The sequence below is a fragment of the Rhinolophus sinicus genome, linkage group LG05, assembly GCF_036562045.2.
Source record: "Rhinolophus sinicus isolate RSC01 linkage group LG05, ASM3656204v1, whole genome shotgun sequence".
NCBI classification, from domain to species: domain Eukaryota; kingdom Metazoa; phylum Chordata; class Mammalia; order Chiroptera; family Rhinolophidae; genus Rhinolophus; species Rhinolophus sinicus.
Genome location: NC_133755.1, coordinates 133,811,488 through 133,883,576, shown reverse-complemented (window position 1 = coordinate 133,883,576; position 72,089 = coordinate 133,811,488). Strand labels below are relative to the sequence as shown.

Here is a 72,089-nt window from a genome sequence, read left to right as displayed (position 1 = left end):
AAAGGGCATGTTTGTTTTGTTTCCTCATCTTCATTTTTAAAGAATAAACAGCCCTCTATAATTTATTTGACTCAAAGGTTGTTTTGAAAGAACAATGTATAAAAAAATTAGTCTCTTTTGCAGAGTAAAAAATTAGCATGCTAATAATATTTTCTACATGCACATGTGCAGTTACTCTTTTCTTTTAAGATTAAATATTTTAAACCATTACGGGAGAATTGAACAAAAGAATATGTTATTAATCTCAGATTATTTTTATGCATTTATTTCACTGTTTATCACTTAATTTGTTTACATTTGAGTACAGAGCATGCTATGCTTCTGTTTCTTTAGGGAATGTATAATTTTTAACATATTTACCTATTAGAAGCCCAATTTTTTTTTAAAAAGATGTTAAAATATTGAAATATAAATTCCCAATTGAGAAAAATGATTTACTCAGTGGTAGGTATATTTTATATATTTTTAGATATATTGAAATAAAATATTCTAAATAAAAACATCACTAAAATTTTCTTGGATATTTATTTCCTCTTGTAGGCTTCGAAAAAGATACTTTGAAGCACAGTTTGTGTAAAAGCAAATTTATGTTTTTGCAATAAAATCCATGATGCAAATAGATGAAATATCTGCATACCTATATTTACAGGTTTGTATATCAAAATAATTCTATAAAAGTAGAAATATCATTCATTACATTTGGAAAGAAAGGAGAAGGAGATTAAGAGGAAATAGTGAAAGTTTGGGTATGAACATAGTCAGTAGCATTAGTCCATAGGATATCCAAAAAAGCTGTCCAATCGAGTTGTATTAGTCATGAGTTCCAGAAAATAAGACAATAAAAGAACCAGAACGGAATACTATCTTGAAACTTAATCAGAATACAATATGCTATAAAAGATAAAGTTGTGGATGAGATTGTCGAAGAGGCCTGTTTAGATTAATAAAAGATTAAATTGGCAGATTCTTAGAAATTATACAGTTATAAGAAACAGGTATAGAAAAGATATTCTCAAAAGAGAATAGGAAGTGGTATCCAAAAATTGGTAGACATACCAGAGTCAAAAAGAAAAAAAAAATCTCCTCTTATTAAAAAACCTCAGAGCTTAAGTGACATAACAACATATAAGTAAGTGCCCATTGGATTTATTCAAAAGGAAGACAATAATCTTGGTGAGAGAAATTTCCTTGGAAAGTGTTCAAAGTACAGAGAAACGCAAAAAAGAATCATGGACATCAAAAATTAAAAATAAAATCTTTCAGGAAATTGTCTTTGAATTGTAGAAATGAGGCAATGTAGTAATGGAGAGGGCTATATAGTCAAGTGAAATTTTCTTTGTTGGAGGGAAAGATTTATGTTTGTATAAATGAACAGAATCAGTAAATAAAATTTAAAAATAAGTGATGTTCGATAATCAGTTAATCATAGTGTCAGAAAATGAAAGCGTATATGAAGTATAGAGAGAAATATTGATGTAGGAACTGGGAAATTCATCCACTTTACTATAACAAGAAGGAATGAAGAAAGGATGAATTCAGATTCTAAATATTTAGGTTCAGTAATGTTAAAAAGAAAACTGCAAGCCCAAAAATGGCATCACTTGTGTTCAACCCATGATAACAAACATAGATTTAATAAATGACCTAATTACCATTTCAACCTCTCCCAGAATTATAATCTTAATCAATTGGTCTGGAATTTTGTAATCAATACCAATGAGGCACTGTGTCACTTGGGCCCTCTCCATCCAGGGGCCCATAGAAAGCAGGCAATCTGCATGATAAAAAAAAACACACACACAAAAAAAACTGCCATTCCATCCCTTACCCCCCAAAAAATATGTCAAGATATTAAAATAATCCTTTTTTTTTTTTTTTTTGTTAATAGCTCCCTTGCCCAATCCTTCTTCCTATAACAATCTTCCATTTTGCACAATGCCTCAGACAGCTCTTCTACTTTCTTCATGGTATGCTGCCTAATTCATGAATCACTTAATAATTAAAGCCAATTAGATCTGCAAACTTACTTGATTGAATTTTGTTCTTTAACAGTATCAAGGTGTTGAATAATTTCCCATCTGATTGTGTCTATGTGCTGTGTGTAAAGAGGAGGTGAAATCTTTTCAAAATGAAGGGATTTTGATATGAATATGATTGAGATGACTGGAAAAGTTTGAAACACCCATTACATATAAGAGAGAGTGCAAATGTAGGAAAATAAAAGGATGGCTATTTGAAACATGAATATCAAAATTTGAGATAATATAATTTTTCTAAAATGTCTTGCAATAGAGAGTGCAACTACAGAGCAGGCAGAGGACATGAGTTAATTCTTGATTGGGTTATAGCAGTTGGTTGTGACTAAAATGCATTCTTAAACACTCTTTTGATGCACATATTATAAGGCACTACCTTATAGTGTTTGGTATACTCAGTCCAGTTCTAGGAGAGATTGTCCTAGTTTTGTTTGTTGAGGGACAAGCCCTAACTGATTCCTTAGGATATCTCTAGGTTGCAACATTTTACTAAGAACAGTTAATCCATAACAGTAGATTTTAAAGTTGCTGGGAGAAAAACTTTGTCTTAAGAGGCTGATGAGATTAGCTATGTCAATCATATTCTTTATACCCTGAAAATGTAAACTAGTGATATGGCATAAAATTATTGTTTTGTCTATAGTAGTACCACAACAATATCCATTCACGGGCAGGCTTAGGTAAAATTTGTACACATATATATATATATTTTTCTTTTTCAGGAAAGAAAGAAATGGACTAAGCAGACAGAAAAAGATTTACCCAGTGGAATATGAGATGCAGGACTGGTAGTTACAAGACAGGTAAAAATAGAAATAGTTTGAAATGGAATCAAGTAATTATGGATAATCATTAAATACTTGCTGCTGAAGTTCCAAAAAGAAAACCACCTCTCTAAAGCTACTTTAGATCATTAATAATCTCCGGGGACCAATTTCTGTAAGATGTATTCTTTCTTTGAGGCCTCATTGTAAATTCTGAGTTCTGCCAGGTGGATTAGATTTCCATTTGCTTTATTTTCAGATCTTTATTATAAAATCACTTTCTAGGATCAATTGGATGAGTCTTTAATTTTTAAACTAAAACAAACAGCTTTTTTTCCTTCCTTCATTTTTTTCTATATTGATGGAATCAAAAAGACATTAGGGTACTTTCCATTCCCACTGCAGGTGGGACTGGAGTGTGGATTATAAAGAGCAAGGTTCCCAATATTATAATACAAGAGAAGTCAAACAGTAAGTTCATGATGTTTCTTGTTCCTATGAGAATATCAAGGTCATAGAATAACAATCCAAAAACCCATGAAAGACAATCGTCTGCAAGGAATGACTAAACATGAGCCTGGATTTGTTGAGGAAATATTAATAGAATTAAAAATAAAATCCCTTCCAAACTTAGAAAACTTCTCAACAAAGAGAAAGAAAACAATTTTATTATTGAATAAGCATTAAACCAGAATACGATGTGCATAACGGGCAATCCACTAAAAGACTGCAGACAGAAAGAAAACTAACCATTTTATAAAGCCAAGCAGACACAACCCATTACATAGGTGTTGATATAAGGAATGTCTAAACCTGTAGAGAAATTTGAGCTACACTGATTACATATGGCAAGGAGAAAGATCTCAAATGATTTGGAGAATAACAATTTTGTAGCTTCTTTAATGCATTTGAAATTAAGTAAGGGACTTAAGGAAGTTTGGAGAAAGCAAGGCGGGGATTGGATTACAGAACAGTTAATAAGATTATGTGCTTTGAGGGTTAATACCCACTTCCGGGGATATTACCTCTGTTATTTCAAAGGTGTGTTAACCTAGATACACAAGAACAATGGGCAGGCCTGGTTAACACCTTTCACTAAAGAAGTTATAGACCTGGGGTGTTACTACCCACCATGACATATCCACTTAGGAATTTATGATCAGATCACCCCATGAGGTTACTTTCCATAGAACACCCCCGTTTTTTGGTCCACATAGATGTCTTCAAGATAAACAATATCTGACTAGTGCTCAAGTAAGAGGACAGGAAGCACAATTAGTCACACAGTTCATCCTAAGTTCACTTGGTACTTGAATTTTTTTGTTACTGTTGTTAGCGAATGCTTTATCCAGAGGAAAAATAAACTCATATCTTTAGGACAGAAAGTAGTTTTGTGACTTGAATGAGGCACCCTCTAAGGTTAGAATCCAACTTTCCTACAGAAACTGGGCGACAAGGGCGCTGTCTTGAAAACATTTTGAACAAATGGTTCTCAAGTTTTTGAGAAAAACATTATGGGATCTTAAACGTGACAAGTAGCTTATTTAGCTTTTAAAAAGATTGACATGCATTTTTAAAGAGGTAAAGAATTTAGACGTTTATAAAGTAAATGGTCTAAGAAAAAGGAGAGGGCGTGGGGGCCATGTCCTTTATTTGCAATTAGGGAGAATTTGGCCCTTACTTTTAATTTGTTTTGCTCTTAACACTTCCCTGGGCAACACCTGTCTGGACTTGGCTAGAGTGGTCGGTGAATTGATGAAGATGAAGTGTTCACTGACAAGAGAGGGTAAAGCCTCTGGGTTCTAACATAGAGGGAGGCTCCACCTTTTTGCAGGCGTTTCCTTCTCTAACGCTATTGGCCACTCACAGAAAAGTCAGGGTGAGTTCTGAGAAAATCTCCCTCACGATGCTGGCCAAGGAGAGGGAAAGATCAGCCACTGCAGGAAGGGCACACAACTGCCTTGGGATCCATCCCTGTGTAGAACAAAACCCTTTACCTGTGGCAGGTCAACTGACACTGTTGGCTTTAGGATGATGCTGAAAATCCATTACTACTAGGGAAAGAGCAGAAAAATATGACAATACTCTGTACCTCTGGGGAAGAAGCAAGAAGTGTGCAGAGTTCAGAAATTCAGGTAGGAGCATGAAGAAGGCCACAATAGAGATTCAGGAACATGGTGCATGTGCAAAACTCAGGTTTAATTAGAATAAGAGAGACTATCCACCCTCCCCATGCAAAAAACAACTCTGCAAGTAATGTGCAATGCTAGAGCCAGACTCCTTCAGATCTTAGCACAGAGGCAGATCTAAAGCTAAGGGTAGACATTGAAAAGAAAAGAAGAAGAAGAAAAGAAAATGCCTGGCAAGTCCTCCTCTACCTTAAACACAACAAATCACTGCAGGAATTTTCAGGAATTTAAGCCTGAAGTGTGCTGAAGATAACTAGAAATATCAAACCTCAAACCCGATCCAACCATTAATTAAATTAACGCAACCCCTGCACTTAAGTCCCAGCTGAAGGTAATACAAGCCTATTTCAAGACATAAAATACATGCACTGCAGTCTCTAACATCCTACACGAGATGCATGATTTTCAGTAAAAAAAAAAGAAAAGAAATTTTTAAAAATCACACATATATAAAGGACAAGTGAAAAGACACATTCTTCAGAGACATAAATTATCAAAACCAACTCAGATCTGAAACAGATGTTGGAATTATCAGACATGGAATTTAAAGTAACTATTATTTATATGTTAAAACCTCTAAGGAAAATGGGGACCACATACAAAATTAATTGGTGGTTTCAGGAAAGAGATGAAAAGAGACAGAAAAAAAACAATGCCTGTAATGGAGTCATCAGTACACTGGCACAGCCGAGAAAGAATGAATTCACATAAAAATAGGTCAATAGAAATTACCCAAGCTGAAAAACAAAAGGAACAAACAATAAATAAATAGAACAGAATGATGAGACAAGTAAAGAGTTAACAGAAGTGGGCTTGTGAGTTGGCAGGATGGGACAGGCAAAGAGTTAACAGGAGAGAGCTTGTGAGCTTGCAGGAACTAGCTTAAAAAGTAAGCCCTTGGCTCTGAATCCCCTGGCTAGCACTGCACCTGCAAGCTGATAAGTAAATGACATCCATCATTGGTGGGAATAGAACAGTTCCCAATGGCAACAGCAACCCCCTGCAAACTGACATCCATCATAGATGGGAACAGGGCAGTTCCCAGAAGACAATTGTAAAGGCAGCCCACCGCCCCCAAGCTGACAAGCACCCTGCATCCTGCCTTGAAAATTATAAAATTCCAGCAAAAGAGAAATCTACTGCAGCTGTCCCTATCGGACTCTACCCTGGCAAAACTCCTTTTGGGAGTATTTCTCTTACAAAAAGATCTCTCTCTCTCTCTCTCTCTCTCTCTCTCTCTCTCTCTCTCTGCCTAACTTTCAATAAACCTTTTCTTGTTCTCCCTCTTTGTAGAGTCACATGAATGCTTTCACATTCTGCAAATGACCAGGGGTTAATTCTACGCCAATACACAGAATTTCGTAGAGAATGGGACAATATCAATCCACCTAAGTTAAGTGTCGTTTGAATCTCAGAAGAAAAAGAAGGATGGAGACTTGAGAAATATTTGAAGAAACAATGAATAAAAATTTTACCAAATTAATGACAGACAGTAGACCTAGGAAGCTCAGAGAATACTGACCAGGAAAATTGACAAAAAAGTAAACAAACAAACTGATAGCTAGCTAAAATCAATAAACATGTCATTTCAAACAGCTATAAATTTTTTAAAAAAAAGTATAGGGTTACTATTAAGTTTTTGGGTTTTTTTCTGTTGATCTTTCGTTTGTACCTTCTTAGATGTGATGGACACATTAATATTAGGTTAGTGCAAACATAATTGCGGTTTTTGCAATTATTTTTAACCTTTTAAACCACAATTACTTTTGCACCAACCTATACTAAATACTACGAAGAAAGTTAGCTACTAATGCTCTTTCTTGAGAATAATTGTGGTAATTTTGGAAATGCTTGCCAAAGAAATTGTAACAGAATCCCAAATAATGTACTACATATTTATTATTGAATGATATGAGAGTGAAGAGGTTAGATGACAGTGTAATAAATGGCACATATAAAACTTCAGGAAAAATTATAAGTAGGAAAGGCTAGTCAGCAATTCTGAACTAAATTCTGGTTTTCTTGCTGAGGATGACTTTTAGGTTGGCACTTAAACACTCAACAGAGGAAACAATTTAGTGAGGGGAAATATTAATTGGTGAATTGTAATTAGGACCAAACTATTTGCCACTTCGATCATGTGTGGCACATTTCAACTACACTTGATGTGATTAGCTAATAATAATTACTCCTTCTTGCTACTTATTCTAATGTAAGTCGAATCCTACTTGGAGGCTAACTGGTATCCAAAAATCTTTATTATACATTAGAAATTCACATACAATCTATATTCCATTTTGGGCTGTTCATTAAAATGTTTCTATGAGGAAATCGTTTGGTTCTCATTTACAGATATGGAAAATTTCTATCTAATAAAATTTACATGACAATAAATATCAGATACCTAAGCTGCTCTTTAATGTATGTGCACCATAACCTTGTGTGTGTGTGCGTGTGTATGTGTGTATGTATGAGAGAGAGAGAGAGAGAGAGAGGTAATTAAACAAACAAACAGAACCTGAGTTTGTAGATTATTGCTTCTGTGTCCTGGTAATGTGATTTAAACCTTCTGATCTTTGTTTTATTGTTATTAAATGTAATATATAGGGTATCAGTAATAGTAGTGACAGAAATAAAGTCAGAGTGTGAAGTAAAAGTAAAAATAATACCTATGTATTTCCAGCCTGATGTACTTGGTTCTGAACCTTTAAACACGGTACACGCTAAAGCAAAATAATGACTTTAAGTTCCTATTATACTTTGAAACATTCCAGTGTATAATTTCACAAATAGTCAATTAAGCCATTTGTCTTCAAAGTAAATGATAGATCAGTAATATCTATGTATTATAAATATATGAAAATAACCCAAATCTCTGGTTTTTTAAATGATTTTTCAATCAAAAATTAAAATTATGAGCAAAACGCAAAGCATCTACAAATCAACATGCAGAAATAATTGCTATGAACGCCTTGATGTGTTCCTTACTAATAATATGTGTACATTCATACATATGCTCTCATGCATATACATACATATGTACAGAGGGTATCAAAAATGTATACACATTTTAAGAAAAGAAAAAACTGTATTAAAATTGTAATACTCAACATATACCAATAACAAAAGATGAATATGAGTCATGTGTGTACATTTTTTTGGCACCCCCTGTATTGTATTTTTGGATATAAATATAATTGTGATCAAATACATATATTTTATGATGATTTGTTTACCTATATCCTATAATTAACATTCTCTGTGAAATTACAATGTTCTTATAAAAATAGTTTTAATGATGATGTAATATTCTATCACATAATATTCTACCATATAAATAAAGTATTTTGACATTTTTGCTATTTGGACTAGTTTAAGACCTTTTTCTTGTTAGAAAATCATCTTTCTAACATTTAAAAAATCTCATACAATTCTATATGAAAATATTACTGTATATAGTATATACACATATGCATATCATATTATTTACATGTGCTTCATTTACATCTTGATTATGTTGATGATATTTCATATCCAAAAATATTTTAATGTTTTCATGTACAAGGTCTGACAAGTAAGTTTGTAAACTTGTTGCAACAATGTTGCTAACTTTTTTTTTATATAAGAGGGATTCTTCATTATGAATTTGTACCAGCTGCACAGTTAACCAAGTTTGCTATTTGGAAGTGCTGAAAAGGCTGCGTGAAAAAGTTAGACGGCCTGAACTTTTTGCCAACAGTTCATGGCTCTTGTATCACGACAATGCAGCAGCTCACACAGCACTGTCTGTGAGGGAGTTTTTAGCCAGTAAATAAATAACTGTATTGCAACACCCTCCCTACTCACCTGATCTGGCCCCAATGACTTCTTTCTTTACCCAACAATAAAGTAAATATTGAAAGGAAGACATTTTGATGACATTCAGGACATCAAAGGTAATATGACGACAACTCTGATGGCCATTCCAGAAAAATATTTCCAAAATTGCTTTGAAGGATGTACTAGGTGTTGGCGTCAATGCACAGCTTCCCACGGGGAGTACTTTGAAGGTGACTGTAGTGATATTCAGCAATGAGGTATACAGCACTTTTTCTAGGATGAGATTGTGAACTTAATTGTCAGACCTCGTATGACATATCCAGTGCTCAGAAATGCTATTTGCTAACATTTCAGATGTTTCTTGTCATAACATCATCTCTCCTTCATTTGAACACAAAAGTTTGGGGAGGTCCTCTTCTATAAGAGGCGTGTTATTTACCCTGTAGAGTCAGGAGCTGGAATTTTCTCTGATTAGCTTAAGATTCATGGAGCTACTACAGGGCTTGCTATAGCACTCAGAGGCTTTAGCTTCTCTATGCATCAGAACTTAAACAAAGAGACTGCATAATTTTGTGAACTCTGGAATTCTTAGTCACACAAAAATTACCTTGTGTATTAGCAAACTTCTTTGCTGGTATCCATGAGATGAAGTTTCAGGCTTACCAAGAAGTTTTTAAAGTTGCTCTCTATATAAGAGATCTACTCTTCCTTGATAAACAAAGAAGACACCTCCTAAAGCTATTAAAAAAAACACAAACGAACAAACAAATGAAAAAAACCATAATGCTCAATTCTCAAATCCCATTTATCGCTCTTCTAGGCAAAAACCTGGTATGAAAATAGACCACTGCTTGGGAGGCAGGAGACCACAGAAAGACAACCTGTGTGGTGAAAAAGGGGATTATTTAATTGAAATAATTGAGACTGTTTAATTATCACATTAAATTATGGAGTTACTTATGTCAATGTGAGGAAGAAATCATCTCTTATAACTCCTGTGCCATGATTGATACATTCCTTATGTTTTTTAATGTTGTTTTGGATAAGAATCTATATTTGTTGTTAGCGAACTCAACTCAATATGCTTTATAGAATAGAATTTTGCACAGAATTCCTGGGTTCAAGTCCTGACTCTCTTACATGTGAGTGAGGCCACCTAATCCATGTTATTTGCCCTTCCTAAGGCATAGAATCTTCGACTATAACAAGTTTCTTAAAAATGATTATTCTTAGACATTGAACAAAATTGTTGTGAAGTTCAAATTTAATAACATGGACGTATTTTGGAAACGAGAAATTGCTATATAAAAATAACATTTTTTAATATATGTGACCCTAACTCAAACTAGCTGTATAACATTGAATGGGTTTTATTTTACAAGCATCTTATTTTTCTTCTGGGAAAAAAAAAAAATCAGACTTGGACAAAATAATATCTAAGACCTTGTCCAATGCCATATCTTGAAATATTAACACTTATTCCTAAGATGAACAAAAGAATAAGTGTCCACTGTGATTAGTATTTATGTCAATCATATGTTAAGTGTCCTGACATACCCTGTTTCCCTGAAAATAAGACCTAGCCGGACAATCAGCTCTAATGCCTCTTTTGAAGCAAAAATTAATATAAGACCCGGTCTTATATTATAGTAAAATAATACTGGGTCTTATATTAATTTTTGCTCCAAAAGACGCATTAGAGCTGATTGTTCGGCTAGGTCTTATTTTGGGGAAAACACAGTACATGGATGGATTGATTTTTACTTTGAGAGAATCTGTACAATAATATTTAGTTTAATCTATTTTCAGACTTTCATTTTAGTATTTTTCTGTAAGATGCTGAAAATTCTGTATTCCAAAAGAATTGATTTGCATAGGCAGTCTATTTACAGCCATGATATACTAGTTGATATTTTACATAACTACAAATAGTTTTATATATGATAAAATATAGTTTTATTCAGCAGACATCACAATTTTATTAATCTTTTCAAAGAACCAGCTCTCTGTTGCATTATATTTTTTCCATTGCTTTTTTGTTTTCTATTTCATTTAATTATGCTCTGATTTTTATTATTTCCTTCCTTCTGATTTTGAGTTTCATTTTGTTCTTCTTTTTCTACTTCTCTAATATGTAATGTTAGGTTATTTGGAATTTTTCTTGTTTCTTGAGATACACCTGTAATGGTATAAATTTCCCTCTTAATACTGCTTTAGCTGCAGCCCAATAATTTTAATACAATGTATTTTCATTGTCATTTGTTTCTATGTATCTTTTTCTCTCTCGTTTTATTTCTTCTTTGACCCAGTCATTCTTTAGTAGCATGTTGTTCAATTTCCAGGTATTTGTGGTTTTTTTCTCTGATTCCTTTTTGCAAGTTATCTGCAATTTCAAAGCATTGTGATTGGAGAATATGGTTGGTATGATTTCAATCTTTTAAAATTGGCTTAGGCTAGTTTTGTGTCCCTACAGGTGGTCTATCCTTGAGAATGTTCCATGTGCACTAGAAAAGAATGTATAGCTGTTTCCATAACTTGCTATTGTGAATAATGCTACAATGAACATGGGAGCGCAGCTGTCTGTCAGTGAGTCTGATTTTAATTTTTTGCATATATACCCAGAGATGAGATTGCTGGATAATAAAGTAGTTCTATTTTTAATTGTTGAGAAAACTCCATATTGTTTTCCACAGCTTTTGCACCATTTTACATTTCCAACCTAAGTGTACAAGGGTTACAATTAGTTCACATCTTTGCCAACACCTGCTTTTGTTGTTGTTTTATAATAGCCATCCCAACAGGTGTGAAATGATACACTACTGTGGTTTTGCTTTGCATTTCTTTGATGATTAGTGATTTGGGGCATCTTTTTATACACCTATAAGCCACTGATCTTCTCTGTAGATATGCCTATTGAAGTCCTTTGCCCATTTTCCCTCAGTTTTTCTTTTTTTTTTTCCAGTTGTTGTTATTAAGTTGTAGGATTCCCTTATATATTTTCGATATTAACTTCTTACCGGTTTGCAAATATTTCCCCCCTTTCAGTAGGTTGCATTTTTACTGTTTATGATATTCTTTGCTATAGAGAAACTTTTTAGTTTGATATAGTCTCAATTATTTATTTTTGCTTTTGTTGCTTGTGCTTTTGGTATTACAGCTAAGAAATCATTGCCTATACCAATGTCTTAAAGTTTTTCCCTTAGGATTTGTTCCAAGGAATTTTACCTTAGAAAAGTTTTAGATCTTCCTTTTCAATCATAAATGGATTACATGTTGAATTTATTTTTGTGTACAGTGTAAGAGTCCAGTTTCATTTTTTTTTTTTTTTACCTGTGGATATCCAGTTTTCCCATTACCATTTGTTGAAAATACTATCCTTTCCGCATCGTGTATTCTTTTCCAAAATCAGTTGACAGCACATTCTTGAGTTCTCTGTTCTGCACTATTCATCTAGATGTATGTGTTAAGTCAGTATCATATTATTTTTAGTACCATAACTTTAACTTTGTAATATAGATTGAAAACATTAAGAGTGCTATCTCCAGCTTTGTTCTTCTTTCTCAAGAAAATTTTGGTTATTATGAATCTGTTGTGATTCCATATGAATTTTAGGAATGTATTTTCTATTTCTGTAAAAAATGCCCTTTGGATTTTATAAATATTGCTTTGAATGTGTAGATTACTTTGGGTACTATGGACATTTCAAAAACATTAAATGTTTTAATCCATAAAATCATAATGTCTTTCAGTTTTTGTCTTCTTTAATTTCTTTCATCAATGTTTTGTAGTTTCCGTGTACAAGTCTTTCACTTCCTTAGTTAAGATTATTCCAAAGTATTTTTTTCTTTTGATGTTATTGTAAATGAGATTGTGTTCTTAATTTACTTTACAGATAGTTCATTATTAAAGTATAGAAACAAAAATTTTTATATTAATTTTGTATACTGCAATTTGGAGTTAATTAATTGTAACAGTGTTTTGTGGAAGTTTTCTATATATGATTATATAATTTTCAAACAGGACATTTTTTTCTTTTTTCCTTTCCTATTTGAATAACTTTTAATTCTCCCCCCCCCCCAATTGTTCTGGCTAGAACTTACAGTACTCTGTTGAATAGATGTGGTATAGAGAGAGGGCATCATTGTCTTGTTTCTGATGTTAGTGGACATACTTTTTAATTTTCTCCATTGATACAATGTTAGCTGCTGGCATTTTATATTTGGCCTTTATAATGTTGATTTAAGTTTCTTCTATTTCTAATTTGATGAAAGATTTTATTATAAAAGGGTTTTGAATTTTGTCATATGCATTTTCTGATTTTGTTGAGAAAATCATGTGAATTTATATCTTATTTTGGTGTATCTTATTAATTGATTTGTGGATGTTGAACAATCCTCACATCCCAGAGATAAATCCTACTTGGTCATGGTATATCTTCTTCTTCTTTTTTTTTTTTTTTAGTGTGCTGTTGAATTCTATTAACTGGTCTTCAGTTGAAGATGTTTATCTATGTTCATCAGTTATACTGGCCTACAATTTCTTTTCTTGTATGATATCTGTCTTTAGTATCAAGGTGATGCTGATAATAAACTGAATTTGGGAGTATTCCCTCCCTTTCAAATTTTTGGAAAAATTTGAAAAGGATTGACATTAATCATCTATAATTGTTGAGTAGAACTTTTCAGTGAAGTAATCTGCACCTAGGATTTGTTTTTTAGAAGGTTTTTAATTACTGATTTAATCTCTATACTAGCTATATGTGTGTTCAGACTTTCTATAATATTTTTAATAATTCAGTCTTGGTAAGTTATATGTTTATATTAATTAACCCACTTGTTCAAGGTTATTTAATTTATTGGCATATAATTTTTCAAAACAGTCTCTTATTTATTTATTTTTATTTCATGGCAAAAGTTGCAATATCCCCACTTTCATGTTTTATTTTACTCATTTGAGTCTTCTCTATTTTTCCTAAGTTGATCTAGTGAAAAGTTTATTGGTTTTGTTCACCTTTTTTCAAAAAATGAACTCTTAGTTTCATTTATTTTTTAAAATTCTCTATTTTATTTTTTCTGCTCTAATATTTACTATTTTCTTCCTTCTGCTAACTTTAGAATTGGATTGTTCTTTTTTTCTATATCTTTGAGTGTAAAGTCAGGCTTTTTAAGTGAAATCTTTCCTGTTTGGTGATGTAGGTTTTTATTGTTACATATTTCCCTCTTAGTACCACTTTTCCTGCATTACTTAAGTTTTGGTATGTTGTATTTTTATTTGTTTTTGAACCAAGATATTTTCTAATTTCTCTTTTGAATTATTCTTTGAGCCATTGGGTTTTAAAAGTGTGTTTTAAAATTTCAAATTAAGTTAAATGGCATATAATGGAAATTCCACCAAACAGCAACAGAATGCCCATTTTTCTCAAACATACACCAGCCATTATGCAGGATAGAAATCATGTTAGATACAAAACATGTCTTAAAAATTTTAAGATTTAAAACATAAGAAGATTGAAAGCAAGTATCATTTCAACCGCAATGAAATAAAACTAGAAATCAATTAACAGAAGGAAAATTGGAAAACTAACTAATTTTATTAACTAATTAACCTAAAATTAGCTAATTAACTAATTTTAAATAAGCAAAAATACACTAAAAGAATCCTCAACAAAATATTAGCAAATCAAATTCAGCAATACATTAAAAAGATCATATGCCACAATCAATTAGGATTCATTTCTAGTATGCATGGTTGGTAAATACCTGTAAAACAATTAACAGGATACACCATGGTAACAAAATGAAAAATAAAAATTATATGATAATATCAATAGATGCAGAAAAAGCATTTGACAAAATCCAGCAGCCATTTATGATAAAAGTCTAGCAGAGTGGGGATAGAGTGATATCTCAACATAATAAAGGCTATTTATGATAAACCCACAGCTAACATCATACTCAATGGGGAAAAACTAAAAGCATTCATCTTAAGATCAGGAATAAGACAAGGTTGCCCATTTTCACCACTTTTATTCAACATAGTTCTGGAAGTTCCAGCACAGTAATCACACAAGAAAAAGAAATAAAATTGGAAAGGAGAAGTAAAATTGTCATTGTATGCAGATGACATGGTACTATATATAGATGACCCCCCAAGACTCCACCAAAAAAATATTAGAACTGATAAATGATTTTAGTAAATTAACAAGATACCAAATTAATATTCAGAAATCAGTTGCATTTGTATACACCAATAACAAACTATCAGAAAGAGAAATTAAAAAAAATCCCATTTACAATTGCTTCATAAACAATAAAATACTTAGGAATAAGTTTAACCAAATAGTAAAAGACCTGTACTCAGAAAATTATAAGACACTGATGAGAGAAATTAAAGAAGATACAAATAAATGGAAACACATACCATGCTCATGGATAGGAAGACTTAATATAGTTAAAAATGTCCATATTATCTAAGGTAATGTATAGATTCAACACAATCCCTACCAAATCACCAATGACGTTTTTCACAGAACTAGAACATATAATCCTAAAATTGATATGGAACCATGAAAGACTCCGAATAGCCACCGCAATCTTGAGAAATAAGACCAAAGTGGGAGGTATCATGTTACCTGACATCAAATCACACTACAAGGCTATAGTAACCAAAACATAATTGTACTGGCATAAAAACAGACACATAGATCAATAGAACAGAATAGAGCCCAGAAATATGTCCATACCTATATGGTAATTTAATCTATAACAATAGAAACAATTATTTACATTGGGGTAAAGATAGTCTATTCAATAAACGGTGCTGTGAAAACTGGACAGACACATGAAAAAAAAACTGAAGCTGGACCACGTCCTTATGCCATACATGAGAATAAATTCAAAATGGATTAAAGACTTATGTGTAAGACCTCAAATCATAAAACTCCTAGATGGACATATAGGAAGTAAACTTGCAGACATTACCCTTAGTAATATTGTTACTGATATATCCCCTTGGGCAAGAGAAGCAAAATAAAAAATAAACATGTGGAATTACATCAAACTAAAACTTTTTTTTTTTTTTTTCACAGCAAAGGAAACCATCAATAAAACAAAAAGGCATCCTACTGAATGGGAGAAGATATATGCCAATGATACATCTGACAAGGGGTTAGTATCCAAAATTTATAAAAAAACTTATACAACTAAACACACAAAAAAACACAAACAACCCATTTAAAAAATGGGCAGAGGGCATGAAGACACATTTCTCTAAAGAGAACATACAGATGGCCAACAGGCATATGAAAAAATGTTCACCATCATTAATCATTAGAGAAATGCCAATACAATCCACAATGAGATAACACCTCACCCCAGTCAGATGGCTAGCATCAATAAATTAACAAAAGCAAGCGCTAGTGAGGATGTAGAGAAACGAGAACCCTTGTGCACTGTTGGTGGGATTGCAGATTTGTTCAGCCACTATAGAGAACAGTATGGAGGTATCTCAAAAATTTGAAAATGGAACTACCTTATGACCCAGAAATTCCACTCCTGGGTATCTATCCAAAGAAATCCAAAACACTAATTTGAAAAAAAAAACTACACCCCTAAGTTTATTGCAGAGCTATTCACAATAGCCAATACATTGAAACAACCAGGAGCAGATGACTGTGTTGAGAAACTGTGGTACATTTATACAATGGAGCATTACTTGGCCATAAAGAAGAATGAAATCTTGCCATTTGCAATGACATGGATAGACCTAGAGAATTATGCTAAGTGAAATAAGTCAGACAGAGTAAAAAAATACCATATGATCTCACTTATATGTGGCATCTAAGGAACAGAATAAATGAGGAGACGAAACAGAAATTGTCTCAGAGATATAGAGAAAAAACTGATAGTTGTTAGATGGGAGGAGGGCAGGGATAGGCAAGAAGGTGAAGGGAATAGAAAGTACAAATTAGTAGTCACAATATTGCCACCAGAATATAAAAGACAGTTTGGAGAATATAATCAATAACGTTGTAAATATTTTGTAGCATATCACATGGTCACTTGTCTTATTAGGGAGACCACTTCATGGACTGTGTAGATGCCTGATCACTGTGCTGTACATCTGAAGCTGAAGCTGAATAATATTGACAGTCAACTGTAATTACATATATATAAGCATATAGTCACAGGTTATGGAGTACAGCATAGGGAATAGTCAATGGAATTTTAACAGCTATTACATATATGATGTTAGAGGGGTAGTAGATTAGGGGAGGTGGGTTATCACTTCGTGAGGGGTGTAAATGTTTAACTATTACATTGTTTTGTACACCTGAAACTAATAAAAAAATACAATAAAAGAGGTATTATTTTGACATTATGTTTTTAGGGAGGCAAATTTTTCCATCAGATATTTTTCTAAAGATTATTAAAAATGTATCTATTCCTCTTCTTTTTCTTTCACTCTCTTTATAATAAGCTATATAGAAACAAAACCAACCTCATCCAGGTAATCCAGGACCTTGGATTTCCTAAAAGTCCCCTTTATATTAAAATATGTACATGTACATGTACACACACACACACACACACACACACACACACACACACAGCTCTCCTGGTTTTACTCCTAACTTATTGGGAATTTCTTCGTAACTCCTTTGATTGGTATTTTCTCGTCTTTATTACATCTCAGTATTGGAATATCTCAAATGCAGACCTTAGACTTATTTTTAAGTGAAATTTAAGTACAAGAAATGATAAGCCCCACAAACTGTAAAATCAATGAAGATTATAGTGCCTAAAGAATACACCTTGCAAAGAAAAAATCACTTGTAACCATCCTCCATCAATCACCATGCATTATTAAGTCTCTTCTTCCTCTTTTCTCAAATTCAACAAACTTTTATCACATTATTTTTATGAATAAAGTATATACTTTAAAATTATTGTTTTCATTATCCAATAGATATAATTTTCTATATGTGACAATTGCTTGCCTAACTTGGTTTGTCATGAAATAGGAAATATTTTTCTATTAAAATTAATTTAAAAAATTACTTTTTTTTATTTAAAATCTTTTTATTCAGTATCCAGGTTTTCAGGAAATAATTAAAGCAATTAAGTGTGTAGTAAATGTACTGAATGCCATGTATGTATATATGTGAAATGTATAGATATTCATTTAAAGTTGAAAGTTTGAGCCAAAATGTGTAGGTGGTAAAATACAAACTCTATTTGGTCTTACTGACTTGCATAAATATAGCTAAAGCACTTGGGTACTGTAATATAATGACAAACATAGATAATATTAATGCTGCACTTTGGGCCTGTCAGAATTTTAAAGGCCAAGATAAGAAATGTGATTTTTTTTTTACATCAATTGGGTGGTATTACAAAGTTAGAACATAAAATTTAAAAAAAGATTTTTTATGAAGTTTATAATATTATCAAAATTTGAAGGTACTGAGTATGAGTTTCGATTGACCATGTACCATAATTTTAGTTTAAATATATGTTTCATAGTGTATTTTCCACTTTCCTACTTTTACACTACTTATTTTTACAAATTATTTAATTAAATATAATTTTTTCAGCTCATTTGTTATGTTTTAGAAATATTTTGACTATATTTTATCCTACTATTGTCCTTGATTTGAATCTTCTAAACAAAATAGTAAACTGAAACTTCAAAGGAATAACTTTTTCTCTCTTTTCCTCACTTGTAATTAAATAGTTTGATTTTCAGCAGGGGCTCAAGTTAAATGTTCTTCCACACAATTGACAAAGCATGCATGGTGCCTACTTCTCATTCCTTCAAAGAATCTGCTAAATTACCCTTAGCGTCTCTTTGTTTAACTACATTACCATGTATCCTATAGAGTTTATTTTCAAGGAACATTTGACAAGAAGTATTCTTCAATGTTTTGCTTGCTGCTCTTTTAGTAGTGTCAATCTTTAACTCCCACAGCCCTACAAATTGTATTTCTTCAGGGAAAGTGACTTTTTCAACTAATTATCTTTTATAATGGTGTAATTCAGGTAAGCAAAGAGAGCACATAAAATGATACACTAGACAGTGATTAATTGACAGTGGTCAATAAATTTGCATATATTTCTGAGAAAAATACAAAGGGAAAATTTAAAAAAGCATATGTGGTATTTTGCAACTTTTAATAATATAGTAGTGTTGGAAGTTAATGGTAGCTGATGCAACAAGCAAGTCTCAGTGACTATATCTATCTACCTATCTTTCATGTATATCTATCTATTTATCTATGTCCATAGCTATGTCTATGTCTATCTCTATCTTTCTATCTGTATCTGTATCTATCTCTGTCTCTATGCTGAGATCAAATGGAGAAGGAAAAAACATGTTAGAAGGAAATAATTAAATGTCTCACAGTCCCTCTGGACTATCCGTGCCTCTACAATTTTGACTTTGGCTACACAGATTCTAAAGGTATGGAGTTTATTGATAGACTATATCCAGAATCCAAGGGCATTGTGAAACAGCATGCCTTGTATTCTGGAGGAAGTACATAATACACAGTATGTCAAACATTCACCAGTTCTAGGATATAGGTAGAAAAAGTATTCAGCAAGGCATATTGAACAACTAGAGAGTATCTTAACTGATGTTCCGAAAAAAAATAATCACCTTCAACTACATTGAGAAATAGCTCAAATTGATGCCTCTAACATCATGTTTTTCAATCGAGTATTTTCAAGATGTAAATTCTTCATTGAGAAGTAATAAGAAAAGAACATTAAATTTGGGTTCCCATCAATTCTGCAGAAAGACCAAACATGCTACAGCTGTTGCAAAATTGGTCAAAATGGGAAATAGAATACTACGGCAATGAGAGAAAACTTAATCACTATAGTACATGGAAGCCAGAGAGTTCACTGAATTTGGCATGGTTCTTAAATTTATGGAGCATTGCTTTTGGTGGCACCTTTGCATAGCATGGCTGAGAAAACGCTTGTATGCATTCTAGCGGAGGCATGTAATGCTAATGTTCTTCAGTATTCAGCCTTATTCAGCATGGATGAGTATGAAATAAATGGTAATGAGAATGCTGACAAGTCCATTGCCATTTGGAACTAGAGAGAAAAGTAGATGAAATAGAGTTCGGACCACAGGGACAATTGTTACTAGGAACAGTGAGATGTCTCATATCTGATATTGAAGGCATAGAGGTTGTTAAAAAGTTGTAGAAGGAAAGAAAGAACTGGGCATCCACAGTACTCCTCCAAAAGGGACTATCACTCGAGTTGAAGAGGAAGTAATTTTGATAACCAGATGCTTCAAACAGACATCATTAGACTTCTAACCTTATACATGATTTTTCCTTCTGTATAATATTATTTCTACAACATAACATTAAAGTTATTGGATCTCCCCTAAATCACAAACATGGGCAGAAGTTATGAATTAGAATTATGCTTATTAGTCTAATCATGGATGAGGCTGTGCATATTACTCTAACATCATATAGATATGTGGAAGTGATAGCATGTGGATATTATTGCACAATATCCAAATATAAAATGTATATTATTTAGTTCAATTATTTTAAGCTTTTTATTTTGAAATTGTTTTATATTTTTAAAGGTAGTTTTCAAAGAGTCTTAGAATAATGTCAAGCACTGAAGATATTACGAGTAACTATAGATACTACTATGTTATTTTGCAGATGGTAAACTGAATTATTTTATAGTAAAAGAACTGTTAAGATACTATACCTTTAGTTAAAAAACATTTTCCAAGGTCATGTACTATGGATCTCATATATAAAACAAATCTTTCCAGGCTTTAGAAATAAAAGTCATGTTTTCATCTTGTAATTCAGTCTTTCTCTTACCTACTCATTTTTCTGAGAACAAGAAAATATTAAATAATTTATATATTTATGTGTGCATGTATATATTTATGTTAATACAATTTTCTTCAAATTACTCCATAATCCTAGATTTGTTTTATTTATTTATTTATTTTCTGTGTTAGTTTCATAATTGACCTGACAGGGAAACAGATCCAAGGATAGACATACCAAAAAAGATTTTGCTGTACTTCATTTTATATGCTAATGGCAAAAAATAACCTGCTGCTGCTACTGCTTTTCTTAAGTCGAAGATTTAGTAAATACAATAACACCAAAGCATCTTATGCAGTGCCGTATATCCAGTCATACTGGTTAAATGGTGATTGAGATGGAATAAAACATGAATTTGTCAAACCTGTATCCTTTCCTTTCTCCTATTTTTTTCTACATGTTTGTTTCTTCAAGAATTCAAGAGCATGCTCAAATCCTCAGTACCTTTGTTAAATTTTATATGTGAAAACAATGTATAATATATCAGTAGTTTTAGAGTATTTGGAGCTATTGGTAACACCAGTAGTATATTTTGAGTTGTTTTAGGGCAGATGTGATGTCTTACTATATGGTACTATTACACTTATTTTAAGATGTATGAGCTGCATGACTTGTGTTAAATTTTTTTCAGCACTATAAGTGAATATATTTTACATATCAAATGCATATTACATAGAATTGGAAGATTAATTTATTTAAATAGGTTTATTCACAAAACAACAGCATTTTAAAATGTCAATTGTGATTTGAAATATAGCTTAGCAGTTTTGAGTTCAAATTTGCAACACTTCTCTGAAGGAGTTATAGGTCTTTAAACAGGCTTTCAGGGACAACTGTTACTATCCTTGAAAAAAGGCATAAAATACACAGTGGTAGTACAACTCATAGTGTTAAAAATGAGGGTAATGCTACATTACTTGATTAGGTGTATCTAAACAAATGTCAATTTCCATAAAAACTTATGTTCAAAGCTTAATTGGGAAAAGTATTAAGGAAGAAAATAACTTTTAACCTGATGTTGTAGTGCTAGTGATTTGATTTGATAATTATACGTTACACAAAACATAAAATAAATTTTTTTGGAAGTGCCTATGGACAGCTGGTGTAGGAATGGGTCATCCTGAGAGGAGCACCCAAATTTAAGCTTCATTAGCTTCTTCATAAATTTGCGCGTAGCCGTCTTCATTTCTTCACCCAAATTGTCTTTATAATCCATAGTAATCCATTTTTGTATCAGTCCACTGACAGCGTTGCTTTCATCAAGCTTACTAGCAATCGACTTTTACCAAAACCATTGGTCATATCTGTGGCCTCAGCTTACCTCTCAGAATCTTCCGATATGGTTCATTCACCTCTCTTCTCTGATTGAAATGTTATCTTATTTTGTGGCTTCACACAAATAACTAAATGATGGTAGGCTTATACACTAGAAATTATGGAGTACTTAAGAAGAATTATGTTTATTTTTTAAAAAGTTGAACAGATGTTATACTGTGGAAATAAATGATCAATTTATAGAAAAAAAACAAAAGGAAGAGACTACTTAATAAAATTTTATTTGCATGTATTTATACATACTTATCAAGATTGTTTTTAATTCAGAGGCTAATGATACTTATTGTTGGGAGATTTCAATATTTTTCTCTTGTTTATTCTCATTGTTTCCTCTTTAATTTTTAGTAAACATGCATAATTTTAAAGCTGAGAGTAGGACTATCTATGATGGTTGATTTTATGTGTCAATTTTACTGGGCCACAGGGTGCCCAGACATTTCGTCAAATATTATTCTTGGGTAAGTCTGTGAGAGTATGTCTGGATAGGATTTAAGAATGAATCCATAGACTAAGTAAAGTAGATTGCTCTTTCTAATGTAGTGAACCTTATCCAATCAATTGAAGCCCTGAATTGAACAAAAAAGTTGATTAAGAGGAAACTCCTGCTGCCTGAGTGAATTGAGCTGACATTGCTTTTTTCCTGCCGTCAGACTCCAACTGAAACACTTTTCTTGTGTTTTGAGCCTACCAGCTTGCAGAATAAATTTATGCCTTTGGATATTCTGGTTCTCAGGCCTTCAGACCCAGAATGGAACTACACCATCAGCTCTCCTGGGTCTCCAGCTTGCCAACTACAGATCTTGAGACTTTTCAGACTTCATAATCATTTAAGCCAATACTTAAAAACAAACAAACAAACAAAAAAAAACATATATATATATATATATATATATATATATATATATATATATATATATATATTTCTTTTTATTCTGTTTTTCTCAAGAACCATAACGAATACATAGGTCTTTCATTTTGAAGACAATATAATTAAATAAAGACAAGTTAAAACTAAAAATAATAAAAAGCACTTTTATTTACTAGAATCTCTATTTTATAGTTTTGGTTTTACAATGCTTCATTTTAAATTTCAGTTAATATTTTATTAGAGATATAAAATATTACATCCTCCTTTGAAATCCACTGTTTTTCTTTATCTCCCTATTTGTCCTCTTTCTTCAACCTGAATTTGTGGCCCTTCTCCGCCATATTTCTATAACGTTATTCTACACACACACACACACACACACACACACACACACACAACACTGTTTTTATGTAGTCAAACTACAATTGATATATTTTATGTGCTATAAAACTTGCTTTTGTACATATTGCATTTTTGAAATCTATGATTTTAAATATAAATCACTTTACTTTATTTTTTGTTACTTTTATTTCTATCACCTGAACATATGATATTTTTCTGGTGATAGCAGTTTGAATTATTTTTCAGACATACACAAGGATAATTGCTTCATTAGAAGATATACTAATATTTAATATACATATACCAATGTATATTTCCACCATCTGTGCATGAGGGTACTATTTATACAAAATTTCTCATTAACTAAGTGTCAGATCTAATTTTTTGCTAATATTTTAAGTGAAATATTATTTCTATAAATTTTTAATGTTCCTATTATAGAAATGTTAAATATTATTTTAATATACTTATTAGTTACTTGGGATTGCACTTCTGAAAATTCCTCATTAGTATTTATAGAAGAATCCTCTTGTATAGGTCATATCACCTTTGATTTCAGTACTGGCAAGTTTAGTTGATAGTTCCGTGCAGATTCACACAACCAGCAGCTGTCTTAAGATTTCAATCAGAGACTATATGCCCCCTGACTTAGGGCTTTCTGGAAGACCAGAAAGAGCTTGCTCAAATGGTTCTCAAACTGCCCTGAAGTGTTCGAAATAATCCTCAAAGTCAGTCTTTATAGGGTGGAGTTTAGGAACCAGTGCTGGAACTAGTTATTTTTTCAGTTGAGTTGTATGTGTTCTTTATTTTTATGTTTTTTAATTAACTGCTTATCAGGTACATGATATAGAAATATTTTTTTCCAATTCTATGGACTATCTCTTCACTCTACTGATTATTTCTTTTGATGTGCAGAGCTTTTATAGTTTGATATAGTCTCACTTGTCTATTTTTGCTTTTGTTGCCTGTAATTTTGGTGTCATATCCAGTAAATCATTGCCAAGATCAATGTCAAGGACTCTTTCCTCTGTTTTCTTCTATGCATTTTATGGTTTCCATCTTAACATTGAAATCCTTTTTTTTTTTTTCCAATTTAAGTTGATTTTTATGACTAGTGTAAGTAGGGGTTCATTCTTGTGGTTGTGTTATCCAATTTGTCCATCATCATTTATTGAAGAGACTATCCCTTCCCTATAATATATTATTAGTGCTCTTGTTAAAGATTAGTTGTCCATATATGTACAGGTTTACTTTTAAGCTCTCTACTCTCTTCCACGGACCTCGGTATCTGTTTTTAAGCCAGCACCCTACTGTTTTGTTTACTATAGCTTTGTAACATAATTTGAAATCAAGAAGTGTTTTATGCCTCCAGCTTCACTCTTCTTTCTCAAGATTGCTTTGGTTATTTGGAATCTTTTGTGGTTCAGAAGAATTTTAGAATTGTTTTGGCTATTTCTTTGAAATATTGTATTTGAATTTTGATAGAGATTGCATTGAGTCTTTAGATCACTTTGGGTAATATGGGTTTTTTTTTTTTTAATTAAAGTTTTTTGGGGTGGCAATTGTTAGTAAAATTACATAGGTTTCAGCTGTGCAATTCTGTAATACACAATCTATATATCACATTGTGTGTTCACCACCCAGAGTCAGTAGTATGGACATTTTAACAATATTAGTTCTTCCAATCTATGAACACAGGATCTTTCCACTTATTTATGCTTCTTCAATTTCTTTCATCAATGTCTTACAGTTTTCAGTATAAACATATTTCACCTACTTGGTTAAATTTATTCTTTTAAGTATTTTATTCTTTTGAAGCTATTGTAAATGTGATTGTTTTCTTAATTTCTTTGTTCATTTTTAGTGTATAGAAATGCAACTAATTTGTAATTTGCAAATTTACTGACTTGTTCATTAGTTCTAACAGTTTTGGGGGAGTCGTTATAGTTTTATACATATAGTATCATGTCATCTGCAAACAGGGACAATTTTACTTCTTCCTTTCCAATTTAGACACCTTTTATTTCTTTAATTTGCCTAAATGCTTTGACTATATTTATGTACTCTTAATAATTTTTCTTTCACAATGTCATAAAAATGTTGTCTTATAATTTCTAGTATAAATGTAAGAATTGTTTAAGTTATATAGAATTTACATATGTGTCTATTGTGATATACATACTTCTAACATTTCATCACTGCAGTATTAAATCTTACTCTTTCTGAAAAATATTTCCCCTAATATCCAGTTCTCTCATGCTCTCTCTCTCTAAACATTGTCATGAGTTCATTTTACAAAGTCCATAAAATGGGATGGGAAAGACAGACTTATCTTTAGAACATCAAGGAAAAACATTCTGAGCCAGTGAAACAATCACTTCAAAGGTAAAGATAAAGGAAGATGTCTTTTTTTTTTCTGGCTCAAAATATATTTTGATACAACCTGGAGGTGGTGCTACCCTGTACTGAATTAGTGAATTAGTGTCACCCCTAGTCTATGTCTATTAAATATCTTGATATCAGTAATAGGAGAGTTTACAAATGGTGCTTCATTTGTTTATTACCGGAGAACCATCACAGGCAAGGGAAGATCAGTTCTGCCACCATTTCAACGGTCTTTTTAACCTCTATTTCTGATAAAATGTCACAGACTGCCTGCTTCTGGCCCCTGCTCTCCAGTACGGAATATATCAGCTGTCTGGAAGAAGTTCAGCATTGCTCCTCGATTTCCTGGTTACGATGTCCTAATTCCTTAAATCACATTTCTGGTAATCAGATCCTATTTCCTATCTTTCCTGCTCCATTTAAATCAAATTCCCTTAGAATGTATGTCTTAACTAATGAATTTCCCCAATTTTTGACTTTAGGCTACTGAAGTTTCCACCCTTCTTCTCATGCATATTATGTTCTTTGACAGTAAACCAAACCTTGGACTACGGATGCTCTTACTACCATGGTTGTGCAGCAGTGTAGGGTAGTTCAACATTAAAGACAGACTATGCTAAAGAATGAGCAGTCTATAGGATTCAGGGTCCAGGTATTTACCAGCCAAGTGGAAATTACTCAAACCCATAAATCTGGCCAAACCCAAACCTGAGGCTGGAAAGAGCCACTTTGAGTAGCATAGAAAAATTAAGCAGGATATATTATCTATAACAGTGAAGTTATCTCCTATTTTTATGCTGCTTCCTTTTATTATACTCTTTAGCCCTTCTTTCATAATACTACCACCTCTTCCCACCCCACACACCAAAAGCCTTCATGCCAATGTACAGAATACTTCTGCCTAGTAAATCACAGGTCTTAAAGACTCAACCCAAGCTTACGGCCTCATTAAAGCCTTCCTTGAGTATATTAAAGGACTTCCTTAAAGCGTTCTTCATCCTCTTTCAGAGCATTTATCATATGGTAGTAGATCATAGATTTCTCCGTGTTCTCCCTTTTCTGCAAGAATTTGAGCTCTTTACTCTTTAATAGCAGAGGCCGTTTATTCAACTCTGTATCACATCTATTAAGTATGTTTTTTGAATGAATGAATGAATAAATAGCAGTAGACAGAAAAATCTAAAATTTGGAAGATGAGAGAAACAGAAGTTATTTGGTTTTGCGTAAAAAAAAAAGGCAATTCTGAATTAATGAGATAGCAACTTACATGTAATAAATAGCAAAATCTCCAAATCATATTTTTGCATTTAATTTAAGTGAATTATCTTAAAATGTGATAAAAATGAATGCAGGTTTCTATCTCTTAAGTCTATGTAGCAATCTTTATTATAGAGAATCCTGCCCGTGCAATAATATAACACTTCTTGATGTATTGTATCAACTGGCTTTGAACTTTATTTAATATCTGTGCCCATTTAGAACTCACTTAAAAATAAATCGCTAAACTATATATAAATGTTCTCATGTTGGAAATCCTATGGTCACTCTGCCTTTAGTATCACTGACATGTACTTCAAGGTACACTGGATTTGTGTACCCCAAAATGTATATGTTGAAACCTTAACTCTCATGTAACTGCATTTGGATATTGACCTTATAAGAAGGTAGAAAGGTTGGTGTCATTTATGGGAAGAAGAAGAGACACCAGACCACCGTCTCTGTGCACGTGTGGACACAGGGACAAAGAGGCCACCTGCAAGCCATGGACTTTTGAACTTCTAGAACCATGAGAGACATTTTTCTTCATTAAGCTACCCTGTGTATGGTGTTTTTTATGGCATCGTGAGTTGATTCAGACAGACTTTGTGTACCTACCAGCGGGGTGCTGCTGTAACAAATACCTAAAATGTGAAAGCAGTTTTGGAACTGGGTATTGGGTAGAGGCTAGAAGAGTTCTGAGATGGTTAGAAAAATCTTGGATATCTATGAAGTATTGTTGGTGGAAATATAGATGTTAAAGGCAATTCTGGTAAGGGCTCAGAAGGCAAAAAGGAGAGCTAGAAAGAAAGCCTCTGTCTTCTGAAAGAACACATGAATAATCATGAGCACAATGTTGGTAGACATAAGGCACTAGAGGCCATTCTGGTGAGGTCTCAGATGGAAAGCAGGGTCATGTTCTGGGAACCTGGAGGAAACGCAATCCTTGTTATAACGTGACAGAGCTCTTGGCTGAATCATGTTCCAGTGTTTTGTGGCGATTTCTAAGCAAAGTGTTGAAGGAGTGGCTTGATTCCTTTTGACTGTAAAATATAAGAGGAGATAGCTTATTTGAATAAGGAATTGTTAAGCAAAAATCAATCAATCAAAACAAAAAATAGAACTTAAAGATTTAGAAAATTCTTAGCATCTCCACATTGTAAAAGATGAGAAAAAGTGTTCCAAAGTGAACAACAGTATGTGGCTGGACTATCCCTTTCCAAAGAACCTATGGGATTATATGAGCAGAAACACTGCCAGTTGGAACTAAAGGGGATGCAGCTGAGATGAAATTAAGGAACACTGCTGAACTCCTTAGACCTGCAGGACAGATCACAGAGATATTATACAGTTTCAAATGGCAGCTGCTATGGCCATCTGAGTCAAAACAAGGTAGTATGCATTATTTAGTTAGGAATGTGTAATTTATTACCTCCTATTACTATTTCTGACAACATGTGTTGATAGAGGTTTACGCGTTTACTATTGCTGCTGTAAAAAATTACCACAGACTTAAAGGTGCAAACAACACAAATTATTCTCTTACAATTTAAGAGGCCAGAAGTCTAAATTGGGTTTCATTGGACCAAAAGCACGGCTTTGACAGAGCTGTGCTCTTTATGGAGTCTTCAGGGGAAGATCTGTCTCCTGTTGTTTCCTAGCCTCTTGTGGCCACCGGTATTCCCTGGCTTGTTGCCCTTTCTTCTATTTTCAAAGCCAGCAGCATAGCATTGTCTCTCTGACAAAGTTTCTGTTCTGTGATGTGGCCTTCTTCTCTACAATGTTTACATATTCCCTTGTTTCCCTTTCTGAAGGACACTTGCAGTTACATTTAGGGGCCAATCATATACCCTATTTTCTTAGTTATATCTGCAAAGTATCTCCCACAAAGGATGTGGATTAGGACTTGTGTATCTTTGGGGGCCTTATTAAGCCTACCACAAAGGGTATAATATCTGCAGGGAACTAAAGTATGGGCTTCGAAACAAAAACATTTAACACAAGAATTACTACTGCCCTCCAAAACACACACACACACACAAATAAACATAGAATCTAATTTGAAATAGATAAAACACAAGAAACAAACAATCAAGAAACGACCTGCAAGAGATCACATTGCCATGTGCAGTGAACATGGACTGGTCTACTTACTCTGATCCAGTTAAGGTCATTACATATATTTCTCAGAAATATCCATCAGGCTTAGTGTAGGATTCGGGAACGTTTTATCACTAAACTATCTAAACAGTACTAATGAATGGCCTTCACTCTATTAAGATCTGTAAACTTAAATAACCAAAATAATAGGCTGACATTTAAATATTTGAAAAATTATTATGGTAGGTCTTCCAATGTTCACTGTAATTTTGCATTACTCCACAATATCAATACTTATTAACAATATAAAATTAATAATTAATTTTCAAGTCAAGGACAAAACCTGATAATATGTTTTCTAAAGTGATTCATTGTAGCCATTTAAAGTCTGATAAATATTTGTCTCTTTCATTTGTACTGGTAAAATATTGTATTTGTTGTCATAAAATTTCATTTAAATTTTAAGTGCTTTGGACATTCATTTATAGAAAGAATAAATCCATTAAGTTAGAAGCTTTGCATTTTATTAAAAACAAATTCACATTAATGAGACAAATAATAGTGTTATAAACTAAACACTAACCATATTTAGTACAAATAAGACATTTTATTTTACTTTATTTTGTTACTCCTCTTCACCTTTCTTCTTCCATGGCTTAAATGTAACTGTTAGGTTTAGGATCTTTGACATTATTGTGAAAATTGCTCTTTAATTTTTAAATAATGCTTCTTATGAAAATGAATGCACATGTTTTCACAAGGCAAAGACACTCAGGATTATTTGAAAAATATATGATTTATGACATGACCACATTTTCCCCTTGGTTCAAAATAGCATGTTATTCATTGCTTAGTTATTTATGTGGTGAAGCATTTTGACATATGGGATACCAACTTACTAATGCATGAATGATTCTTTTAAATTATAACTAAAAAAGGAAACATTTGTAACAAATTGTGAAACTTCTCATGAGATAAGTCACAAAAAGCAAAAGGATTGTGTGAATGTGAGCCTTCTTTTCCCATCACACTCATCCTCAAAAAACTTGCCAGTTTGAATCCAGGAGAATGAATAACAGATTCTGTTGAGATGTCTGATGAGAAAACTAATAGGGGCTCCCTTCCAGGAGGGCTAAGATATTCACTGGAGAAGAGCTACTGCATCCAGGAGATAGAACTGAGTCCCTGGAAGAATTGGTGTTTAGAGATCTCTAGTCACTCAGAGTAAGATTAAGTAGGATTTTGATAGTCCTTTTGGACCTTTATGTGCAAAAGTTCACAATGGTGCCGACTGTGTGGCCTGTCTTCCCTGCCCTAATGCTACAATTGTGAGGAGAAACAAGTGTGAAATATGCTTAAGAAATAAACAAAATTTCCATTAATGCACAAAAGATGTTAGTCTCTCACTGTATCTTCCCTCCCCTCTTTAATAAGCCTAAATTGACTTTTAGCAAAATTGTGACCCCAGTCTTACTGTTTATGCATCCTAATCACAATTAATACAATCTTAGTTTTCCCATACCTTCCATAAATTAAACATTGAACAATTCTCAGAACAAAACTGAATTTTGACTTTTCCCAATCTATCCCATTAATATATTAAGCAATTGGTTTACTGCAGAACACTCATCTTGACATTTTCCATATTACATTTTTAATAAAGCTAGAGTTAATGGTTTTGGTTAGTTGGTTTCTCTCCTACACAAGAGAAATTTTACAAGAGCCCAAATGTGTTGTTTTTAAACCACAGACCCACCATCAAGAGTGGAAATCACATTTTCCTTCCACCACCTGCAGTAATCCCAAATTTAAGAGTGCTCAATCAAGATGTGTGAACTCCATTAAGCTAAGGGAGATACAAAAAAAAAAAAAAAAAAAGAAAAAAGAGAGAAAGAAAGAAAGAAAGAAAAAGACTAGAGAAAACAAATGAATTTTGAAATACAAAACCAGTGAAATAATATTGTTGGATTTAAAAAGATGAGTACATATATGTATCACTTATGTGTAGGGGATTTATGTGTAGGGGAGAAATAGTCCTGAAAGTTAAGAACATATGTTCAAACTGAAAAAAACAAATAAATAAATAAATAAATAAGAAAAGAAAAGTAACTTAAACAAACAAACAACAACAACAAAAAAAACCACACATATACTGTTGAAACTAGAATTAACTAGAAACACATACACTGTTGAAACTAGACTTAACTAGAAATAGAAAATTTTAAAATAATCTCAAGAAAATATATTTAAAAAAAAAAAAAAAAAGGATTGTCATGTGGGAAATAAATCCAAGGGATCTCACTTGTGAAAAATAAGGTTATTCAAAAGGAACAAAAAAGAGGGCAGTTGAAAGGTGAAGAAAAAAAATTTAAAAATATGCAAAAGAAAATTTCCTGAGTAGAGGGAAGCCATTTGTTTGAGGAATTAAAGAGTTTATAAAGTAAGAAGCTGTGTTTTTAATAATAAATGTTACTTAAACATATTCTGGCTAAAATTCTTTATTTTTTAGGGAAAGAAAATAATCTTATAAGCCTTATGCCAGAAGAAAACCCCTTTGTACAAAAAGGTTAAAATGTATAATTTTACTTCTCATCTTCAGTCCTGAAAGCTAGATGAAAATATAGCACAGCCTCCACACTACTGAGGAAAATGACTGCAACCCTAGACTTCTATATCTAAGATATCATTCTTCTATCAGGGTAAATGAAAGATAAGTGGGATCATTAAAAAGACAGAATATTTGACCCAGGTTACTCTACTGAAGAAAATATTTGAGAATAAGACTAATAAATAAATTACAGCAAATGCATTAAAATGGAAGAAGAAAATGAAGAGAAGAGTTTGCTCCCAAATGGAGAGCAGGCACTTTTTACTTCTCCACAATGCAGCAGAAACTGGATTAAAAGTGTTTTCAAGATTTTAGAGAATGGCAGGAAATTTTAATGAAGTCAGTAACATAGCATTTCTACTTCTTTAGAGCTCTTTTAATACCTGCTCATTACCTCAATCATAACTTATCCCCATGAAACTAAGGAAAATTTACTCCCCTGATTTGAAATTACCCCAGACTTCTCTATGCCAGAGAGTTTAGCCCAAATTCCCCCTGACACTTACCCATCTTTTTGTCCCTTATTTTCTGCCTCAGGCTTGACCACTTACATTCTTGGATGATTGACTATTGACATTGTTTTATTCAGGAGGAAAACCCACCACCACTTCCAATGATCTAGCCATATTATCTCAACCAAATAATCACACAAGTATCTAATATTTATGTTTACTTCAAAATTTGAGTTATTTGGGCTTAAATGCCACTCTGAGTCCAGTTTTGGCTTCACCAAATTCAGTTAATTTTCTCATTAGCTTGTTCTTTCAAATGTTTAAAAGAATCTTAGAATCCATTTTGTTAAGCTTGATCACTTGTGTTCCTGAAAGGCATAAGAGGTTGGTAATCAATTATCCTATTGTTTGAGAAAATCTTTAATGAAGCCCTATGCTCTGCACAGGGTGCTAAAATGCAGGACTTACATTAAGAGATGCTCTAAGCCGAATACATGCTGGAGGACATAGTACTCTATATATCTTGTGAGACCATCCTTCCTTAGACAAACATTAAAATAAGTCACTAAATAAGGGGCATTCAATCTGTTATATTTTACATCAGGAAGAAACACATACCAGGTGAAGACTAAGAGCAGGTTTTTCCTAGCTGAGCTATGGTCGACCAGAAGTTCGGAAAAGTAACACTATTTAAGTACGAGTACAACTCTGCAGATGAGTAGGGGATTTAATTTTCAACAAAGAAAAATACATTTAAATTCAGTCTGCTTCTTTCCTTAACAGTTCATTTTTAAAATTTCTTTTTGATGCATAGTAACATTAATCTCCTATAGAGAAAAAAAATGCTTGTAGCATAATTTGAATACTAAACTATTAGTATCAGTAGGAACATGTCTTTCTGTCTTCCATGCTCTTTTTTATCCTTGGGCGTAACAAATATAAACCATCTGGTATGCCAGATGCTTGCTTTTCTCTTTACACATGCAGAAAGTGTAGGTGGAAGGCCTCCAAAATCCCAGACACTATTATCCGTTTTGCTTATCATCATCATCATTATCAACTTCCCAGCACTTTAATAAATGATGCCGTTTCTCTGGTTTGAAGTTAGTAAGTTTCGTAGAGATTATTTACTATTTTTTTTCCCCTACAAGATGTCAGTGAAATTTTGGTTGGCCAGAAATCTGGAATATGGCTTATTATGGCTCTGTTGTTCATAGCTCCAACTTTATGGAGTATGCTACATTTTAAACTAAGTGTTAAATTAAATTTTATTGTAGTATTTATCAACCTGTGTTTCCACCAGGGTTTATTTTTCTAAACCAAAAACAATTTGAATTCAGTTATGCACTTTCGAGTACCTGCCAGGTTTTATCCAAAGTAGACAGGATTTTTTCTAACTCACCTCATTATACACAAATCTTTTGGTCAAAAAATGTGTGTGTGTGTGTGTGTGTCTGTGTGTGTCTGTGTGTGTCTGTGTGTGTGTGTTCTTTCATGCATGTGGATATGTGTGCATACATGCAAAGGGCATATCATAATTAAACAGGAAAACCTTGTAGAGCAATTACAGAGAGAGATACCAGGAACTCATAATATTTAGTGTATCAGCACAGTGATGGTATTAGGAATTAAAATAGCCCCAGGCTAGAAAACTCATTTGCAGTAGAACAATTTGCAAGAGCTATTTAGCAAAATATCTAGAAAAAGAATTTCAGTAATGGAGTACCTATTTTTATGTAGTGATTAACTTAGGAAATCCCCTTTTCCATTATAGCCACATAAACACGTAACAGCACACTAGTGAGCACTGACAGGTTTTCCGACAGAGTTGGAATTTCAGGGCAGTTGGTGACATCTAATATGAGAAACCTAATTATCAATCCCTTTGTCATAGAGTGTTATGAAGACTAAAATGAAATAAAATACATAAAAAATACTGCTCTCCACTGAAAACAGATCAAGTGCTTGTTGAGTTTGAAATCTCATGAATTCGTTCTTTCAAATAAAATATCTAAGTTTAAAAATTGAAAAATTAAAACAGTTATAACATTAGAAATATGAGTACTGATATCTATAACCAAGTCATAACATCTATACTTTTATTCAGGACTATTAAGGACTAATTATAGAGGTAAATAGAGAATAATGCAAAACATTGTCACTGAGATTAGGAACAATCAAAACAAAATAAATTAAGAAGTGAACAGTAGAGTGCTTGCTTTGGCATCACATATACTAAAATTGAAATGATACAGAGAAGATTAGCATGGCCCCTGCACAAGGTTGTCATGCAAATTCGTGAAGCGTTCCAGATTTTTTATATATGTTACGGGACACGGAGTGCAGCATAGGGAACAGAGTCAATGGAATTGTAATAGATATATACGATATCAGAGGGGCAATAGATTGGGGGGGAGGTTATCACATTGTGAGGAGTAAAATGTCTATTACATTGTTTTGTACACCTGAAACTAATAAAAAAAAGTTAACAGTAAAACTATGAGAACTAAGAAAAAATAATTTTAATCAGAATGAGGAAATTTCTGGCACTACTTATCTGTAATGGCTGCAAAATGGATGGCTTATAGGTGATGGAGAAAGAGTAGTGATGGTAGATGTCCTATGTCCTCAAATAGAATAGTATCTTACCTCACATTTTAAAGTCACTACAAATAAACATATAGCCTTATTAAAAAGTGTTTAGATGCTCTAATCAAAGTTTTAGGACAAATCAACTGACTGTTGTCTCTTCCAGGTACATTGCTGCCCCTATATGGGCAGTGTGGAATTGCCAGAGCTTCTCTGGCAGAAGGTGGCACCAACACGTTATTTGGAAGAAAGTCTTCTTAATTAACCCAGTCACACATGCTATTTATAAATATATATCTATAGTAATTTACTAAATATATAGATTCATATGCAAATAGATATGTATAACTTAAGCATTAGTAAATTCTAAATTTTTCATTTGTAATGCTTTTTATTTTCTATTTTGTTTTCTTAGATATTTCTGAATTAAAATAACCTTCCAAAAATTGTTAGAGTCATACTTGAACTAAGTACTTCAAAGGAAATGTTCCTATTTTTACTATTACTCTGATGCCATAAAACCATTAAATGTATACTTTTCACGTTACTCTATGATTTTGTCTCTGTAAGTCTACGTGCAAAACCATACATGCACGTATTTGAATTGACAGGTATAGAAAAATTTATTCTTAATTTCAATCATTTTCATACTTCTGTTTTGAGGATCAGTGGAGCAGTATTATGTTATTTTACTACAACAGCAGAGTTTTTATTAGTAGATATATAACCATATATCTACCTTGAACTACAGATATGTAAAATTCAAACGTTCGATTACTTGGTCCACTAAATAGTTTTAATAAGGCAAATTCAGATTTTAAATATACATATAGCTACCTTCCCCAAATAAATATATCCTAATTCTTCATTTATGTCTTAATTCATTTCCTTATTACAAATGTTAACTGTTGTTTGTTGTCTTAAAACATAAATATGTGCTAATTTTCTTGTACATAAAATTAAGATAGGATTCTACTTCAAGTATTAAAGGAAACAATTTTTGATGTGTCATGATAGGTATGAATTTGGGATTGAAATATCTGGTGATCAGAAAATGAGACTATGTTTTTTTCCAACCGAGGCTTAGTGGAGAGCAGAAAGAATCAGATAAAGTAAAGGCATATTTAACAATAAGGATAATACTGTATTTCAATGAAGCAACAAAAATGATTTTCAGGGGCTTTCTGAATTAATTTAAAGAAAATTCACATCAGATTGTCAGGGCAAAAAGGAAGCAAGAAAATTTTAAAAACAACCAAGGAAGAAGAAAATATTTTGGAGCAATAAGACAATATTTTACAAATATGTCCATAGTATATCTAGAACATCAGAAGGATTTAATCCTTATCAATATAGTTTCAACAAATTTTTTGACTGTTTTACCAGGTCTAGGGACTAAATCTGAAACTTCCTCATTTAAAAAATTATTTTCACATATTTCTTGAATAACTGACTCTTTTTATTCCATTAACTGTAAAATGAGGTATTTATTACAAAAAACTGTTTTAATAATATATGCTTAATCAAAATTATTATTCAAATAATAGTATTTTAAATAAATATGCAATTTGAGACTTCTTCCTCTGTAGAAAGATACAATTTGTCAAGAAAAGTTATTAACTTTGTTATTATTACCTATCATTTGCCATCATTAATTTGAATGATTTTATTTTAAGTTGTAGAGAAGGTAATATTTTTTGTTTTTATTTTATGCTATAAACTATTACAGAAATTATTCAAATTTATGTGTGCACAAAAGTTCAATAGTGTTTTTTGACTTTCTACCATAGTCTAGGAACTGAGTGATTTTCATATAAAATCTCATTTAATCTTCATAATAATATATGGTTGTTTTTTAAGAAACAGAATTTATAGATGTGCTGACTGAGGCTGAGAAAACTTTCTTCTTCATATGTTACAGGTAGAAAATGAAAAACTTAGAGGCATAACCAGGACTGTCTGACTCTAAGCCCTGTTTTATTTTAAGTTTTATATAACTAAATAAATGTTCCTTTAAATATTGCTGGAAGAGGGGGCGACCAGTTAGCTCAGTTGGATAGAGCTTGGTGCTCTTAACAATAAGGTTTGCTGGTTTGATACCCGCATGGGCCACTGTGAGCACCCTGCACAACTAAATTGAAACTACTACTTGACTTAGAGCTATGCATCCTGGAAAAACACATTTAAATAAATAAAAATTAAAAACATATTGCTGGAGGAGATATCCCATATTTTATTACAATGTACAAAGTTACAAAACACCGTAAGTCTGGCAGTAATGAGAAACCATAAGATGCACTATAAAATGCCTCTATTTAAAGTTATTGAAGAGTAGAAGATGCCATAGATGGCTAAAATCCAAAAGAATTTACAATCAGAATACTAGAATTAATAAGTAAATTTTTCAAGGTCACAGATTGAAGATCAACATACAAAAACAGGTGCATTTTTTTTTTGTATATTTGCAGCAGCTGTATTTATGCATACCAACAGAAATTTATTTACGAGAGAGACAAAAAATATATCTGTGGGTAGAAACAGATCCATACTTTTATAATTGGTTGATTTCCCACATAAGCGTCAGACAATCCAAATGCAAAAGGAAAACTTTTTCAACAATTGATGGTAAAACTAGATAACAATATTAAATAAGCGATTCTTAACCCCTTTCTCATTTGATACAAAAATTAATTTTAAAATATCATAGATCAAAACATAACTAAAATTACCTATCTTCTAGAAGAAAATACAGAAATTGTCTTCTCAACCATGCACATAGAGAAAATTTTCTCAAAACAGAGAGTAATAATCATAAAATAAAATAAAATGATAAATTAGACTTTAAAAAATTAAAAACCTCATCAAAAAACAATATGAAAAAATGTTAACAAAGGTTTTTATTATCTAGCATGAAAAGCCATTTGAAATCGTTTTAATATTAAATTTACATAATTGGTCACTATTAAGGGCTGTAAACATTGGTTCTCTCCTGTAATAGAGGGTAGAAAATAAGTGTTATTGAAAGTGAAAAATAAATATAAAATGCTTATCTTAATGTTTATATTAAATCTTCAAATAGTTATATTTATTCTACAAACTAGAAATATCCCATTAGGAACCTGGCAGAATGTAGATAAAAGATATTAAGTACAATTTTTAAAAATAGTGTTAATATTTATATCTTTATTTCCTAAAAATCTTCAATCAGATTTGGGAATCCATTTTTAGACTATTCTTCTTGAGTTTGAGCTATACAATATAGACTCACTATAGTTCATAAATGTCTAACTTTCATACTTGGTCCTCAGAGTAGAATGTGCTTTTGTCTCTTCTGTGAGTTTTTATAGTCAGAAAATATTAACCTTTCTTTGAAACTGTCAGGCAAACCTATGATGATGAAGGATATTTATTTTGTAATGTACACAACAAAGTCTATTGGAGAAAAAATAGGCAAATAAATAGTTCATGATATACAGGCTATATTTATCTAGAGGGATTTTCTATTATAGCAATAATTAATTTAGAACTGCCCACTTATAAAAAATATCGAATTAATTTAAAAAAATTACTCTCTAATTCAAAACAGTTATAAGAAAGGAAGGGAAGAAACCATACCATGCTTATATCAGGTTGTTTTTTTGTTTATTTTTTTACAGAAGTCACTGTGAAAAATGTTAATATAGTTAGGTGACAATAGCTTAGTCACTGAAGCAGATGCTACAAGTCAAACTATACTAGTTATTTCACCTTAGGCAACTCATTTAGCCTTTCTGTCTCCATTTCTAGTCCATAAAACATGAAAAAAACAAAAAAAAACAAAACAGTATCTACATCATATATTTCTTTTGGGGATTAAATGGATTAATGTAATTCTGGGCTTTAAAACAGTCCTTGGAACAAAACAAGTGCTAAATGATTTTTCCTTTTTTTTTTTGGTGACCAAAAAGGCATGAATATTTTGGTATATTTTCAGTCTGTGTAAGGAAAAATATACATTTAGAAAACTTAACAATTATATAAGACATCTTAGCAACTTAGATCGAATTATGAATAAAGATAAAATATGTTGTTATATTTAATTACTTGCACAATTTAATAAATTTATGTGAAAGGAAAATAAAGTAATATTTAAATGGAGAAAACAATATGTTCAAGTAAATAAAAACTGAACCAAATGTCAGTGGCCTCATCCAATAAAGAAACAGTCTCGTAAATGTAATAGCATAAATATAGTTGGCATTATATTTTAATTTGGGGAATTAATTTTGTCATATAGATAAGTAATTTGGTGGTACATTTTCCCAAGTTTACTCAGGCACCACCAAAACATATTTAGTGAAACAAAACAGAAACAATATTTATTAAAGAGTATTTCCATCTTCATTTATAAATCACACCAAAAATAGTAGTTATATTTCATATTGGAAAAAAATATATATGAGTTCTGACAATTAAGTTTGCGAACTTGTTGCAATGATGTTGCAAACCTTTTTTGATATCAGAAGGATTATTCATTATGAATTTGTACCAACAGGACAAATAGTTAACAAAGTTTACTATTTGGAAGTGCTGAAGAAACTGCGTGAAGAGTTAGACAACCTGAACTTCTCACCAACAATTCATGGCTCTTGCATCACAATGCACAGGCTCAAATAGTAAGGGAGATTTTAGCCAGTAAACAAATAACTGTATTGGAACACCCTCTCTACTCACTTGATCTAGCCCCCAGTGACTTCTTTCTTTACACGAAGATAAAGGAAATATTGAAAGAAGACATTTTGATGACATTCAGGACATCAAGGGTAATATGATGACAGCTCTGATGGCCATTCCAGAGAATGAGTTCCAAAATTGCTTTGAAGGGTGGATTAGGCAACTGGCATTGGTGCATAGTTTCCAAGGGGAGTACTCGGAAGGTGGCCGTAGTGATATTCAGCAATGAGGTATGTAGCACTTTTTCTAGGATAAGTTCATGAACTTAATTGTCAGATCTCATGTATGAAAAGAATATAAATTAATCACTCTGGGCATAGATATTCATGGAAAATTGTAGGATTCTTTTCACCATGAGAGACATTATATAATTTCCCCCTGAAATTTATAACAGGCTTCAAAGAGTTCAAGTATGGCAAAGATCAATAAGTAACATTTAAATGGAAGTGAATTTTAGTTCAAGAGGACACAGATATTAACCTGACAACAGGGATAAAACAAACATTATTAATAGATGATACTATTAGTTACTTAGAAAACTCATACAAAAAATATACTTGAAAAAAGCTTAGAAAGGTAGCTCAGGACCACCTGTCAGGGACCATTCTGAAAAAATTCATGGTAATTATTAATGAGAGAAGCCAAGAGTTAGGAAAACTAACTAGATAGATGATAGATAGATCGATTACAGATAGGTAGACAGATAGATTATTTCACAATAGCATGAAACAATAATTTAAAGCAAAGTCGATATTTAATGTATCAAAGTTATGTTAATGAAATGCATTTTTTGAAGTTAAAAGAGAAGTAAAAAAAACTGGAAAAAATGATAAGCAATGAAACTACCATGTTTCCCCGAAAATAAGACCTAACCGGAAAATAAGCCCTAGACTTATTTTTCAGGATGACATCCCCTGAACATAAGCCCTAAGGCGTCTTTTGGAGCAAAACTTAATATAAGACTTAGTATTATTTTCGGGGAAACACGGTAGAGCATAATAGTTTATTATTCAGAACCACTATGACAAACCAATATGTAAAAGAATACAAATAAACAAATATAAAATTAGGCTAAAGAAACAGGCATTTCACAGATGAGAAAACAGGACTGTCAATAATCTTACAGGGTAGATTCATGGATACTAATTTTATTACCTTAATTCATAGTTATATGTAAGTTACATGTGTATCAAATAATGCATGATTAAAATTTAAAATGTATTTTAAAATGGTTTATCCATAATTAATGCTATTAGGAACATGATTTATACTATTTCTAAGTTTCTTAAGAAAATTATTTGAAGTTTTCAATTCTTGGTATAAGATTTAAAAAGAAATCCAGGCTGACTAAAGATTAGCTCCACTAATGTAGGGAAAAATTATGATATTTATTCCACAACCAGACAAATGAATGTTTCATTCATTTTAGCCAGAAGGAGATAATTGAACATAATAATAATAATTGAAGAATTAATTTAAATTCCTAGAATACCAGAAAAGAGAGATTATATTGATCTAATATTTTTTATGTGTATCTTTTTTCTAAATTAGTTCCTTTAGGTTATTGTAAAATATCCCATCAGGGATAATATCAGGGCAGATTTTTGCAAGATCCTGCCTGATGCCCATGTCTCTGTTTTAAGCACTTCAGGTTTGACAGGTAACCGGCAATGAAGCAGGAAACATAAGAGAATGACCAGGGGAAGAGAAGCTGCCGATTTCAATTGAGAACATGTTGAGTTTGAGGTTCCTGCCTTATTTCCAAGGAGTTGTGTGTAATATATTTTGAGTATTCCATTCCAAAGTCTAGGAGAAGCTGGAATGCAAATATAGATTTTGGATGAGTTAGAAAACAAATGAACATTGTAGTCATGATAGTAAATGAGACAGCCCAGGGGAATTTTGTACTATTAGGAGAAATGTGGACTTAGGAGAAACATGTAAAGAATACAAATGGAAGTTTGGGAAAGGCAAAAGGGTTTTTAAAAAATGTTCCTGCAAGGGTGCCCAGAGAAAAAGTAGGTGGTGGTGGTGGTGGTGGTGGTGGTGGTGGTGGTGGTGGTGGTGGTGATGTGTGTGTGTGTGTGTGTACGCATGTGTGTGTATGTTCTCACCTAAAGCAAAGGAAGACTATTAAGCATGGCCAGTGTAATAAACTGTAATATGCTGCAAAATGGCTGTAAAATGAAGGAGGGGTTGTTGACAGGTTACCAGATGGTGCAAGGGGTAGATAGTTATCTATGGGGAGAATACACACACACACACACACACACACACACACACACACAGGAACAACCTTAATATTTTTAAGTACTTATGGAAAAATCCAGAAGAGAGGAAAGGGATAAAAGGAGAGTGTGTGGTTAAATAAAGCCCTGGGAAGACAGAAGCACATAGAATTAGAAGAGAAATTAGGAAATTAGATTTGGGTTTCAGGAGAAACCCTTGTCCATTTTATTTTTTTTCCTTTTTTTTTTTTTTTGTCTTTTAGAGGACGTTAACATGGTTCCTTTCTAATGAATTTTATTTTCTCTCTGAAATAAAAGAAGGTTCATCTGAGAGTGAAAGGATTAGATGGCATGTAATTGGATTGGAAAAGGAATGAAAGAGCTAGTGTGGGGAATAGAAAATGAACCTTATAGGAGATTGAAAAGGATTTACAGGTGGGAGTGAAGTATGGTTTGATACCATGGTTCTCAAAATTTAATGTGAAAAGGCAGACCACAAGTCCATAGCCTACACATATGCGGACAGAGACTACTGAGAATTAAATTACAGCAGAGCTTATTCCTTTATTTAGAAATATGGTCCTGCATTAAACTTTATTCTGTTAGCTTTTTTTTTTTTTTTCCTGTCAGACATTCACAATATCCAAGTGGCATTACTATTTGAAAGTGACAAAAAAAAAAAAAAACAAAACAAAAAAAGTTTTTGTCAGCAAATAGATACATAAATGTTGTAAAGTTTCCTTTTTACTTTTTATAATTCAATTGTTCCCTTAACAGCTTGGCCACTCCCAAATCCTTATGGTATATTTGTTTATTTACTATTCACCTTTATATGTACACACACACACACACATTCTCAGACATATCAGAGAATATCTGAGAATGGACCAACTTTATCTTATATTTTTATACATTTGTTAAGCATAGGATTTCCACCTTTTCAACAGTCTTTGTTTTAGAGCCTATTTGCATAGTCCATGTTTTTCCCAAATATTTTACTATTAGCAAGTTTTATAATCTTAGCATCTGTTCAGTTATTTTTAAAAGCTCATGTGTATTTTAACTTGCTGTACCTGTTCATCAAAACTATAGCATTTAAAAGGGAATTTGCATAATTAGAATCAAATTAGCTGTTCTATTAAACTACTGGAATATGAAATTTCGATAGGTAATACAAAGAATATCTTGCTCTATAAACATTTCTAGGGGAAAAAAAGTATTTTCTTCTTCTAACTTCAAATGGAAATATTGGAATGAAGAATAAGAAACAAACTTCTAACTGAATTTGTCATTTATACTATACAAATTTAAATTTAAAATTCCCAGCACATAGAATTAAATAATATACACAGTAAACAGAATCAGAATGGTATTTTTGAGTTGAAAGTAAGATGAAGTAGCACTGTTGAAAAGTAATCATTGTAAAAGCATAAAAACAGAAGAAATGTATGTTATTAATATAAGATATATTCCAGTAAATATGCTCTGCAGAGTTAAACTCTTGAGATATTACATATTTCTACTACAAAGTAAAATGCGTTCTTGCATTTAGGTTTTCCAAGAAAGTTTCATATGCATTTATTTACATGAATATTTTAAGAGACTTTAATAGTTAAAAAATATATCTCATGCAATAATTATATTTAATATTCATAAAATATTTCCCATTCACTCAATATTTAATAATTTAACTCATCAAACAAATCAATGTCCACAGGATTTAGTAATAGACAACAACAAAAAATCTGAATGTCAATGTTATATTAAAAAACATTCCAGATCTTTTTGAAAAATTGGGCTTATCCCTTAAAACATATAATTAAACAGCTATTTCTAGAAGATAGTGTCCCTCCAAAATATTTTATTTTGTTTTTTCATTCATTTAATCTGTTATTATCAACTAATTTATATGAAGTACTATATTCTATGTACCATATGAGGAGATGGAAATACTGACAGCATTTCTTACCCATATATTGCACTCTCGTACTTGTAGAAACATATACTCCACGATAACAAAACAAATTCCATGATAGATATTAGTACACAGGTATGTGTATGGATGTGGGAAAAGGTATTTACAGATTTAAGATACAATACCACTTACTGTAAGTCTAAGAGGACTTTCAGAGTAGGTAATATTTGCCTGTACTTTCAAGATGGAAGAAGGATAATAGGTTATACAAGCTACAGGGAAGGCTTGTCAGTTGACAATAAGGTATCCTTCGTAAATCACAAATGTGTATGTATGGAACATTGGAATTGGAAAGACATGGGATCTAAAATGTGAGAAGGCTTTCCATCATCCTGTTATGAACTAATACAAAGTATCAAATTCTAGCTTATATTATCTGTCACCGTCTCGCAAAATTATCTCAAAATGGATGAAAGACCTAAATATAAGACCTGAAACAATAAAATGTATTGAAGAAAGGATAAGTACTAAACTTATGGACTTAGGTTCAGACAAGATATTTATGAATTTTATCTCAAAGGCAAGAGAAGTAAAAGCAAAAATACAGGAATGGGACTATATCAAAGTTAAAAGCTTCTGCACAGTAAAAGAAACCATCAACAAAACAAAGAGGCAACCAACTGAATGGGAAAATATATTTGCAAACAATACCTCTGATAAGGGGCTAATATCCAAATCATATAAAGAACTCATTTATCTAAACAACAACAACAAAAACATAAAATAAAAATACAAACAGTCTAATTAAAATATGGGCAGAGGACCTGAACAGACACATACAGCCAACAAATATATGAAAACTTGCTTAATTTCACTAGCTATGAGGGAAATGCAAATCAAAATCCAATAAGATACCACCTCACACCTGTCAGAATGGCTGTTATCAACACAGCAAGTAATAACAAGTGTTGGAGAGGTTGTGGAGGAAAAGGAACCCTCATGCACTACTAGGAGGAATATAAATTGGTCTAGTCACTGTAAAAAAAAACAAAAACAGAATGGAGGTTCCTCAAAAAATTGAGAATAGAATTACTATGTGACTCAGCAATCGCTCTTCTGGGTATTTACCCAAAAAATCTGAAAACATTTATCTGAAAACAGTATGGTGGTTACTAGAGGGGAAGGGAAGGTAGAAGAGGATAAAGGGGGTCAAATATGTGGTGATGGAAGTAGAATTGACTTTGAGTGGTGAACACACTATGCAATATATAGATGATGTATTACAGAAATGTGCACTTGAAACCTATATAATTTTACTACCGTGTTTCCCCAAAAATAAGACCTAGCCAGACCATCAGCTCTAATGCATCTTTTGGAGAAAAAAATTAATATAATACCCAGTCTTATTTTTCTATAAGACCCTATCTTATATACTATCATATAAGATCAAGTCTTATATTAATTTTTGCTCCAAAAGACACATTAGAGCTGATGGTCCAACTAAGTCTTATTTTCGGGGAAACACGGTAACCCATGTCACCCCAATAAATTTAATTAAAAAATCTAGCTTATTGAAAATTGAAAAAAAAAAAGTTAAGAAATTAGAGGTATTTTTGTACATTTCAAATTTTGAAATAATTATGAACATACTGGAATTTACAAAAATAGTAGAGAATCACTCCTATTTACAAATTGCCAAACTTCCCAGTAGTGACATGTCATATAACGACAGTAACAAAAAAAAAAAAGAAAAAGAAAAAAAAAAAAACACACAACAAAAATCTGGAAATTTATCAAGGTACAATACTGTTAATTAGGCTACTGATTTTATTCATATTGCTCCAACATTTGCATGTACTAATTTTTGTGTATGTGTTTAATTCTATGAAACTTTTTATCACATCTAGATTTGTTTTACCACTACCACAAAAAAGAAACAGAACTATTTCATCATCCCAAAGGAAATCTCTCATACAATCCCTTTATAGTTGCCCCAACCCCTCTCTTCCCCAAATGCTAATCTGTTCTCCATCCTTACATCAGCTAAAAAATCTTATATAAAGGGAATATATCCTATGTTGCCTTTTGATTGGCATTTCCATTCAACATGAGTCCCTTGCAATTCATGGAGGTTGTTCATGTGTCAATGGTTAATTTCTTTTTATTGCCGTGTAATATTTCATTTTATAGATGTACAACAGTTTGTTTAACAACTTACTATTTGAAGAACAACAGGGCTATTTACAGTTTTGGGCTAATACAAACAAAGCTTCTATAAACATCCATGTTCAGTTTATAAGGTTAATTTCTCTGAGATAAATGTCTTAGGATATGACCATTAGGTCATATAGTAAGTGTATTTTAGTCTTATAAAAGCCACTTTCCCAAGTGTTATACCATTGTACATTCTTACCAGAAACTTATGAGAAATTCAGTATATTTTTAACGAAGCCAACATTCAGTATTTTAATTATTTTATTAACTTAGTCACTCCAATATGTTATGATTTTAATTTTAATTTTCTTACTGTCTAATTCTGTTAAACATATTCATATGCTCACTTGCTATCAGCATATTCTCATTGGTGAAATATCTGCTTATGTATTTTTGTCCATTTTCTAATTAAATTTCTTGTTTTTCTATTAAGTTTTAACAGTTCTTTATCTATTTGAAATGCTTGTGTCTAGTGTGTGATTTGCCAAGTATTATCTCCCAATTGTAGCTTGTTGTTCCTTCCACCCTTTCAATAGGATCTTTCATGAAACATGAATTTTAAATTTGAATGAAGTAAAATTTATCAATATTTACTTTTATGGATTGTTTGCTTGATACCATGCTTAATATTTGCTGAAAAGTCACCTGTACTTTACTTAATTGTCTCTATAAATTTGTCAAAATCCGATTGTGCATACTTGTGTTGGTCTATTTCTTGTTTTTCTGCTCTTCCTTTAATGTGTCTAAACCTTTTCAATACCTCACTGTCTTGATTGCTGTAGATATGTAGTAAGTCCCCAAATTAGGTAGTGTTTCCTCTATTCTTTTCAACAATTGTACTAGATATTTTAACTTTCCATATTTATATTCAAATATGTTTGCTAATATGTAAAAAGTTTCCTGGGATTTTAACAGAAACTGGGAAAATCCTAAAGATCAATTGTGGGAGAATGGACATCTTAACTATGTCCAATCTCCCAAAACGTGAACACAATACGATTCCTTACTTATTTCACAGCATTTTTACAATTTTCCTTCATACAGATCCTGTACATATTTTGCTAAACTCTTATCGAAGTATTTAATTTTCTACAGAACAATTTAAAATAATATTGTATTTTAAAACTTCGTTTCCAAATGTTCATTTCTAGTACATAGAAACACAATTGATTTTTGTATCTTTATCTTGTAACCTGTAATCTTGTTGAATTAGCTTCTTGCTTCTACATTGTAAGTCCCCCATGATTTTCTATGATTTTTCTACGATTTTTCTATGATTTTTCTCTTTAGTTGATATGATCATGTGAGTTATCTGTATTAGCCTATTGATGTGGTTGATTGATTTTGAATATTTAAACAACCTTGCATTTGTGAAATAAATCACACCAGGTCATGGTGTATAATTATTATACATAATACATATATTTATTATATTTTTATGTTTTAAAGTAATAATTACTTTAGGAAAATATCTGTTAACACAAATGCTTTCTTAATATTATTTTTGCTTAGGGATCTTTAACATGAATTTTTTTAGTCGTTGATATTTTTGTTTGCAATATTATTTGTACAAATAAAATTTAATATGTTTTTCAAAAAAGTTATATATTCTATGTATTAACATGTCTTTTAAAAGTTTGAATGCATTTTACCTATATTTAAAAATATTCTATGTGACCTATCGACATAACTTCTTCTGTTAAATTTACATAACAAAATATGACTCCAGTATTCAAACTCTTCATTCTTTAAAATATTGTTAAAATAATTACCATTTTCTGAGCTTGAGAACTTTTGCTTGGATTTATTAATTAATAATGATGATCATATTTAAATAATATCAACATGATGTTTTGTAATACATTTAGTCAGATTGCTAGATGCCTAACATGTGTTAGCTCATAGAATCTCCATGTGAGTCCACTACTAAAGCATTGGAAAAGATTCATACTATTTTGTTTCGATGTTTTCTTTTTTTTTAACAGACAGGTCTTCTTGCCAACACCATAGGGTAAATATTATTAAGCTCAGGGTATAATGAGAAAAATAATGCACACAAAGGTAATTCATTTTTCATTTTTACACAGAGAGTGATGAAATTTGTAATTGAATCCACATTTTCCCAAACTCACATTCTCTCTACTTTTTATATTAAATGAAGTATTATACTTCATTTTATAACACAATTACAATATTTCTTAGTATCTCAGAATGCTGTAATCATTTTAGGCTGTTGTATTAGTTATTTATTGCCATAATATCAGTGTGAAAAATTACCACAGAACTGAGTAAATTTAAAGCAATAATTAACTGTTCTTGATAAGTTAAAAAACAGAGTGGGGAGGGGTTCTTATTGTATTTGCTGATCTCACTTAAGTGGTTGCCAGTGATGCTTGATGGCTTTGCATCTGAGCATTGAATGGTTCTTGGCTTAGATACCTCACTTTTCTTCCATGTGATATTTATCTTCCAGCAGGATAGTCCTGGCTTATTCTCCTGGACAAGACAAAAATCTGAGAAAGAATGTGTAAAATCCCTTGAGGCCTGGGTTCAGAAATAGCACACTGACAATTCTGCTATGTATTGTTAAAATAAGTCATCTGGCTATTTCAGTTTCAAGGGGTGAAGATATAATAAACTCTGCCCTTTGAACGGAAGACTTGAAAACTTATGTTTTAAAAGGGATGACTATAGGAATGTGTGGAGAATTGGAGCAAGTATTCAAGTATAGCTGATATAATTATACAATGTCTCAAGTTACTTATTTCTGAACTTCATTCCCATAGTTTAAAATTATAGAGTAACATTTACTCTTGTTAAATAATTAGTCATACTTTTTATCAAAAGACAAACTAAGACAGCAGTAAAGGCTATGATATTATTTTTATAAAATAGTGAAAATTTTCAACTTTACATTTTGTTGGAGAAAGTTAATATTTCTGTCTCTGATTTTTGCGATTCTTCTTTTCTCTTTCTCCTCCTCCTCCTCCTCCTCCTCCTCCTCCTCCTCCTCCTCCTTCCTTATCATCATCTCTGCTGCCCATAATGCATATGGAAGTCGTTTGTTATATTCCCTAAAAAGTTAACTTCCATCAAGTGTTATCAAGCTTATATTTTACCATTATTAATTATGCTAATTTTTTAAGCTGTATCAAAGATAAGACAAAAAAAGCCTGGGCATCAGGAACACCTCAGCTTTCACAGTAGCTTTGATGCTAGATAAGGCATTTTTATCTCTTTGAGATCTATGAACTAATATGGTTTGATAGCAAACTGAAGCAATTCTCAGGGTTTTTTTTATTTTTTAATTATTTTTGATTATTATTTTATTTGTTATTAACTTAAATATGAGTTATCCTAATACACATTTTTGAATATATATATATATATATATATATATATATATATATATTTATTTATTTTTTTTGCATCCTGATATTGGCCTCATTTGTAACTTGAGAATTTTTTGTTTACCAATCTGTACTGCTTTGCTAGGAAAAGCTTTATAATTCTGTCTTGATTCTACTGAGAAACACGGAGCTTCAAATACTAGAATGACCTGAAAATAACTCTCACTTCCAATTGTATTAATATCAGCAGCCTCCATTTTTTCTTTTCTTTTTTTTTAACTGACTAACTGTATATTGCTTAGTAGGTGCTGGCTACTTAAGAACTTATATAAATGAGTGATTCCGATTTTTCAAACTTAAGTAATACTGCATACATTGGGAATTATATTTGTCTCCTAGAAAAAATACGTAAGTGACATTGAAAGATAAATGTTTATATTATTCTCATGTAAAGGCATTCCAAGGTAAGGAGTCCATAGGTGTTATGGAAGGTCCAAGATATCACCAACATCCCAGTTTCCTTCCCTCACATCCATCACTTTAACTGCATTGTTCTATTGTGAAGCTCATGTAATGTTTACATATTTTCCTTTGCAGCTTCAGTCATCAACTCTAGGCTTAAACAGATACAGAAAAACATATGTCTTTCAAAAAGGAGAATAAAAAGAAAAAAAACACATTTTTCTTTAAAGAGCTTGCATGGAAACCAACCAGTGATTTTCCTTGTGTCCAAATGATCCTAGCAATCTCCACATAAAGCCAGAAAATAAGGCAAATATCTTACAATAAATTATTCAGAGATCTGATTCTAGGGAAGTTAGGAAAAAATGGATATTAGATAGGTAATTTATTCTCCAAATTCAATTAACCAGATTGCATTCTGTACATCTGATGCCATGGAAGAGATTGCAGTTAGAGCAAACATGTTTGGATGTAGAAATTAGTGAGCATACACAATGAGCAATGAAACCAAGAACTGAATTTGCTTTTAATTACATGCCTTTTTTAAAATTTATCCTTTTGAGAAAGACTGCATGGAAGCTTCCTATAGGTCTTTTCTGTAATCATTAAGCATTTCAAGTAGCAGTTGGTTTATATTAAAAGTTCAATAGGACATAACTATTTTTCTTCATCTTCTAAAATAAAATAATTCACTCTTGCTCAGGTGTTATATGAGACACCATATCATTGAAGAGGCACAGTAAATTACTGAGCTTGAAGGCAGTTGAGCTATATTTTCAAACAGAAATGAAGTAGATATACATTGTTTATTTTCAGCCCTAAAGGCATTGCATTTGTACTACATATTAGTCTGCAAAGAAATAAAACCAGAGACCCTCAGGTCAACAAACATTCAGAGCACTAAAATACTGGAGTTGGTGGACCCTGCCTGGACCCAGAATTCAAAGGTAGAAACTAGGGGAAATGAACACCTTGAATTTCAAAAGACTGTAATGAATATTATAAACCTAAAGTCTAACTAATTTATTTTTAATTAAACATAATAGAGAAGAAATATTTTTAGAAGTCACTATTAAAGGCATTATCTATGTCTAATACATCCAGTGAGAATTCTACCCTAGAGGAAGGGAGTATTTGTTTTGCTTAGAGTAAGGGGAATGAACTCTTTATTAATTAAACTTAACTAAGAGTAGTCATTCCCTAAAAATGTGCTTTTTATAAAAATTACATATATTTTTAATTTAGAAAAAACAAAATATTTTAGTCAGGTCTTTAGAGGCATGGTGAGTTTTAAGTTTCCAACACTGATTAACCATGATTAATTATCTAATTTCAAACTAATTTAATGATTTTCAGAATATATTTAATACTTTCTATTTGAACAAAGTTAATAAAAGTTCCCCCAAAATGTAATCTTGCATTGTTGTACTTAATACACAGGTGTGTGTTTGTGTGTGTGTGTGTGTGTGTGTTTCCAAATTTTTGTAAAATTCTTAATTAACTATAATTTTCAATAGGTTTTCAGAACTATTTTTGTGGTTTAGAGTTTTATATAGTATTTATTTTTTGTTTAAATTTTAATGATAAAGAAATTTAGTAACAGTGACATTTTATGATTAAATATGCCTGTTTCTTTAGTTAATGAACTAGTTGTAGAGGACTTTTAAGTTTACAGAAAATTGAGTGGGAAATACAAAGAGTTTATATACACCCCCTCACATTAACTCCCTTAGTCTCCCCTATTATTAAAATCTTGCACTAATATGTGGAACACTTGTTACAACAGGGGAGCCAATATTGATACATTATTATTAACTGCTGTCCATAGTTTTCATGAGGGTTCACTCTGTGTTTTACATTCTAAGGGTTTGAGGCAAACGTTTAATGACATGTGTCCACCATTTGAGTATCATGCAGAACAGTTTAATTGTCCAAAATATCCTGTGTTCCCTCCTTCCCCAGAACCCCTGACCACCACTGATCTTCTTACTCTCTCCATAATTTTTGCCGTTTCCAGAATGTCCAACAGTTTAAACAACAGTGTATAGCCTTTTCAGATGGGATGCTTTCCCATAATAATCTGTATTTAAAGTTTTCCCATGTCTTTTTAGTGGCTTGATAATTCATTTCTGCTTAGTGCAGACTAGCTTTCCATTGTATAGATGGATGTACCACATCAGTTTATCATTCACCTACTAACGGACCTCTTGGTTGCTTCCATATTTTGCAATTATGAATAAAGCTTCTATAAACATTCATGTATAGAATACTTGTGGACATGTTTTTAACTCCTTTGGGTAAATACCAAGTAATGCAATTGCTGGATCATTGGTAATATACATTGATAGCAGTACTTAATTGCTTGGCAAGACTTCTGCCAGGGGTTCAGAGATCAACTTAGTACTTCCAGGGTTTTCTACGTATAGCATCATGTCATCTGCAAAGAGTGACAATTTAACTTCTTCATTCCAAATTTGGATGTCTTTTATTTCTTTCTCTTGTCTGATTGCTCTGGCAAGGACTTCCAACACTATGTTGAAAAGCAGAGGTGATAGGGGACCCTCCACCAAAAAGCTATTAGAAACAATCAATGAATACAGTAAAGTTGATGGCTACAAAATCAATGTACAAAAGTCCATTGCTTTCCTAGATACTAACAATGAAATCTCAGAAAAAGAAATACAAAAAACAATTCCTTTTGCAATTGCAGCAAAAAGAATAAAATACCTAGGAATAAATTAAACCAAGGATGTGAAAGACCTATATGCTGAAAACTATAAGACATTTTTGAACGAAATTGAAGAAAACATAAAGAAATGGAAAGACATTCCGTGCTCATGGATTGGAAGAATCAACATAGTTAAAATGGCCATATTACCCAAAGCAATATACAGATTCAATGCAATCCCCATCAAAATCCTAATGGCATATTTTAAAGAAAGAGAACAAAAAATCATCAGATTTGTTTGGAACCACAAAAGACCCCGAATAGCCAAAGCAATCTTAAGAAAAAAGAACAATAATGGAGGTATCACACTTCCTGACTTTGGCTTGTACTACAGGGCTACAATAATCTAAACAGCCTGATATTGGCAGAAAAACAGACACATAGACCAATGGAATAGAATTGAGAACCCAGAAATAAAACCACATAAATATGGACAGATAATTTTTGACAAAGAAGCTAAAAACATACAATGGAGGAAAGACAGCCTCTTCAATAAATGGTGCTGGGAGAATTGGATAACCACGTGCAAAAGAATGAAACTGGACTGCTATTTGTCACCATGTGCCAAAATTAATTCAAAATGGATCAAAGACTTAAGCATAAGACCTGACACCATAAACTGCATAGAAGAAAACATAGGTACTAAACTTATGGACCTTGGGTTCAAAGAGCATTTTATGAATTTGACTCCAAAGGCAATGGAAGTAAAAGCTGAAATAAATGAATGGGACTATATGAAACTTAAAAGCTTCTGCACAGCAAAAGAAACCATCGACAAAATAAAGAGGCCACCAACTGAATGGGAGAAGATTTTTGCAAACAGTGCCTCCGATAAGGGGCTAATATCCAGAATATACAAGGAACTCATGCAACTCAACAACAAAAATACACAAACAACCCAATTGAAAAATGGGCAGAGGACTTGAAGAGACATTTCTGCAAAGAGGACATACAAATGGCAAATAGACGTGAAAAAATGCTCAACATCACTAATCATCAGATAAATGCAAATCAAAACCACAATGAGATATCACCTCACTCCAGTCAGAATGGCTATTATCAACAAGACAAATAGTAACAAGTGTTGGAGAGGCTTTGGAGAAAAAGGAACCCTCATACCATGTTGGTGGGAATGCAGACTGGTGCAGCCGTTATGGAAGGCAGTGTGGAGGTTCCTCAAAAAATTACGAATAGAATTGCCATATGACCCAGCAATCCCTCTCCTGGGTATCTACCCAAAAAATCTGAAAACATTTATACATAAAGACAAGTGTGCTCCAATGTTCACTGCAGCTTTGTTTACGGTGGCCAAGACATGTAAACAACTAAAATGTCCTTCGATAGAGAACCATGTGATTTCACTGATATGTGGTATATAAACCAAACACAACAAAAGAACAAGACAAACAAATGAGAAACAGAAACTCATAGACACAGACAATAGTTTAGTGGTTACTAGAAGGTAAGGGGGGTGGGGGGGTGGGAGATGAGGGTAAATGGGGTCAAATATATGGTGATGGAAGGAGAACTGACTCTGGGTGGTGAACACACAATGGGATTTATAGATGATGTAATACAGAATTGTACACCTGAAATCTATGTAATTTTACTAACAATTGTCACCCCAATAAATTTAAAAAATAAATTAAAAAACAACAACAACAACAACAACAACAAAAAAACTTAGTACTTCCAGATGTATGGACCCAGAAGTTTGACCACTTCATCCTACATTTGCCCAAGAATTTTTAACAGGGTCTGTTTTTATCTGACCTATATACTATATTAGTTTTTCTCAAAAAAAAAAAAAAAAATCCTCAGATTGCCTATATTAGTATAAATGTGAGTGTGTTAAAATGCAGATTCTTAGATCCCAACCTAGACACATTTAATTATTGTATGAGAAATGGATTCGAGAAATGAATTAACAGTCACTCTTGATGAGTGACTAAAGTTTGACTATTGCTGCTGTAGATAAAGTAAAGAATCTTACTTTTCATTGTTCATTTCAGAAAATCCAATAATAATTTCAAAAACCAAGATCCCAAGAAATTAAAAAACAAAAATCATTCAGCTGGGCAGGCAATCAGATAGCCATCCAACCATCAATTCATTCAAAAAATCTACATTGACCTTTTACTATGTGACAGATGTTACACTAAAAGCTGGAGATAGAAGTTCAGTCTCTGTGGAGATTATTCTAATACCATAGAATAACAAGGAAATAAACCCAATCATTTTGAAAATATTTTGGTGAAAATATACAGTTGAAGAGATGACAGTCCATTGTTAAATATCCATTCCTTTAATATTTCACTGCGTGTTGTGCTAGGTTCTGAATGGAGTACAAAATATTTTTTTTACCAACTAGCTTAAACCAAGCATGTTCCTTGACTCTCATTGTTGCAAAGTGCAAAACAAGCAGTGAGATCTCAATTTCGAACTCAGCTTATATTGACATAAAATCTTGGACTGCTCAGTTTTATCTGCAATACAGATGTAGTTGCACATTTTCTATATATGTCACAGAATTGGTATGATGCTATGACATCTAATATTTATGAATAGATATAGAAAAAAATCACATTTTGAATACATTTTGTTAGCATGATTGTTGGTAATAGTAATTGATAAAACACATTTTTCAAGTTATGAAGGACTTTGGTACAGCACTCACGTTTCTTATGTTCATATTTCTAGGGCCCAACAAACATGGAATTATAGGGAGTCTATCTTAAGTCTATGTTTTCATTGTATTTTAAACATTCTTACTGCCAAATCTTGCTACTGCTATTAATTTGTATAATTAATGCATTTTAACATAACAATAAAAGTTAAAAATAGTTCAGGTGTTTCATCATGTATACCATTGGTTGGCTTGATTTACTTGTGATAATAATTTCTATTACTTTGTTAAACTTAAGGTCATTGTTAATTTAAACTGAGATGAGACTCTTATAACAATGAAGGTGGCTAATGTCAGGAGTAGTTCTTTGAGAATCCATTTTCAGTTGGCAATTTCATTTATAATAGCTAAATCTCTGCTTTGGTGTATGTGGTAAAAATAAAGGGACATAGAAAGTCAAAATGGTTTTGAGAAATTGAAAATAAAAAAGAACGGTAAACAAGTGTTCAAAGTAAATACTTAGAAAAATAAGCATTCCAGGTCTATTTTAACAATCACTCCTCACAGTATCCATGGCAATACACTCCTCTAGGTTATCCAGCAGCTTGAAATTCAGCATTAAACAGAGAATAGAACAAGTGCAAAAGAATACTCTGCAACTCTATTAGGAGTTAAACCTAGGTGATGCTGTACAGGCAATCATCAAAGAATAGTGTCTTCAAAAATAAATTGGGTCAACATAGCATTGCTGCTTTTATTTATAGATGAAACTCTTCAAACTATGTTCCCTGAGCTCTCTGCCTTATCCTGAACGTGTTTCACTTTCTTGTCCCTGGTGAAGTTCTGTATGATTTGGCTTTGTGAAAATTTTCCTATTTCTTTCCATTGATCCTGCTGAATTTAATGTAGCACTGAGCTTCAGACTGATGAGGTCTCACACCAGGGAGGGTAGTATATCTGTGGGCAGACCTTATGGCAAACCATAGGATAAAATACTAGTTCATGCTTTCCATCCTGATATGTAAAGATCCTTACTATCAATCTTAATTTCATATCAGTTTTCATTCTTCCAGGAATCTTCGTTTTGGTTTTGTGTTTTTATTTTCCATCCACCATTATCACTAAAACATGTTATTATGTAGTGTCTTAATAAATAGTGGTTTTGGTCATTTTACGTGGGTAGCCTTTTATATTGACGTGAATTGGGATTTAGCAGATAATTTTTTCTTACCATTTCTTAAATAACAGTAAGTATTTTGCGAAGCAAAATGTTAAATGTTTATTAGGCTGTATCTATTCATGAGGGTGGTAAAAATTTAGAAATTCCAGGGTTATTTGGCATCTCCAATTAATCAATCCCCAGTAGTAAGTTCAATCTCTTTTTCATGGACTGTGAGCTTTGGGCAATTTATCAAGTGGAGTTCTCATGGTCTCAATTCTGTTTCTCGCTGTTTTTTTCTCAACTTATCAGTCAGGCGTGATAGTTCCTCCAGGTGCTTTTGTAAGTCCAACACATCACCATCATCCTGTCATTTATTGACTGCCAGATAAATACTTTGCAGAGCATAGTGTAAACTGCTTCTCTGGGAAATCTAACTTCACATATAAATATATCTTTCATTTTAAAAGTGACACTCCAGTATGTGCTACTAAGCAACAGCTTTGTCTCTGACAGATCAAGTGTTTTTTATTTTATTTTATTTTATTTTATTTTTTTACTTTTTTTCACTGGTCATATAGCCAAGACTTGGGACAAAGTTTTATCTTTTTTTGATTAAGAGATGCTATTAAAGACACAAAAATTTGAGACTCAAGAAACTTCAAAAGCTGGCTTTATAAAGACAAGAAAAATATACTACATTACCAACCTCTTAAGTAGTAAAGTATGGCCAAGGTAACAGAGTCAGTACAAATCTCTGTAACTGTTCTACATTTGGTGTAAACTCAGTAGACTTATTTTCAATATCTTGTATGTGTTCTACACAAGTTTCACCTGTTCCTTCCATGAAGTGCATAAATAGCAAGTTGTTTTGTTGCCTGGAAAGGTTTATTCCCTAAGTGCTAGTTAACATTGAATAACCAGACTCTGCTTTCCAAACCCATATTGGTTCTCATATTTCTGAAGCTGACTTGTGAAAATTTGTTTTATTTATAATTATTGTTAGGACGATTATCATGGAATCAATACAGTAGTGATAGCTAAGCTATCATGACTCCTTCTCTTTATTAGAGTCATAAATAAATAAATAAATAAATAAATAAATAAATAAATAAATTGAATAAAAGTTCCAGAAAATTTTTGCAGAAAAAAACAAGGAGGAGTCAGTGAGTCAGTGGACTTAACAAGGCAATCTTACTTAAGCAGATCTGAATAATGAAAAGGAATGTTAAATAAACTCTTCTGTGTATTACATGACAAAGTAACAGGGCAGGTCAATTTGGATTGAACATGAGCTTGAATAAGTATCTAAAAGCTTAAAATTAAATTAAATCTTGATAGTCCATTGAGGAAAATAAAGGGACCTTGAAATGCTTAAAATCCATAGCTAGATTGTTAAGAGTGGGACAGTCCATATTGTTTTCTATTGACCATATTTTAATGTAATTTCAAATCCTACCAGGACAAAAGTTATTATTTGGTCCATATTTCAAATTTCATTGTGAGTCTAGAATATTTAAACTTTGCTAATTTTACAAAGAGAATATAATGGATTGTATGTACCAACAGGTAATTTATTTGATCATGTTAATTTTAGAAATCTCTCATTCCACCTACCCTTGAATTCTATAATGACACGTTTTTCTAGTTTTTACCTACAATATAAATATTTCTTCTTTGTCACTTTTACTTGTTCCTCCTCCAGTTTAACCCAACCAAGCTGTGTTCATATTCTTGATCCAGAGAAATTGAGAAGAAATAATTTCTTTTTGTTTTAAGCCACTAATTTTAAGACAGTTTATTACACAGAATTGCATAAATTACCATAATATCTAAAAGCTATATATCATAAAAAAATGTAAGCTGCAAAATACCATAAACACATTTTTTTAAGTGGCTGACCAGAATTCAATGTTTGTTTTTTAAAATGACACTCCAGCACATACAGTATGGTAAAAAAATCAGTATGTGTAAGAGTGTCACTTTATGACATATATGATAAAGAAGTGTTCGCATATGTAATAACAAATTTTTGAATATTTGTTATTCTTAAAGGATAATATTTGTTTGATTAATTCTTAAAGGATAATTAACAAAAGATAAACTAATCGACAAAAAATATAAGCATATATTCAAACTAAGAATAATTCATAAAATGATAAAACCTGAATAAAGTGCTAGAGAACCAGACTCTTACACAGTTCATTAGCTCCTTTGGCAAACGATTTAGTCATATGGATCAAAACTTAAAATCTGTGTCATCATGATTTATAATGCTGATTCTAAAACTATAGGTACAAAATATTGTGAAAGTTTATGTATAAATATATGCTCAGTGCAGATTTATTTTTCAACGCGAAAATACAGAAAACAGCTTAATTGTCTATCAATTGAGAAATGGTTTTAAATGAATAAGGGCATATTTACATATGGGATATTGTGTCACTATCAAAGAATGAGTTATACAGGTAGGTTATTATGTGAAAACAGTCAGTTCTAGACCTTTCATTCAAGGTAGTATGTGGTGTGGCACAAGCGGTACAAAACTACCAGAGAGAAAAAGCCTTCATCACTAGTTGGAATACATTTTTTTCTTGGTCATTTAGTTACGATTGCATCTATAAATATTTTCCTCTGCCCTCTGAAACTCTTCACTATCTCTCTGTAGCAGTAGAATAGACATTTTAGGAGGAAAAGTGTTTGAAAAAACAATATTCATGCATAGTATTATGAATTTCTAAATATATTTTAAAGCCTTATTGAAAGTAATTCACATTACATATGAACACTTTTTAAACAAAATTATTACTATATTATAACCTTCCAATGAGATAAATTTCCTGCTGTAGGTATTTTATAATTGGATAATTTTACAAGTGCAGGGTCATTGAAAAACCCTGTAGAAAACAGGAGAATAATTTTTCTTTTTTGATTAAAGTAATTCTCTTTATTTATAATGGAAGAGAATCACCATTTTCCCAAAAGAATTAGAAAGATTTCCCACAAAACTTGTGCACTCTCTACTTTCATTTACTTCTTACCTGAATAACTTAGAAAATTAAAAATTAATGTCTTACCTATAAATGTTAACAAAATCAGTTACTAAATAGTTATGGCAATATATCTAATACTGATTTTATCTATATGGGATGAATAAAATGGAGCACTTAAGTAATTATATGTGTAATTTATTCTCATCGTACTCCAATTGAAATGTATAATTGGAACTAGTCTGACAGCAGGTAATACAAAAATTATTTCTGTCTATGAAACTGATTTTGTGATTTGTTTAAACAATAGATTTAGCACTTTAATTATAATTTGTTAATGCGTATCCTAAAATTAATATTAATGCCCCAAAACTTGTCAACTGATAGGAGGAATGAAAAGTCAAAGTTCATATGGTGTGGCCTTAAATTGGAATCATTTTTTAGTTTTTTTCACATAACGAATATTGAAAGTGAATGAATCATGTTTAGGAAAACTGTCACTTTAGCCATGTAATAATCTTATAAGATGCACCTTCTTAAAGCAATATGAAAATATGCTAACCTTTCCCTCTCAAAGTACTTATTGAAGATAATGACTGGTAGATTTGGGGAAGAGGAAGGACAGAGTATGGGTGATACAAATGGTTGTGTATAGGGAGCAGGAGAGATGACATCAGAGAGGAAACAAGGGATCCAGATCATAAATCACTTTAGGGATCTTGGGCTTTTCCTTTGAGTGATATGGGAAGAAACTGGAGAGTTTCTAAGAGAGGAGTTACACACCATGGCTTATAATGCAAACTCTGGAGATAGTGCTGTGAAGAACTGTGGAGCTAGAGCAAAGCAGGAAGACCAGTTACAAGTGGTGCCCCTCCCTCTCCACCTTCCTCCCCACTGTCACTGGCACAGAACTCCAAAAACCTTTGTAACTTCCTACGTTACAAGAGCACTAGGAGCATCTCTTGTTCTAATATTTGGTCTCTGACACTGGACTCCAAAAACCTTGTCAATTCTTGCGTTGTAAGAGAACTAGGAACCTCTTTTTGTCTAATGAGGTGACACTGGGTGGGTTCCTGGATGAGAGCTGGTCACTGGAAAGGCCAAGCCATAATTGGAATTTTCAGTTGCACTCCCTGCCCTCCCTCCTCACACACGTTTCTAGGGAGAGAGGCTAGAAATGGAGTTAATAATTGATCATGCCTACATGAGGAAGCATCCATAAAATCCCAATAGCATGGGATTCAGAGACTTCCATGTGGGCAAACACATCCACACTGGGAGGGTGGTGCACCCCAATTCCACATGTACAGAAATTTCTGTGCTTGAGACCCGCTCAGACCTCACCCTATGTATCTCTTCATTTGGTTATCCATTTGTACTCTTTGTCGTATCATTTAATAAACTAATAGACATAAGTAAGTGTTTCCCTGAGTTCTGTGAGTTGCTCTAGCAAATTAATTGAACCTGAGGAGAGCCATTGGAACCTCCTATCTATAGCTGGTTAATAGAAGCACAGATGATAACCTGGTTTGAGACTGGCGACTGAAGGAGGGAGGGGCGTTCATGTGGGACTGAGTCTTCATATGTGGGATCTGACACTATCTATGGGTAGGTAGTGTCAGAAATGAGTTACATTGTAGGAAGCCCAGCTGATGTTAGAGACTTGTTTGTTGTTGTGGGAGAAAACGAACGTACCTTTGCGACCAAAAATGTCAGTGTGAAGTGTCCTGTGTAAGAATAAAGAAATACTCACAAGATAAAGAAACACAGTAGGGAAGAAATGGTTGGGTTTTGTTTTTGTTTTTGTTCTTTGTTTATTGGTTTATTTTTCTCCCTACTCAGAAAGAGAAAAACTGAGTCTTTCCATTTAAAAGGATAACGCATTAATCCAGGTCTGGGTGGTAAGTTACAGTTGGAGAGAGAGTAGCATTTTCTATCTATTTTCAAAGCAGGCTATCTAGATTGCTGACAGATTGAGTATGGCATTTTCTCTTGTTATTGGACTCACGCTTGCTCTGTCTACTTGAAAGCAGAAAATATTAGAAGCCACAGTTGGTAAGAGTATTTCCAGGCAGATGGCGAGAATAGCAGTAAAGTTAGTCTTAACAATGAGTAATAAGCATGCACATGACATTCTGGGATGTGTTTATACTTGGAGAAATTTTAAGAACAGGATCTCAGATGACTTCTAGTACATGTGTCACTAAACTGTTAAAACAATGGGATCGCACAAATATAATGAGGAGCGAAAAATGGTGCAGGAAAGTCTTAAAAAAAGGGAAAATAAAAGATTTGCTCCTATATTAGTATAATATGGAGGGTCCAGCACTAGCATGTAGGAGAGGACAAGGGAGGCATGTGGTCAGTTTCACGGTGACTAGCCAGATGACAGTAGCTATAATATAATGTATAGGATCCTAGTCAGCTTTTCAAGATGAACATAAAGGAATGAACTTTATCATCAATATACTCACTCAACAAAGAGTAGAATACCTACCAATGTGACAAATTTAGGGATTAGGCAATGAGGTAAGAAAAATGTTACTGAGATTGGAGTATGTTGAAAATGTATTACATGCAGAGTACTAAACTGGGACAATATGGATGCATTTTGAGATCATGCTAAGTGAAATAAGTTAGACAGAAAAAGTCGAGAACTATATAACCTCACTCATATGTGGCATGCAAAACTGAAAGCAACAAACAAGACAAACAAACAAAAACTCATAGACACAAACAACAGTATAGTGATTAATAGAGGTTAAGGGGGAAAGAAGGGTCACAGAAGAGGGAAAAGGGGTTCAAATATATGGCGATGGAAGGAGAATTGACTCTGGGTGGTGAACACACGATGCAATATGTAGATGATTAATTATAGAAATATACACTTGAAACCTATATAATTTTACTAACTGATGTCATCCCAATAAATTTAACAAAAAAAAAAATAATACTGAATGTCAATGGTAACTGAAAAATTAAATTTTAAAAATACAAACAACAAAAAACATATTATAAGATAAAGGCAAGGACACTGAATTTGTAAGAGAATGAAGAAAAAATAGAAAAGAAGCAGAAATCCTGGGAAAATGAAATGATCAGTTTTGAGCTTTTTGATTTTTTCAAACTGAACAGTTGGATTTCAGAAATAAAGGCTGAGGACAGTTCTTAAACGTAAGATCTAATAGCTGCTTTATGATGAAAAGTGTGATGAAAGTAGAGACAAAAGTCAGGCATTACAGAAGTTTACCAATGTATATGTAGATGAAAGTACATATAAAACATCTTAAAAAGTAAAGGGAATATAGAAAGACTTATTCTCACATTACTTACAAACAAACAAACTTGAATTTATATATGGAAAGTAACAAAATCACTTGTTTATTCAGTTCTAAACTGAAAAAACAATAGTGTTAGAAAATCTATACATTTAGGAAATCTGGACCTGAAGTCAGAAAAACAGTCCTTATTAAATATATGATACAATTTCCACTTTTTCACTAGTTTTTATTTTGCTATGTAGAAATACCCATTCAAAAAGCAAAATGTAAATGAAATACATATGAAAAGATGAAAGAGGAGCTACTTATGTTGAAGGAGGAATACAGAAATAAAATGACAGTCATATCTCCTTTGTCTTTCTGTTTTTCCTTCCGGTGACCAGAGGATACTTAATGGACTCTCAGAATTCTTTGAATATACATTAAAAGCACCATATTGTCACCATGATAGTGACCCATAATGAGCTGTTATGGTTTGAATAATATTTCATTCCTAGATATTTAATAATTTAACTTCAGAATGAAAGACAGAAAGAATATGAAGTAAACAATTGATTTATTTCTGTTATGAACCATGGGCCCACATCTGATAGGTATTAACTAGTAGGTCAGAACATGATCAACATTATCCTATCATGTTCCTGGTTCTTTGATTGAGTACCAGATGTAGTTTTGCATTTAAGAAGCTCTTGTATTAAAATTAGACATATTTAGACACCAGAGTATCCAAAAAGTGTGCTATTAGAGGGACAGAGCAATTGAGACCAACAGTAAGAGTGGCTGTTCCAGGTCTCACCTCAAATTCCATCGTGATAAATTTATTGAGTTAAATACTAACCGACATCTCACACACTGTTTTAAGCAATCAATATTTTTCTCCCACTTTCATATTTGTTTTTCCTTTTCAAGTGCATGTTTAAACTTGTACAAATAGAATGATGTTATAACACAAGTCCTCTGTATATGAGCTCTTTAATTTAGGTAGTTATTCTTCTACTTTAAAAATAAATTAAAAATGCCTATTTTAATCATATGTTCCATCTCTATACCTCTAATATGGTAGCCTGAAATTGATCAATCAAATTTTAGAACTCTTTATACATGCATGTATTTCAATACTTTTCCCACCATTTTTTTTTCATTGTTCCCTCTAAAATTCTCCATTTATCTTTATCTCTTGTTGCCCCTTAGTATATTTTATTCCCTAGGTTACTTCTTTTAATTATTACATTGTTCAAAAAAAGCCTCAGAATAAAAATGTTACAATTAATCTCCTTTCCTATCTCTCTGTCCAATCTGTACAAAAATACACTAGTTTTATTTTTAGTTTGAGCTTCAACACCTTCAAGTGGACAAACAGTCAGAATTCTCAGATCTACTGAGAGTTATTAACAACCTAGCAATTGTTGAAACAACACGTTTTAAAATTTTCAATTATGATGAGCGATATATAGTTTGAATATACTGTTTTACCTTATGTGAAATGTCATCTTGGAATCTAGGTTTTTGATTTAATATTCACACATACTCAAGTTTGTTTTTAGAAATAGAAGCAAATTTTTGTTTAGTGCTTCACCTTTAGAAAATGTATGAACACTACAATCTTCCTTAAACTATAATTTAACATTACAAGGTTTGTAACTTACATTTAACACAATGGCTTCAGATTTCCCTTTAATTTTATATTATTCCTGGGAGGCAATTTATCTAATTTCTCATCTGCTCACTGAAAGTAGAGTTTTCTCAGAACCACAAACCATCCCAGCCACAACAAAATCCCTTAGGTAGATAAGGCTTTCCACATGCCTCAGAGAGCTCATGACTAGTCAACCTTAGATGTCTCATTGAATTACTTATATAATTCACATGGAAATACAAAGATAAATATACCAAATGCAATAATTGAAATAGTGCAGCATTCATACAAAAATACACAAAGCAGCTAAGCAATGGAACCAAACTGAAACTCTGAAACAAAGATTCATGAATATATAAAAATATTATTTATGGTAAAATGGCACTACATAGCAATTGCCAAAGTATGCACATTTCAATAAATGTTGTTGAGATAAATACACATTCATGTAGAAAAAAATCAGATTCCACTTTCACATCATGCCCCAAAATCAATAAAATTTGAGAGATGCTATATGAAAATAATTTTATAACCTAAAGGTGAGAAAAATTTCCTACACAATATATAATAGCAGCAACCTTAAAGGGAAATGTTGGTAAATATGATTATATTAACATTTCTGTTTATAAGGTTGCTTTTAAAAATGTGTGTTGTTGATTATATTTTCATAGTTTACAGTTATTATGTGTAATAGTCAGTTTGAGAGGAACTTACTCTTAATCGAGAAGCATTTTATCTTTAAATAGGTATGCTGCATTATTCTTTCTACCTTATATTTTCTCCTTCTCCAATTACAGATATATTTAAACATTCAATTTTGATTCATAGATCTCATGTACTATTTTCTTTATTTCTTGTGTTAGTGTGGATAAATTCTTTGACCTGTCTTCAAACTAACTGATTATTTTCTCTGCTTTTTTTTCCAGTCTTCTAATAACCCAACAAAATAATCTTTATTTGTTATCACAACTTGTTTACATCCTTTGGGCCCCTTTTTATAGTTTCTATCTTTCTACTGAAATTCCCTACTTGTTCTCATAGTTTGCATGGCTTTTCCACTATATCCTTTAACATAATTTTCATACTTTAAAAATAAAATTTCATGTCTGGCCATTCTAAAATAGGCAAGCTCTTTTAGTCTGATTCTTTTGAGTATTTTAATCTCTTGACAATGTTTCAAATTTTCTTGCCTCTTCCATGTCTTGTAGTTTTATTTTTTATACTGGCAATTGTGTAGAAAGGAAGTCTATAGACTATAGAGACTGAAGTAATTATTATTTCTCCTCAGTCATAACAGTCTGCAGTTTAAACTGGGACTAGATTTTTTGTTGCTCTAATATATTCAGTACACTCCAGGTTTTTAAATATTTGAGGGCAGAATTAAAAAAAAAAAAGAAAGAAAGAAAGAAACCATTCCTTCAGCAGGTGTCAGACTCTGTGTCTGGAGACATATATATATATATATATATATATATATATATATATATATATATACACACACACACACACACACACACATATATACATACACACACACATATATACATATATACATACATATATATGTGTGTGTGTGTGTATATATAATTTCATTTAATTTTTGGCATTACACTGAAAAATTATCAGGTCCTACTTAACTGAACCAACCTACGGTGGGCATGCGATCTCTTTGGGCCCTCCTGCTCTTCTTCTACCTGTGTACTGTACCTGCTTTGTGCTACTGTTTCTAATTCTGTTGTGCTACAACATATTCTCCATGCAACAGAGTGATCCATTTTACTTGTACTATCATGCCAGTCTGCCTGAAATGTTCTTTACTAAATTATATGTGTAGCTAATTCTCCATCACCTTCAAGTTTTTACTTAAACGGTGTGGAATGGTACTTTTATCTTACTGATAAGTCAAAGCTCACCTGATTATCTATTTAAAATTGTAACTATTTTTCTCCCCACTCCCACTGCTATTGCTTTCCTTGTTTTTCCATAACTCTTTAATCTTCTACCTTACTGTACATGGTATTATTTATTTATTATATCTATTGTGTGCTGTTGGTGTGCTCTCTCTGGAAGGGTAGCTCCTTGAGAGCAGGTATCCTTTTCTCTCTTGTTTTCTGATATATCACAAGCATCTAGAAGAGTGCCTGACACATAATAGGCTCTCAATAAATATTTGTTCAATAAATGGATGAATGAACACATTGCAATATCATGAGGATATATTTGGTAAACAGAATCTCTCTGTGGCAAATATTAAAAATCTGGTATTTACGGAATTACTTAGCATACATGATCATTTTAAGAGCAAAGACAATGACTTGGAGAAGTAGAAGAAAAATAGAAAAGTATAACTCATAAAACAACTAAGAAACTTCATGTACCTCTGGGTCTCAATATTAGTATTTTAAAGTTCATTTTTGAATAAAATTGCAGGCTTACTATCTAGCACAATACTGGAACATAAAGGATATATTAATCTTACCACAAATATATGCATGATATATCAAAATGAATATGGATTATATATGTAAATGTAATGTAAAAGTAATAGTGAAACTAATTGTTCTAGAATTAATGTTATTGTGTTATTGTGTATTCTATTAAATTGTCAGAATTATTTAACACACTTTGAAGTTTTATAATCACTAAAATTTTCTAGTTTAGAACAAAATAATTTATTTTTTTAAATAAAGTCTTTTGATTCCTATGTAATATATTTTAGTATTGGCGACAGTAACAGCAAATAGGTTTTTAAACTGAAGAGAAGACCATTACTTTGCTATTTTATATACGAAGTCTGACAATTAAGTTTGCAAACTTGTTGCAATGATATTGCTAACCTTTTTTGATATCAGAAGGATTATTAATTACATATTTGTACCAACTGGACAAACAGTTAACCAAGTTTACTATTTGGAAGTGCTGAAAAGACTACTTGAAAAAGTTAGACGACCTGAACTTTTCACCAACAATTCATGGCTCTTGCATCACACCAATGTACCATCTCACACAGCACTGTCTGTGAGGGAGTTTTTAGCCAGTAAACAAATAACTGTATTGGAACATCTGCTCTACTCACCTGATCTGGCCCCCAATGACTTCTTTCTTTACCTGAAGATAAAGGAAATATTGAAAGGAAGTCATTTTGATGACATTCAGGACATCAAGGGTAATATGAAGACAGCTCTGATGGCCATTCCAGAACAAAAGTTCCAAAATTGCTTTGAAGGGTAGACTAGGCACTAGTGTCAGTGTATAGCTTCCCAGAGGGAGTACTTGGAAGGTGACCATAATGATGTTCAACAATGAGGTATGTAGCCGAACTTTCTATGATGAGTTTGTAACTTAATTGTCTGTCCTCGTATAGTCATCATTTATCTATCTTAACTAAACCTCCCTTTGATTTAAAAATAAATCTATATGATTTACTTTTATAAAGTTTGATTGACACTTTTATTTCATATAAAAATATTCTTAGACAAGGCCTGGGGGGGGCATAAAATATACAGAAACCATTCATTTTACTCCATGGCTAAAAAATTAATGCAACTATTTGGCTCCTTAGTTGTACAACTGGCTCCATGTGAATGTATCAGAAATAGCATTTCATTCTGAAATGCACAAACTGAGTTAAAATTGAATGAGCTAAATCATTTAAAAATAGTTAGAATGCAGAATTAACAGGGAGAATGGCAGCAAGTTCAAATATTTTTATTTGTAATTTGATAGTTTATCTTACATTAGGACTTGACAGAATACCCTTAATTTAAGCAGCCAAAATGCATTTCAATTGAGTTTAAACAACCAGACACACAGTTTTTTAAATTTTTCTAATCATTATAGTGATTCTCTGGAGAGAACTTAATACTGAAGAGCCAGCATAGGTAGGCCCTTTTCATCCTGTAAGGGAATATTCATGTCTGCTCTTTTATTCTGTTTCCCTCCAAATTCTCAAAAAGGGTGATGAGGAACCCTTCTTTTATGCAGCTAATACCCAGAAGGATAAACACAGTTATGATCATTTAAGGATCAGCCTACAATCCTGTGTGTTAGTGATGGTGGTTTCTTAATACAGAAGGGGCCAAAAAAAAGTACACACATTTTAAGAAAGAAAACAAAAACTGTGTGAAAATTGTAATACTCAATATATAGTGATAATAAAAGATGAATACAAGTCATGTGTATACATTTTTTTGGCATCCCCGGTAGTTTATGGTCATTCTAAATAGAGTATGAAAACAAAAAAATGACATTTAAGTTTTAGACCCTAATGTTTTTCCTGCCATGGACATTGTGAAAGGAGGATATTCAGTAGTTTCTAATCAAATAATATAAGTAGTTTTTTTTTAAAAAAAAATGACATAAATTACTTTTATGCAAAAAGCAGTAATATTTGTAAATTTTATAGGTTAGAAATTTTTAAAAGATGGATTTAAATAGAAGACAGATGGCTTTTTAACAAGTGCCTCCTACATCAATGCCCTGTGGTATTATAGAAAATAAGTCATAATTAAATTTTGTTTCATTCTTAATGTTCACAGTATTAGAATTAGAAAATTCATTATTGGAGCATTTTTTTTTATTATTTCTTAATTAATGGCAGAGAACATACTTGGTGGTGGTGACTTTGGGAGAATATAATTAAAAACAAAATAAAATTTCCTTCCAACCCAGACAATCTCCACAAAGGCAGAATAGAAAAGGAAAAAAACAACAACACAATTTTATTATTGAATAAGCATTAACCCAGTAGGTGAGGTGCATCACAGGCAATCTGCTAAGAGATTGCAAAGATGGAAAGAAATCTCACCGTGGTTTTATATAGCCAAGATATAACCAATCACATACATATATTCTCAAGATAAACAAAAACTGGTCCTCAAGTGAGAGAACGTGAAGCACCATTTGTCACTGATAGTTCATCCTAAATTCACTTGGTAATTGCAGTGACCATCTGTGTTAGCTAATTGGCTTTATCCAAAAGAAAATTAACTTGTCCTATGTTTATGACAAGAGGTAATTTTGCGACTTGGAGAACTACCAGCTGAAGTAGGCTCCTACTCTCCCATAGAAACTGGAAAATGGGGCGCTATCTTCCTTATGGATACATTTCACATAGAGGGTTCCCAGGACTTTGAGAAAGACATTCCTTAAAGCTGGCAGAGGCTTATTTAGCTCAGCTTTTAAAAAGATTTACATGCATTTCAAAGAAGAGGGAAAGCTTAAAATAGCCTGTTTTCTAAAGTAAATGATCTTAGAAAGGGGAAAAGGGGAAAGTCTCTTCCTTTATTTTCAACAGGGAAAATTAAGGCTTCTATTTTTAGCTTGTATTTACCCTTATGTGATAAGAATCCAATTCATTTCATCTACTTCTAAGATTACTTTGAATAATGAAGTCCAAGTTTAAACACACACACACACACACACACACACACTCCATCCTAGAAAGCTGATGGATCCTGAGGTTACTCTTTTGTTAAGATTATGTTTAATGTGGGTTTAACATCCAGGGTGAAACTCTCCCCATTTTTCTATTTCAATTGTACACAATTTTCATTTTAAAGATGCCTTGGATCTCAGTTTCTTGGGGTCAACAGCAATGAAGAACAGACACTCCAGAGGGCAAGCTTTCTCTTGCCTATCCAATGTTCAATTCCAGGGCATCCAAAAGCTAACCTTAATCCTCTTACATCAGACCAGAAGGTAGTGAAAACTGTAAGGGCCTGTCAAGAGTCATTTTACTGCGTGGCATTCCAAATGAATTCATGAGTGCAATATTGTTTGGCCCACTATATTAGCACTTTAACTATTCATGCTGAGTTTGATTTTTCCCCTATTTTAAACGGCTTATATAATTTGAAAAATAAGTATTTTTATTTAGATTTTTTTGCAAGAGTATTTTAATGGAGGTTTCAAAGCCAAAATAGGTTGTACGCAATGATCCTTTTAGATTTTTCCTTGGCACCAATTTCCCATTCCATTGCTTCAGAATAATATAGTCTTTGCATAATGGCTTTCTACTGTACCATTTTACAGCTAAGAAATTTAACTTTAGTACTGCAATTTTGGTTCTGTCAGGATTGCAACTGTTACATCTCCTTGCATTGATTCTGGCAATTCCAATTAAATATATTTGTTTCACGCAAGACTTCCCTTAAGGAAATCCTTTCAAGTAGTAAATTGTCTTTTTTCTGTCACTAATGAGAAGGATACTACTGTTTAATCCCTCTTGATGTGTGCTCTCTCTCTCTCTCTCCCTCCCTCCCTCCTCCCCTCCCTCCCTCCCTCTGTCTTTTTCTCCCTTTCTCCTTTCTTCTTCTCCCACCTCCCTCTTGGAATCTTTTGTGTGTTTTTTTCCACCTGATTTTCTGTATTTAATTTTTGATCTTTTAATATTGTAGACATGATTTGCAGTTAAGTCACCCCACAGTAAAAGAAACATTATAACAAAACTAAAAATATTCATTTTAAAACATAATTGACAACAGCTATGAACTACACAAGATATAAAGTATAATACAACTGAAAACATCCATATCCAACAGAAATATAAAAATATATATATTAGCAACACTATGAGTACTTCCTAATTGCCCTCCTAATCTCCCAAAGGTAATTGTTAGATATTGTTTATCATTCTCCTTAAATTTCTTTACATTTTCTTATGAATGACTACTCCTATTAAGTGATTATTAAAGTGTATGTTGTATATAATTATTCTTCCTCTTATTTTCAAAGTATTTGATACTTAATTAACACTGTGAAAATTATCCAATTATAAACTTATAAAACAACAACTCTAAGACATTTCTTTTTATGCTAAATAGAAATCCATTAAATAAATATGCTGCATATAATTAGCATTGCAATAGACACTTAGGATCCTTCTCTAGTTTGCTGTTACATAAATGGTACCCTTAACATTGCTATACATTTTATTATACATATTTATTAGTGTGTTGGTCTAAAAATCATTAAAATTGATAAAGAAAACACATGGATGAGTCTAACATATTTTCTCTAATTATTTTTATTTTCCTAACAGACTTTACTTTTTAGAGAAGCTTTCAGTTCACAGCAAAATGAGCAGCAGGTACTGAGATTTTCACAAATATCTTCCCCCCCTAACTCATTCATAGCTTCCCCCATCATCAATGTCCCCCATAGTATGGTTAATTTATTACAATCAGTGAACCTACATTGACACCTCATTTTCACCCAAACTCCATAGTTTATATTAGGATTTATTCCTGGTGTTGTACATCCTGTGGATTTAGACAAATGTATAATAGTATGTATCTACCATTATAATATTATATAAAGTTTTATTTTCCTAAAATAGCTCTGTGTTCCACCGATTTATCCCTATACCTCCCTCCCCCAGCCCCTGGCAACCAACGATATTTTTACTGTTTACATTTTTGCCTTTTCCAGAATGTAATATAGTTGGAATCATATAGTAGACAGCCTTTACAGACTGACTTCTTTCACTTAGTAATATACGTTTAAGTTTCTTCCATCTTTTTTAATAGCTTGATAGCACTGAATAATCAAGTGTCCAAAAGTACCAACCAGAATTTCTTAATCCATTCATCTTAATAAGGGACCTCTTGGATACTTCCAGATTTAAGCAATTACAAATAAAGCTGCCATAAACATCTGTGTGCAGGTATTTGTGTGGACATAAGTTTTCAACTCAATGGGGCAAACAACAAAGAGCATGACTGATGGATCCTATGGTAACAGTAAGTATATTTAGTTTTATATGGAACTGCCAAACTGTTTTCCAAAGTAGCTGTACAATTTTGCATTCCCACCAGTAATGAATGAGTGTTCCTGTTGCTCCACAACCTACCTGGCATTTAATTTGTTCAGTGTTCTGGATCTTAGTCATTCTAATGTGTGGTGGTATCTCGCTATTGTTTTAATTTGTATTTCCCTGATGACATATGATGTAGAGCATCTTTTCATACATTTATTTTCTATTTATGTTTCTTCTTTGGTGAGGTGTCTGTTAAGGTCTTTGGGACAAATTTAAATCATATTGCTTGTTTCTTATTGTTGTGTTTTAAGAACTTATTGTATGTTTTTTATAACAGGTTTTTTATCAGCTATGTCTTTTGCAAATATTTTCTCCCAGGCTATGGCTTATATTCTCATTCTGTTGC

The 72,089-nt window shown here is 32.2% G+C and overlaps 1 non-coding gene across 1 annotated transcript; it reads left to right on the top strand.

The window, feature by feature from the left end:
• The first annotated feature begins 34,244 nt into the window (after window positions 1–34,244).
• Window positions 34,245–34,351, top strand: LOC141572033 (U6 spliceosomal RNA). Its single transcript, XR_012497044.1, has one exon. It is a non-coding gene; the product is annotated as a U6 spliceosomal RNA (small nuclear RNA).
• The last annotated feature ends 37,738 nt before the right edge of the window (window positions 34,352–72,089 follow it).